This window comes from Camelus dromedarius, chromosome 24 (assembly GCF_036321535.1).
Source record: "Camelus dromedarius isolate mCamDro1 chromosome 24, mCamDro1.pat, whole genome shotgun sequence".
Lineage (NCBI taxonomy): Eukaryota > Metazoa > Chordata > Mammalia > Artiodactyla > Camelidae > Camelus > Camelus dromedarius.
Window position 1 is genome coordinate 32594578 of NC_087459.1, and position 65833 is coordinate 32660410.

General features: G+C 56.9%; 2 protein-coding genes across 16 annotated transcripts; one reads left to right on the forward strand and one right to left on the reverse strand.

Moving 5' to 3' along the window:
- Positions 1-352: 352 nt before the first annotated feature.
- On the reverse strand, positions 353-11926 carry BRAT1 (BRCA1 associated ATM activator 1). 8 transcript variants are annotated; one of them, XM_064478738.1, is made up of 14 exons: positions 11695-11926; positions 10715-10858; positions 7716-7870; positions 6692-6866; positions 5822-6194; positions 5427-5543; positions 4293-4384; positions 3495-3613; positions 3234-3420; positions 2937-3010; positions 2156-2258; positions 1956-2054; positions 1618-1793; positions 353-1261 (listed from the first exon to the last, which is right to left on the reverse strand). In XM_064478738.1, exons 2-14 carry the CDS (start codon positions 10839-10841, stop codon positions 563-565), a joined length of 2496 nt encoding a protein of 831 aa, XP_064334808.1. In that variant the 5' UTR covers positions 10842-10858; positions 11695-11926; the 3' UTR covers positions 353-562. The 8 variants fall into 8 exon arrangements, with proteins under 8 accessions (XP_064334808.1, XP_064334810.1, XP_064334807.1 ...); XM_064478740.1 differs by lacking the exon at positions 11695-11926 and adding an exon at positions 10945-11681 and having other exon boundaries at positions 1618-1757; XM_064478737.1 differs by lacking the exon at positions 11695-11926 and adding an exon at positions 10945-11681.
- A 654-nt stretch (positions 11927-12580) lies between these two features.
- IQCE (IQ motif containing E) lies at positions 12581-53075 on the forward strand. Of its 8 annotated transcripts, none has more exons than XM_064478744.1 (24): positions 14167-14272; positions 18173-18371; positions 18874-19093; positions 20264-20309; positions 22924-23052; positions 23537-23671; positions 24589-24659; positions 28842-28955; positions 29089-29139; positions 31618-31688; positions 32744-32816; positions 33057-33106; positions 34497-34660; positions 36199-36254; positions 37429-37637; positions 38722-38826; positions 40044-40134; positions 43677-43865; positions 46293-46316; positions 48415-48525; positions 49009-49130; positions 49785-49912; positions 50814-50921; positions 52176-53075. In XM_064478744.1, exons 5-24 carry the CDS (start codon positions 22989-22991, stop codon positions 52310-52312), a joined length of 2073 nt encoding a protein of 690 aa, XP_064334814.1. In that variant the 5' UTR covers positions 14167-14272; positions 18173-18371; positions 18874-19093; positions 20264-20309; positions 22924-22988; the 3' UTR covers positions 52313-53075. The 8 variants fall into 8 exon arrangements, with proteins under 8 accessions (XP_064334812.1, XP_031327174.1, XP_064334813.1 ...); XM_031471319.2 differs by having other exon boundaries at positions 19037-19093; XM_064478742.1 differs by lacking the exons at positions 14167-14272; positions 18173-18371 and adding an exon at positions 12581-12725 and having other exon boundaries at positions 19037-19093.
- The last annotated feature ends 12758 nt before the right edge of the window (positions 53076-65833 follow it).

Consider the following 65833-nt stretch of genomic DNA (forward strand, 5'->3'; position numbering starts at 1 on the left):
GACAGTACCACGGCCAACTTGACCTGCCTCGTCATTTGGGACAGTGAGCTCTAAACTGCTACAAGGTTAGGGTGACCCTGGGGCTTCAGAGACTGAAAACCTGGCTTGGTTAGACCTGGAGTCACTACCATTAGGGGCCAGGGGCCAGGGGCCAAGATCAGACACTCTCCAGCCTGAACTGTTTGCTCTCTGACCCTTGGGTGTCGCTGGGGCACAGTGAGGTCCAAGCAGAGCAACATCTCCCCTAGGCCCATGAAGTACGTGGCCATTGTGCAGAGGGTCCCTCCCCAAATGCCTTTCCAAACCCCAGCAGGCCTGGGGCCTACCCCACGTCAGTGCGCCGACTCAGTGGCACTGTCAAATGACATTTATTTTGAGTAGAAAATAAGCCACTTCAATAATACAGCAAAACATGGAATTCTTTGACCGTGCGGGGTTGCCTGGTCCTGGCTTGCCTGGAGGATCCCACGTGCAGTCAGGCCAGGCTAGAGCCCTCAGGACGGCAGTGCGAGGAAGGGACGTGGCGCAGCAGCAGGGTCCACGGAGGGTGCCACCAGGCTTCTCAGTAACAGTCGGCCTCATTCTCCCCCAGGACACCCACGGTGGCCAGCATGTCCTGCAGGAGCGACTGAGGGCTCTTCTCCATGTGGTCACTGCTCTTGGCCAGCATACCCCGAAGGCCCTCCAGGTCCATGGACCTCAGCACGGCCATGACAGCCTCAGGCTCCAGCTCCCCCAGGGGCTGACCCTGCTCGCCTGCCTGCCACCTCTGCAGGGCAGCCTCCACAGAGACCACGTCGGGGCTGGCCCCCGCCTCCTGTGGGCCACCACAGGGAGTGGCCTTGGCCTTCAGGAAAAGGAGGAGGTCACAGGACTTCTGGGCCACAGGTCGGTCACAGTCAAATAAGGCACGGAGGGCAAACTCAAAGAGCTGTACCCGGCAGAGCGCCTGCAGGACCTGGGCCAGCGTGGCAGGCGGGGCTGCCTCGGGCAGGGCCACAGCATAGGGACAGCGGGAGCCAGGCTGGCCCAGCAACTGCTCCAGGAACACCAGCGCCAGCTCGAGGCCCTGGGCCCGCACCTCCCAGTCTAGGTCCTGGCTCGCCGCCTGCAGCACTCTGGCCACGAACTGCTCCAGGTCCTCAGCCACGTCAGCGTGGCCGTCCTTCAGCCACTGGGTGAAGACGTGCATGACAGCCCTGCGGGGGAAGCCCTCTGAGTCCGTGGAGAGGATGTGCAGAAGCTCCGTGAACAGGCTCTCCTGGAGGACAGAGTAGGGGGTGGGGGTGGGAGGGGCCAGGGAAGGCAGAGGCCTGCTGGCATGCTGGGGCACAGCAGGGAGTGCCCCGAGAAGCCCCTGCCGGGCAGGTCTGGGGCCCAAGCTGCTCTGCCTCCTTTAGGGGACATCCCCTTTGGCCCTCCATGTGCTCATCCACCAAACCAGGGCAACCATGTCCAAGTAACGGGGTGCCAGAAGGCTGAGCCGGAGATTCAGGGGACATGCCCCGCAGAGCCCTGGCCCCAGACCGCCCACGCCTGGGCGGCAGACCCACCCCTCCCTGGGCATCAGGACGGTTGCCAGGTGTGAGCTGCACAGCCAAAGGACCCGCCTCCTACCTGCTGGACCTCTGGGTGCTCTGGGCCGGTGGGGGTGGCGTACAGCCCCCAGCTGGACAGCTGCCCTGTGGCAGTCACTGCACTTGCGCGGACGTAACTCTCAGGGTCTCGCAGGAGCTGCCCGGTGAGCTCAGGCACCTCTGAAGCAAGGAGAGCATGTCTGAAGGCGGCCTGCCCTGGAAGTCCAAACAGCCACAACCAGCGGTGACCAAGGGCTGAGCCCAAGCCTCCCCTCCCTCCCCGAGGGCAGCCTGGGTGGCCCGAGTTCCCGCCTACTAGGGGACAACGGGGCACTAAGGCCAGGCCAGCCTCCCCTCCTGCCCAGCGCCCTCGCTTACCTCCCCAGTGTCTGGTCACTTGGGTCAGGAACTCGAGGCCCGAGTCCCTGGCCTCCCAGCAGGGGCTGCACAGCCGTTTCCGCAGCACAGGGAGCAGCTCTGCAGCGGGGGGAGGGGGGGGTCAGAGCCCATCACACCCGCCCGCCCTTTGTCCTCCGCCCCACACCTCCCTCAGTTTACCCTGGAGGGGCCAGGGGTACCTCCGAGGAACAGCTGGGTGTGGGGGTCCAGGTCGCAGCAGCTGGGGGCCTTGGGGGAGCCCAGGAGCCACCTGAGTGTGGCCTGGAAGGCCTTCTTCAGAACCTGGAGCGGGCAGAGCAGGGTTGCAGGGCTAGGAGGGCTGAGCTGGCCTGCTTGCCCCGTCCACCTCCCTGCGCTCCTGCCCCTGCCCTGGGGGTAAAGTGGGGTGTGGGGAGAGGAATGCTGGGCTTCGTTCTGATGAGACAGAAGCCTCTAGAAGCAGCAGGACTGGGATCCAAGACCACAAGAGAGAGAGGAGGAGGGTGGCTCCCGTCAGGACCTCCCACTGTCAGCGAGATGAAATTTCTGCACCAGGACACAAGAAACTGCTCAGGGCACCTTTTCCTTAAAGTCCCAGGAATCCGCCAGGCCTGTCGTCCAAATCTCCACACTGCTGTTCAGTGCACGTGGTGCTAATTCTGCACCCACAGAGCACAACTCAACCGCAGTGTCATGAAAATGGATAACTCGCAGCAAACGTCAATGAGAGTTTGGACCCTAAGTGCAGGGCCCGCCTGGCTCTAGTTTCCATCTCTCATGGAGAATTCCCTGCAAGACTGGACCCCCTCCCTGCTCTCCATGGCCCAGCACCCCCTCACTCCATCTCCACCAATGCCAGGCCCAGGGCCACCAGCCTGTCCAAACTCACTTTAAGAAGCAATTCTGGCCCCAGGAGGCCTGTGGGGGTGCCCCTGCCTCCCTCCTTGCCCCCACCCTCCACCCTGAACCCTGCGCCTGTACCATGGGGCTGGAGTCAGGGCTTGTGAGGTACTCCAGGAGGACGGCAAACACCTGCGTCACCAGCTCTTGGGGGCCTGAGACAGACGTGGATGGATAAAGCACGCAACCTCCCACTCTGGAACCTCCTCAGTCCAGGAGCGTGTCAATCCAAGGAAAGCAGGGGACAGGACCCAGTGGTCAGCTGAATGCCAGCCCCGCCCCCAAGGAGACATGAGAGGACAGCAGCCTCGGAAACGTCTCTGAGCAGCTGCAGGGCTTACCCGACGTGAGCTGTACGAGAGAAGGAGCCTCACTTACCCGTCCCCTGAGACAGCGTCCCCAGGAAATCCAGGGCCGCTCGCTGGACCCGGACACAGCCTGCCAGGACCGCACACAGGTGGCCCCCCACGTCACTGGTGGGGGCTGCTGAGCCATGGCAGAAGCGCAGTATTGCCACTGCAGCCCGAAGCAGGGGCGCCTGGGGCCAGGGCGAGGGGCGCTGGGGCTGGGAGGGGAGGGAGAGTCAGTGTGGCCGCAAGTCCCACTGCCGGGGTGGACGTGGGCCAGGGCCACACCCACCAGCAGTTGCAGCAGCTCCAGGTGGGCCAGGGCCTGGCACAGGAGACCCACACAAGCCGACTTGGAGGAGAGAAACGTGTCCACTGTTATCGAGTCGCCTGTGGCCCCTTCTGGAAAACCTGGAGGCCGACCAGAAACAGCTCCTGGTTAGCAGGCACCTCCCATGTGGCTGCTGCAGGCCTAACCACCGGCCACTGATCCACACCAGAGATTGGGACCAGGACCAGAGATTCCGAGCAGGTGGCTCGTCCAGGATGACGTCCAGCTGGCTGGAGCTGCGGTCTGAACCTGTCTGCAAGGCTCGTGAACAGAGTCCTGTCCTCTGTGTTCCCAGGCCAGCTCCCACTGACTAGGAGGCCCGCCTCCATGCTCACACGGGGCCACCAGGCACAGCCGGGTCCCTTCTCTACTCCTCCACCCTCGTGAAGCGAGACAAGGCACAACAGAGGACCCCCAGCCCCCTGCACAGAACCCAGACAGTCTGGGAGGACGAGTGGCAGGCCCATGAGCCCGTTCTGGGTTGAGAACCACCACCGACTGCCAGGGCCTGGGGTGGGGGACAAAGGTCGACCTCTCTGGGAGCCACCTCAGATGATGCCCCAGTAACTCCAGGCCATGAAGATGTGAGCAGCAGTCACACCTGGAACGACAGCCTACACCTCCGCCATCTTCATTCTTAAGTGAGGCGGCGAGCCAGGTACCCCACTGCCCATCAGCCTGCCCTGGCCCCAAGGACATGCTCAGGACTCCAGGGTCCCGCCTTCCTGTGCCTGCCCACCCTTCCCCCAAGCAGCCTACCTGGAGGTCCAGGGGCCTGAGCAGCAGCTTTCAGGACACAGGCCAGGGGCTGGAGGAGGACACCAAAGGCCTGGGTCTTCAGTGCCTGTGGACTGGCGACAGAGGACATGGTGAGTGCTGCCCCCACCCTCAGGTGACCTGGCTGCCCTCCTAACAGCCCCAGCAAGTCTGGGGCAAAGGCGCTGGGGCTGGGGCTGGGGCTCTGGACACTCCCCTGAGAAACAGCTTCCTCGTAAGCACCTTGACCAGCACTCACGTCACTGCACAGGGACTCCACAGGAGCTGCTAGAAAGCACGGCCCAGGTCCCAGCAGGAGCCCCGGTAAGGCCCGGCCACACCCACTCCAATGGGCAACGCCTGCCCTAGCCAAGGGGTCGGGCTGCCCCGCCTCCCGGGAGCACCCCCAGGGCTGATATCCCTTCCTAGGCTCTGGAACACGCTCTCACCCCCATGCTTGGGCCTGGGGTGGGTGGGAGGCTAAGCTGGCCCAGAACTCTCCTCCCAAGTTGGCCGCCCAGCCCTTCCCTTCCCCTTTGGACCACTCCCTCTCACTGAACATCAGGAGACCCTGGAGCCCGGAGCCGGGCTTGCCCCACACCCGCAGCGCGCCAGCGAGCGGGTCCCGTGGCCACGCCACCCGGCCCGGGCCGACAGGACCGACTGTCCTCTACACGGAGCCCTGGAATGACTCCCTCTCCCTTCCCACCCCTCTGGACCTCGCACCCCCTTCCAGTAAGGGCACACCCCCGCCCCGCCCTCTGGGAAGCTGTCCCACCACTCCTGCCTGCTGGGCCCCCCTCCGCTGTCCCACAGCCCTGGGAGGCCCAGGATCCACAAGCTGAGGCCACTAGGGAGGGGTCAGAAGACAGCTAAGCAGATCCTGGGTACGAACCCAGCCCCACACTGAGCAGGGCTGCTCCAAGAGTCCCTCCTATCTCTGGGGAGCCAATGAAAAAGTCATTCTGCCACTAAGAGTGCAGAAGCCACAGTGTGTACCAGTGCCTTGGGGACCACCCACGCACTGCCTGGCCATGCCCTGGACAGCCGCCTCTGACTGAGCCCTGGTTCCAGGAGCTCCACTGAAGTTCTCTGACCTCTCTGCCTGCCTCACGGAAGGTGAACCCCAATCCTTACCAGTCCTGCAGTTTCAGGATCCCCAAAGCCAGAGGCCCTGCTTGTGTGGGGCTCAAATGGCTCAGAGTCTGTGCCAAAGTCTCCCACAGGCCACAGTCAGAACTCCCCACAGGAGAACTGCAGGAGAGGACCCAGGAAGAAAATGTTATTCCTCCATCCAGCCCACCAAAGCCCACCGGTGCCCAGCGGGACTGCTGCGGCCCGGCGTGCTTGGCTGAGACGGGAGGCCCACCCCAGCTGTGCAGGCTTTGAAATCCTCTGGCATTCCCTCTACTCAAGGCAGCGTTCTTGGGGAGCTGATGAGACACGGCCCCAGGTGTAAAACTTCCCGAGGAAAACAAGCCCTCCCAGTCCTGCCCGCACCCCCCCACAAAGCTGAACCCCGGGGGCCTGACCGGGCCACGCTGAGGAGGAGATCCACAAGCGAGTGTGAGGCTGGGATGGGGTCTTTCTCGAGCAGACAGGCCACGAGGGGGCTCAGCCGCACCCAGAGGCCCTGTGTCCATGGGCTGTGGCAGTGCCCAAACGTGGTTGTCAGGACGTTCAGGGCCTGCGTGACCTGCGGGGTGGCTGTGGAGCGCAGGGAGTCTTCGACGTGACACACAATCTTCTGGGCACACGCTGGCCAGTCACACCCCTGGGGGCTGGGATGTCCCTCAGCTGGGCCTCGCATCGCCAAGGCGAGGATGTGCACCAGGAGCTGTCCAGCTGCTGAGGCCACAAACAGGCTGGAATCTCCCTGCAGGGAGAAGATGGTGTCAACAGCACCTGGGGGAGGGGACAAGGGGCAGGGAAAGAAACAAGGTTCAGCTGGAAGAGAGTCCACAGTGGACAGCAGGGACGCTGAAACCACTGAGCAGCTTTAAGCACTGGATTTCAGAACCTCGCAGCCAGAGCTCAAATGCCACGCACCGCGGAGGCACCGAGAGAGGCCCAGCCTCCCCTCTGCTCAGAGGCAAAGGAACCAGAATGGAGGGTTCACGCGTGAGGGGCTTTAGAAGTCTGGCCACTTTTGATTCTTTCCAGTCAGTTCCAAAGCCACCCCAGCTGCTGGGTCCGACCAATGAGCCACAGGGCACCACACACCCTTGAGGGGCCTCCAACCCCTGGTTACCCTGAGTGTTCCTCACAACGGCCCTGTGATACCACAGCCATTTTCACGTTTAGAGCACGAGGCCCAGAAAGGTGCAGTGATTTCCCTGAAGTCACACAGCATCAGGCAGAGTGAGGACAGAGGCTGAAGGAGGGGCAGGTGGGGCACTCACCACAGTCAGCAAGGAAGCGCAGGGCGCCGGGGTGCTGGGCCAGGGAGCGCAGGCCCTGCAGCCAGCCACTGCGCACTGTGGGGGCGGTCCAGGCGGCCCCTCCGAGGGGCCCCGACTCCCCGAAGAGCATGGGCAGCAACTCCCCCTGCTGGGAAACAGAGGAGGAAGGGGTAACCTGGGGAAGTTCCCAGGGGACCGCAGATCAGAGATGGCTTTTCTATTGTTCAGAGCTGGTTCAGAGCACTTCTCTGGGGGACCTTTCTCGTGAGCTGCCCACACAAAGTGCCTGTGGGCAGCTGTGCTTCTGGGAGGTGTCAGGTGGCCACCAGAACCAACTGATGGGAAGAGAGCTTCTGGAGAATTGGGTTTTACAGAAAGGCTCACCAACTGTCACAGTTCACTTCAAAAACCCCTCCTCCAAATGGTCCACCAACTCCAGCGCCAAAGGCCCCCCAAAGGTCCCCACAGCCTACTGGGCTCTTATGCTTGGGAAGTGGGGTCTTCCAGGGCCCCTGCCCTCCTCCAGGTGTCCCCCACCCCAGATTCCCCAGCACGCCCCGTGTATCAGGCTTGCCCTGCACTTACCACTGCTCAAACCCCTTACGACCCAGCTGTGAGCCCACCGCCCCCAAGAAGCTGACCCCTAGCTGGCAGTGACTAACTCTTCAGTCAACCCCCACTGGCTTATGGACATCCACGGTACAATCATGCACTGTCCTCATTTCCCGCCATGTGCCCAAGATTCTTGTTCACCACAGAGGTCTCAACACAGTGAGTAGCAAACCCGGGGGCTGCCAGATCCCCCGGGAGTCTGTGAAGGGGCAGGAGAAAAGGGAACAGGAGGCCAAGCCAGCGCCACGGATGCAGGATGGGAGGGCACCCTCCCACTGCCCCGCAGAGCCTGAACCTGCGGGTGTCCCTCGTCCCCACACGCAGGGGGCCAACCGCCAGACTGAAGGGCAGCCTGCGGCCTGTCAAGCCTCTAAAGCCACAGCAGGCCTTGAGAGGGACGACTCAGGCTCACCTGAAGATACTGGAAGCAGTCTTCCTGGGCTGCAAACAGCCCTGCGAGGCGGAGCGAGAAGGAGAGGACTCTGGGACGCGGGTCGTGGGCTTTCAGTACGCGGAACAGCAGCTCCACCAGGCAAGGGTTCTCCTGCAGCAACAGGAGACTGGGCCCTGGAGGCAGGCGCAGCCAGGCAGCATGTCACCGGGGCGCAGTGCCTGCCTCCCTGGGGGACCATTCTCCTGTCACCTCCCAGACACCCTTTCTCTCAGGTTCGACTGAGCAGTCCAACTGGGAGAAAATGTTTGCAAAACTGCAACAAAGGACGGTGACTTTAATTCAATGAGGGGGACAAACTAGCAAGCCGACACCTCGACAACAGGCAAGGGACGTGGACAGGAAATACAAATGGCCAGAAACCTGCAAAGACGTTCTGTCTTGCTCATTATGAAAAAGAGACGCAAATTAAAGCAGAAGGCAGGCTTCACCTCTCCGATGGATTCCTTTCTCTTACACTGAGTTCCAACGCAACGAGCACAGCAAGCAGGCCCTGCTTCCAGACCCGGCACCTGAAACGTCCACGTGCAACCACACACGGGCGTGGCTGGAGCCAGCGACCTGGGGCAGGGCTCGGAGCGCTTCCGCAGAGAGGCCCTTAGAAAGGACTATGGCTCAGTAAGAAGGAAAAAGAACAGTGAAAAAGAAAAAAGCAAGGAGCAAAGAAACCAATAAACATGTGGGCAAATCTAAAAAAGCGCTGACTTTAAAAATTAAAAATAAGTAACTCTGTGAAGTTTAAAACAAGACAGAATTAAAATACAAGACAACGAGCCATGGAAGACTGGTCTGGACTGGAGTTACAGTGCTCGGGACCCTTGTGTTGTTGGAACAGAGGACAGAGATTCTAACTAACTTTCGACTTTTTAAATCCAGTTTGTGTGTAAAAATAACCACTAAAGAACTTAAGTGGAATGCATAACTTTAAAACCAGATGAAGAAAGACTGAAAGAACAGAAGCTTTATTGATCCAATGGAGGGCAGAAAAGGAGGTAAAAGGAGCAACAATAATGAACGGGAAAGGTTTTAAAAATACAAAAGAAGCCGCTCTCACCTTCTGAGATGGTCCACATTCTACCTATGGAATGTGTATCTCTCTAGATAAATTTGCTATCACTTAAAAAAAAAAGAGTATTGTGAAAATAGGTTCAAACATACTAGTAAGTTCAACAAATGAAACAGATCAAGTTGTCTGTTAAAATAAAGAGCTGCTCAGATTACATTAAAAACCAAAGGCTGGCAACATAAGGCTGATAAGAAACAATGAAGCTTGACAACACAGAAAGCCAGAGTAAAGAGAACAGCAAGAAGATACAGCTGGGAACAGCAAGAAGAATGTCAGACAAAACTGACTTTCAACCAGAAACACTATCAGAGCTTTAGGAAGAAAGTTGCTGCTCACAGAAACAACCCCCAGAGAAATAACAGTCTAAGCCTACACATACCCAACCTAACTTCAAAATATATAAAGGGGGGGAAAGAATTTCAAAGAAAAATTGTTGAGTCTGCAGTCTTAGTATAAGATCTCCACACAACTCCCAAATACAATGAAGCAAACAAATTAGCAAGAACACTGCAGGCTTTAACAACGGGAACCTGAACTAAGGAACAAGGATGGAGACGACGTTCTCATCACACAGAACACTGAGGGGCACGGATACAGGAAGAGACGACCGTGAATGGGTACCAGGTTTCTCCCAAGGGGGATGACAATGTTACAAAATTGGTTTGTGGGATGGTGGTGGATCCAGAGTGAATTAACTAAAAACAACTGAGTTACACATTTTAAACGGATCAGTTCTACGGTACATAAATCGTTCCTCAGAGAAAGCTGTTTAAAAATAATTTTTAAAATGTGGCTAATTGGCCACAACTGAAGACTAAATACCAAAAAACAACATCCTATGGTGAAATCTACAAAACATGTGAAACATGGTCTGTGCACCACGTCACAAGAAGAGCTTCAACAGATACAAAAGAATCAAAATACAGATTGTTTTAACTCCAATGAAATAAATTAGAAATCAATAATTACCTCCATATCATAAATCTAAAAGATGTTCTTTTAAGCAATTTGTGGGTGAAGAGATATCATAGTGAAAAGCATGAAATATATTTGAAAGTAAATTACAACAAAAGCATTGCACAGTAAGACTTGCAGGGTGCAGTTAAAGTGATACTTTCAGAGAAATGTGTAGCCTCAAATGCGTCTATTAGAAAACACGACAGACTCTGCTATTCAGCTAAAACGGGAGTAAAGAACTGGGTAAACCAAAGCAAAAAACAGCAGAAGTTAATGACATGTAATCTATCCTACGGCAATCATTAGCCAAGAGAACATTTACACGAGCAAATTTATAAGGAAAGCCATGCCGTCCCACTAGAAACGTAAACGGCAACAGCAGTGGAGTGATTATAAAATTAAGGTCCATTCATAGAGCGAATGACATAGTCAATAAAACCAATGTGTCCGCGTGGAAAACACCCACTACGACGGTAAGAAAAAGCAAGACAGCAAGGTGTATTTACGGTGCAATCTCATTTTTATAAGAAAAATATATCTCTATGATGTGCTAAGAAAAAAGGCTGGAAGGAAATAAAAGATGTTTGGGGTGGTTTAATTTTCCTCTTTACTCCTCTGTGCTGTCCAAATTTTACTTAAAGAATACATACTACTTATGAAATTAGAAAGAAAAACTGATTTCTTAAAACAAACAAAAAATGCAATGCAAACAACAAAATATGCTTGTCCATGCCCTTGGCAGCCGCATAGCAAGACCAGAGAAACAGGAGGCCTACAGCCCAAGCCCCATCAGGCTCAGTTTGCCATGTCCTCAAAGCCAGGGGGAATCTTGAAGATATGAAGGAAAGACACCAGATGGACGGCCCTTCCCCAGGACAGGGCAGCCCTGCACTGTCTGGCCTCTGGGGAAAGTCAACAGTGACACCCTCACCCATACCTGCTTCAGTTACTGTTTTAAACCAGTCCAGCAGCTTCTCCAAACAAGTGTCATCTGCCACGGGCTGCCTGGGGTCTACCAGGACAGCACAGAGAGCCGGGAGGAGGCGAGAGCACTCTGGGTCCATGATGAGGCTGGGGGTTTCTGCAAAGGAAATGTCAGGACCAGAACTGACGGGCCCTAGTCACCGGCGGCAGCCCCCATGCCTGCCCGGGCCCCAGAACTTTCACCTCAGGCCAGATGACCGAGATTCTCAGACAGAAACTCCAAGCTGCTGGGATGGATGGAAAGCCTCAGCTTAGGTGGGATTTGAGGTTGTCAAAAACAAGCAGAGCCCTCAGGGAGGGTGCCGGAGATGGGAGTCTGGAGTAAACCGTGAGGTCTTAGGAGCTCAAAGCCGGCCAGCCTTGGACTCTGGTGGGAGGACAGCATGAAGCTGGCCTGGATAGGCTGCAGGTGGGCCAGAGGGAGGGGTGCGTGCACGCTCTGGGGCCGGCCACGTGTAGAGGGGCAGACGTCTCAGTCCAGACCGGAAGTGTCTGTCTGTCGTCCCCCCCCTCCCCCACGCAAGGGTCGGTGTGAAACCCTGCAGCCAGCAGTGTGCGCGGAGGAGAAGGCTCTCTGCCCACTCACTGCCGGTGCCTCCCGGCCGGCAAGTGCACTTGAGTGTCCGGCCTGGGAGGGGACCCGGGAGCCCGCCTGTCCTGTGGTCAGAGGGACTCTCGCGAGAGAGTGGGGCTGGCCAGGGAGTCTGTGTGCAAGTCAGGAGCAGGCCTGCCCGGGCTGGGGCGTCCGTCTGGCCATCTCCGGCCAGGCTGAGCCCTTGCGGAGGAGGGCGCCCTCCCTGCGGACCGCCCCCCACCAGGTCGCGCCCAGGCCGCGCACGCGGGGTCCCGGTGCTCCGCGGCCCTGACCCCGACCCCCGACCCCGGCCTGGCCACAGAGACCACGACCCCTCCCCCCGCGCGCGCCTCACCCACCTCGCGTTCGTCAGCCGCCGCACGCCCCGCCCCGGGCCGCGCCACCTGCCGAGCCTGACGGGGCGAGGACGGACACGGCGGGCGGGGAAACCGCGAACGCGCCCCTAGAGGCCAGTCTGGGAGCCCAGAGGGCCCAGGCGCGGGGAACGAGCTCAGGCTGAGAGGGACAGACCAGCGCCAAGCCCGTCGCCCGGACCCATCACCCCCACCGGGCCGCTCAATGGTACGTGCTTGGGAGTCCGGCAGGCTTTGCGGCCGAAGGCGGGGCTTCCGGTGGAGGGGGCGTGGCTGTGCGCGAAGGGGCGTGGCCAGCTCGCCAAGGGTACTAGAGTCTGGGCGCGCCAGCGAAGGAAAGCTCCCGGGGGGGTGGAACACGTGTTGTTATTGGACAGGTCTTCCTCGACTTACCGTGGGGTTTCATCCCATTTAATGCACCTAACCCACTGAACATCATAGCTTAGCTTAGTCTACCTTATACTTGCTCAGAACAATTACATTAGCCCTCAGTTGGGCAAAATCATCTGACTCAAAGCCTGCTTTACAATAAAGTGTTGAATATGTCGTGTAACTGATGGACTACTGTACTGAAAGGGAAAAGCGGAATGGCTGTGAGTGGACAGTTGTTTCCCCTCATGACTGCACGGCGGACTGGGATCTACGGCTCCCCGCCACTGCCCTCCGTCACACCACTGCCAGCATCACGAGGGAGTAACCTACCACGCAGAGCCAGCCTGGGAAAAAATCAAACTTAAAAATTCCAATTACACTTTCTACTGAATGTGTATTACTCTTGCACCATCGTAAAGTCAAAAAATTGTAAGTGGACCGTGGACATTCAGAAACCGAAACTATGTGTAATTAAAGAAGAGAAACTAAGTGAAACAACAGAAGCAGGAGAGGTGGGGACTATGAGGAGCCCCCGGGAGTGGGAGAGGAGCAAGAGGTACTTCTGCACAGACGGTTCCGGTGGTGAAAGCACTCCTGTGCCACGTGGACAAGACCTGGGGAAGTGAATGGGATTTGTTAAGCAGGTGAGGGGCGGATAACACTCATCTCTTAGAAACAATTCTGGTGGGAGCTCAGAGGAGGGCACGGGAGCCCTTTTCTCTTAGGGTGCATCACAGAAGATGAAAAATGAGGAACCAGAAGTTGGGGGTCAGACTCTACCTGACCCAGCTCAGGAGACACGGCTTCTCAGAGCAGAGGAGCGCCAGTGAGCGAAGTGGATAATTTCAGAACAAATAAAAATTTACTGTTTTAAATACCATTCAGGTAATTGGGCCGGTGGAAAAGCGTTACCTGGCAGCTTGTTTTTTGAGGTGCTATCATGTGCCAGGCACCATGCTGAATTTCATCTCTGTTATCTCCTCCAGTGCCAACAAAAGCCCTGAAAACTGTCTCCACTTTGCAGACAAGGTGACGACAGTGAGGCTAAGCCTGGGCTCCTGACCACTCACCAGCTCAGTCTTCCCTGCTTGCAGGGAGACAGCCTTGGGCTACAATCTGGTTCACCCCCTTTGTTGTACAGATGAGGAAACTGAGGAAAAGAGGGACATGGAAGGTAATCGTAGTGCTAAAATAACCTCCCAGGCGTTCCTCCCTCTACGCCTTGCTACTCCACGTACAGACTCGTTCACCAAGTAACAGTATGCACACTGTCACGCTGGGCTCACTCTGGACCGGGCAACCGCACTAAGCACTTCAGAGATATCGACTCACTTGCGCCTCACATCAACCCTTTTCTCTATTTTATATCTGAGGACACAGGCACAGAGAAGTCATATGACTTGCCAGGTGCCAAATACCTATTGACTGAGCACTTGCTATATGTCAGACCTTGTTCCAAGGGACGGGGATACAGCCGAGAACGAAACAAAACCCTGACCCAGAGAGCTTCCATTCTAGACGTGGGATGTTCTTGTAGATAACAAAGGTCAGGGGCGGGAAAAATAAAGCAGGGTAAGAGGACAGAGTCGATGCCCTTGGAGGCCACTGTGAAGACAAAGGGCAGATTATGCTGGCTAATAATTTAAGTGAACTTTGCAGCTTAACGTTCCTAAAGATGGTCATGACGCACACAGTGCAGTGAAAGCAAACTATTATTTTTTATTGTCCTGTGGCTACATCAGAACCCTTGGGCCTAAGATGGTTTTCTGAACGCCAGGCATTCAGAGCTCGTAGCCTGTGCACATTGCACAAGCCCCTTGTCCCTTTCAATGTTAGCCTAATAAATACTTGTTTTTAGTGCCCGACTCCGGTGACACACGGCCTCGCAGGGCAGCGTTGGAGCCGGCGGAGCCGCGCCAGCCCCGCCCCGCTCTCCGCGCGCGCGGTCTGTCGGCCCGCGGGCGTCGCGTCGCACGCGCACGGTCGGCCCGACGCCGGCCACATCCGGGACTCGGCGGCCGGCGCGGTTGCCATGGCAGCGGGGGCGCGGCGGGCGCGCGGGCTGGCCCTGAGGCTGCGGCGGGCGGCCGGCGGAGCCCGGGAAGCGGACGGCCGCGCCCGCAGCGCCCGGGGGCGATCGGGCAGCGCCGCCGCCATGTCGCTGGGCACCGGGGAGCCGGCCTCGGAGACGGTAAGCGCGGCGGGCGGGCGGGCCCCTCGCTGCCTCCCCTCGCCGGGTGACAGCTGCCATTATTGTTACCGCACAAGAGCGGACCTCCGGCCCCCGCCCGCGTGCGGCTGGTCCGGCGCCGCCGCCCCCCGCCCAGCCTCCAGCCGCCTCTAGCCCCCGCTCGCCCTGGCACTGGCCGCCACTTCCAGGAAGCCCTCCTGGACGCTGCGCCCTCGCCGCTCGGCGCCTGCGAGGCCGGGCCTTTGCCGAGCCTGCGATCGCGGCCCGCGGGGTGACGGAGCTCACTGCGTAAGTGCCCGCCCCCCGCCCCGTGCCTCCAGGGCAGGGGACATCGGACGGGGCGACCGGCCCGAGCCGTGCCGGGTGCGAGGGAGGAAGCCCCAGGCTCCGGGAGCAGGGCCCTGACCAGCACTGATCAGAGAACGCTTTCCGGAGGAGGTGCCCCCCCAGGCTTACTCCCCCGGGTCGGGGCAAGCGGGCTCTCAGCTCTTCCTTTATCAAGTGTTTCTGGCGCGCAAACCATCTGCTGGAGATATCACTGGATGAGTAAACTACATTCCACTGGCGGGGGGCGGGGGTGAGGGGAAAGTACGGCAAAAAGCAGATCATGTAGATCAAGAGGGAAAGCGGAGAGTGCCCTGCAGAAAATAAAGCAGGCATGTAACCGGGGTGGGTCGGGGAGGCTGCTCCAGATTGGGTGCTGGGGACAGCCACTCTGACTCTGAATGTCACTGATGAGAAGGAGGCAGTCTTCCCATCTGAGAAGATCCCAGAGCAGCGGGACCAGCAAGTGCAAAGGTCCTGAGGTGGAAAAGTGCAGTGATTCCAAGGCCTGAAAGAACGCTTGTTGGGATCTCGTTGTGGGGACAGGGCGTGAGTGGAAGGGAGACATGGGCCTGACTGTGAGAGCTGCAGGCCACGCTTGGAGTTTGAATTTATTCTGGCCACAGTGGGAAGCCTTTGGAGGGCTCCAGACAGAGGGAACTGGCTCACTTTGCTTCCTTCTCCGGGAGATGGCAGTACCCAGCAGGGCTGCGCAAAGCTCACCGCTAGTAGAGGCTCAGTGCTGCTGGCCACCCGGAGCTGCTGACTCTGCCTACTTGTCCCTCAGGGCACCAAGTCCTGCCTCATCTGGAAGGCCCGCCTGTCTGCGCTGGCCTCAGTTACTGCTCCTTCATCTTTGAAAAGTAACCTCTCACGTAGTGATTGTGAAAGTTACTCATGCCCGTTAGAGAAGATTTGGAAAATCAATTACCCACCATCTAACTGCCTACAGAAAACCACAGTTACTGTTTGGTGCATTTCCTTCCAGTCTTTTTTCAATACATCCTTTTTTTTTCCATGTGCTTTTTAATAACTGAGATTTATATTTATATTTATATTGTTTAGTGTCCTTTGCCGTTTAATTTATTGTTGGCATCCTCCCATACCCATGTATTTTCAAAAACATGATTTTTAAAACTCTAAGCTCTGGATACTCCTCTTTTTTCTGTCCACTTCCCTGCTTTTACACTTTTGTTTTCCAGGTTGTGCTGGAAGTAATGCTGCTGTCAATATTCTTACACATGTAAGCTCTTGTTAAATGTGCTAGGCTCTGAGGACACAAGGAAAAGCTGAGCGCACGTGCCATAGTCTCGAGTTCAGCCTTGTGGAAGAGACTGGTGCAGGGCTCTCTGGGCATTTAGGAGACTCGCAGCCCTTGGCCCAGGCTAACTGGTGGTTTCTCTGCTAAGTTCAGAGCTGTTCTAAAGCAGGCAGGAACCACCTGAGGGCAGGCACTGTCCAGTCTGTCCAGTCCCACAAGTCCCCTGGCACAGAGTCACCTCTGGGCTTGCTCGTGAACTTCATGGAGCACTTTCCGTGGTGCCGGGGAGCCCGCTAAGCCATGGCTGTAAGCTGGCCCTGCTGGCCCACAGGCGTCACGTGGAGCCGGGGCACTGTCACCAGTGGTTTGTGAGCCAGCACTTACGACAGGGCTCACAGTTTCCAGAACAATAGAATAGAAGCATTTATAGAGATTTACTGCTCCTAGGGTTCTGTGCCATCTGCTCTGCTGCTCAGGTCCCCCTCTGGACCTCCTGCTCATAGCCACCATGCCCTCCTGCCTCCTGAGTCCTCCTCCAGCCTCACAATAACACTGCTCTAAAGCCTTTGTGTGCCAAGCCCATCGTCTGAGACTTCAAAAGTGGCTTCTGTTGCCTGCCCTTTCCCCCGCGTAGTCATCACGCTTGCCCGTTTCTCTGTGTGTCTCAGCTGTTTGTTGACTAGACATTTAGATCATACATGACAGCAGCGCCTCCCCGGGGAGTTGGTGTGGTTTGCTGGGTGGTTCGTTTATTTGGTGAGTGACATGGCTGAACTAACTCTGTAAAGTCGATTTCCCCGCATCGTGTGTTGGTGCGGCCTCTGATTCCCCGCTCAGACTTTTTTCTTGTTTAAATCTTTTAGCCTGACTACCTAGGGGTTACTCTTGGGTTAGCAGAAGCCACTTTTTGGTCAGAGGTTGTGTTTCGGCCCCTGGGCCAGTCAGACTCTTGCCCTGAACCACTGCGTGCGCGTGTGTGCGTGTGTGCACGTGTGTGCGTGTGTGTTGTGGAGGACACTATCATGGTTCAGGGGGTTACCTTTTTGCCCCCGTGCAACCAGGGACTAGTGCATGGTTTCCCCCTCCCATCTCTCCCGAGAGTGCAGCCTTGGACCTGCGCGGCGTCCTCCGGACCTCCTGGGATGTGTGTCGCCATGCTTGTAAGCCTGGCTTCCTGGGACCTGCTCTTGGGTCGGGATGGCTTGTCATTCAGCCAGGGTCTGGGCAGCCCCAGCGCCACCAGGGCTCGTGCCCTCCGGTCAATCTGGGTGCAGCGTGGGGGCTGTTTCTGAGTCTGCCCAAGCCCGTTCCGAGTGGGGGCGCCCCAGTGCCTGCAGGCGCCTCCCTGGCAGGCAGGGCCCACCGCTACCTCGGGAAGGCGCCTCTGCTCTTTTGGCTCTTAAGCTCCTGGTAGCCCTGCCGGTGGGCGTTCCTGCTGCTGTGGCCATGGAGCGGGCTCGGGGGCTCGTGATGGCCGCTCACCGTGCCTGCGACCTGGCAGTGGGATCAGGGAGGGGCGGAGCGCTCCAGTCCCTGGTACATAGCCAGTCCCCTCGGCACGGCTGTCCGCCCGCCTCTTCCCCTGGGGAGGACGTCTGGGCCACTGCACAGCAGGGGCAGCACCGTTTCCCTGGAGTGACACGCCTGCGCAGGTCCCACGGTGGGGGGGGGGGGTGCCAGATGGTGCTTGGAGAAGGGAGAATGAATTGGCCTTTAACGTGTTTCTTTGCTTTTTTCATACTGTGTATGGCCTCTTTCACTCTGCTGACTGAAGGGGTAGGTCTTGGGTTGTTCTGTGATTTCAGATAGTTACTATATTTTACTTCCTTGGTTCCTTCTGGAAGTTATCAAGACTTTATTCAGAACAAGAAACAGTATGGGGAGGGGTGTTTGTAGCTCAGCGGTGGAGCACATGCTTAGCAGGCACGAGGTCCTGGGTTCAATCCCCAGGACCGCCACTAGAAAAAAATAAACAAACTTAATTAACACCCCCTCAGCCCAAAAAAGAAATAGTGACAAGCCTTCACAAAAGAAAGTTTTGCTACTTTTCTGTGTGGTTTCAACAGTTGGCCTCCATGGCCGGCAGGCACGTCCTTTGTGAGGCCAGAGGCCTGCGCTCGGTTACTGCCTTGCTTCCCTCGTCTCCCATGTGATCTGTACGCAGTTCCCTGCCTCGCTTCCTGGATTTTGCACACCGTTCTCATATACTTTGTTAAATGAAAACTGCTCTCTGTAATTGTCATTGGCTATTTATACCTTAAAATACCACCTGTTTAATGATGTCAAAAATCTAATTCAGTGGCTGGTTTTTTTAGAGTCTGTTTATTTGGAATGGACTACCGTCCCCTCGTAACCCAGACGCAGTCACTCCGCACCTTTAATCTGGACTCTCCTTGTTTGGGAGGCATGCTGGAGGGTGCCCGACATTACAGCCGCCCCCGTCCGTGTCACAGTGCGGCCTAACACAGACACACGACTCTCCTGGGAAGGTTCCCTTCCCTCGCTGACACGCAGGTACTGACGTCAGACAGTGCAGATTCCATTTTGCTCACCGGGCCAGGGCAGCTCCCTGGAGCCAGAAGGCAGGACCCTCTGGACGCCCAGACAGCGCCCGCGTGGGTGGGTGCGCGTGGGGCTTTGATTTGTCCTCACCAGGGTGCAGTCGCAGATTCCTGTGCTTTGATGCAAAGATGAAATGGAGGGGGAGGGTCAATTAGGAGTATGGGATTAGCAGATACACAAAACAGATAATCAGCAAGGTCCTCCTGTAGCGCACAGGGAACTGCATTCAGCGTAGTGTAAGAACCTATAGTGGAAGAGAACCTGAAGATGAATATGTAACTGAATCACTTTGCTGTTCACCTGAAACTAACACAATATTGTAAACCAACTATACCTTAATTTAAAAAATTTTTTAAAAGGATGTTTTGTTGTCTGTGGAATGATGTTGCTAGATTGACAGGCCTGGAGCAACCCAGCCCACAGTCTGGTTTTGTGTCCCCACTCGTTCCTTCAGGCACGATGGAACACACTGGCCGCTGCCCGCTCTGAATATGCTGTCTCCTGGAGCTGGGTTTTGGGGTCCTGCGTCAGCAGCACGGCGGGGCTGATTCTGCTCTGAGTGTGACTGTGGAGCCAACTGGTGCCTGAAGGTTTCACTGTTTGATCTGTTCCTCCAGGGAGATGACAGTCTGTCTGCGATCACCTTTGACTCTGACCCTGAGAAGCTGAGTGCGGTGAGTGCGCAGGGGTGGCAGCGGCCGCCGGGCAGGGCTGGCCACTTCCCCTTACACACAATTCCTCCACAAACGCTCCGCTGAGGGCCAGATCCCCAATTCCAAATGCTGCTCGACGTTTGAAAAGTCCCAAGGCCTCAGCTGGATCTGAATAACTGGGATTATAATTTAAAATGTTATGCGCAGAGTACATCTGAAGCTGATGACAAGTTCCTGTCCTGCATTTATTTGGCTTTGGCCTGCAGCCCCCAGCCCCCGAACCCTGACATGCCAGGGGACGGAGCAGAGCTCGGCGACGTAGGCAGTGTCGTAGGTGGAAGTGACCGAGGTGTGAGAAAGGAGACCTTGCAGCTGCGGCTCAGAACTGTGCCCAGTCCTGGCCGACGGCCCCGGGGCTGGGAGCCAGCCTGACGGAGATTGGGCAGCGGGCGTGGGCAGGGCCCGGGTCACAGGCACACTGGTGCCCCAACCCGGCCTCCTGGGGTTTGTTTGGAAAGCTGTGCTGGGCAGTGAAGCAGGAACAGGGGCTGTCTCCCAGCAGGTGGAATTCTAGCCTCACCCCAGCGCACAGCGCAGCACAGCGGAAATCCGCCAGCAAGCCTCCCCTCGCTCCCAGGGCTCCAGGGCGGCTTCCTGGGCCTGCTGGCTGAGATGAGGGGCTCTGCAGAGCTCAGTCCTCCCTCCACGCCACTGAGGACGGGGGCCCGCGATGCTCCCGGGAGGAGCAGGGATGCGAACCAGTCTCCCAGGGGAAGCTCGGCCTGCATGCAGCAGTCCAGTGCTCCCACTGGCAGGGGGTGAGGGGGCTCTCTGTCCAGTGAGACGCGGATGGGGGACAGAGGCGTGGAAGGGGCACCCCGGCTGTCGGGGGAGCGCTCTCCCAGACAGGCCAGTCTGCCGCCCCTGCCCTCTGCCTCACCCCCAAGTCCCGCCCCTGCGTGGGGACGGCCGGAGGGGTCACACACACCTGTCTGTGCTGGGGCTGCGCTGCCCGTGTCAGGGCCTCCCTGCACCCTGTCTCCCTTTGCTCCGGCTCTGCCTAGTCTGGGCGGTTTAGCCTACCAGCCCGGCGCTTCTGAGCACACCGGGGACGCCGGTGCTCCCTGGCGGGGACGTGCTGGCTGCTGGGGAAGGCTCCGCCTGCTTTACACGGTCTCTGCTTTCTTTCAGAAAGCAAAGAGGAGAAGTTTCCACAAGCCTCCGCCCACATCGCCGAGTGAGTATGACCAGGGCCCACCTTTCGAATTCCCAGTTTAACTCAGAGGCTGGTTCTCGGGAACTGTCTTTCCTGGTGTCCTGGGAGAAGGGTCAGGGACGTTTTCTTCTCTGAATACTTAGGACCTTCCTGCCGGTTTGCTCCGTTTTGTGTTGGGACCTTGGGGGTGCGCTCCTGGGTCAGCGCCTTCCCCAGGTGTCCCAGTGGGAGGAGGCCCAGCAGGGGCTGAGGTCCGGAGCTGTCACTGTCCCAGGGAGCCCCTCCACAAGACGCAGTGCTTCCAGCCTTTTGTGTTCTCTTTTTGAAGTCGCCTCGCTCTTCCCAAGGCCATCAAAGTGAAGGAAAGGCAGGATTTGTTCCCTGAGACACAGAGCAGCTCATCGGGTGCTGGGCTGAGTTCTCTGCTTCCCGCTGTCTTTGGGACAGACCAGGCCCTGGGTTGGCTTCCCCTTGCTGCCCACAGTCCTGCGGCCTGGCCTGACTTTGTTAAGTGTGTGTGCGCATCTGTCTGTATGTTTCTTACGTACACGTGTATTTCCAGCGTACTGTCCTAAGCATGACACTCAGAGAACACAAATGAGCTTTCATATTAGCCCCAGAAAACATAATTAGATAGACAAATTCCTGCAAAGGAAAGCAAGCATGTCTTATTATTACAAGTAAATGTGAACATTGGGAAGACATCATCCAGCAGTTTGGGCTTTGGGTGTCTTGCTCTCCTTCCCTGGAGAAAACTGAGAGCTGATGTGAAGTGAAAGTGTGGGTGTTTGTGTGTTAAACCTCCTCGTTTCAGACCATTTTGTTTAAGTCTTTTTTGTCGGGAAAGTACCTAAGGTTAGACCATCTTTCATTATTCTTCCTGGAAGTCAAACATTTCAAGTGTTGAAAATACTAACAATCAAATTTTATCTTGATTTCTGTGAATGTCAGGATTGTGTTTTCATGTAATTTAGAATGGCCAGACCCCCCAAAGCGTTAAAAACTGGATGGGGTGCGCTGTAACTCAGTGGCCTCGCCGTGCTCACCCCAGCCATGCCGGGCACCTCTCGTCCCCGCACAAGTTCTGGCCCCCAGCACAGTGCTCACCCGACACGACGCGCTGTGTCCCCTCTGCTGAGCTGCCTCTTCTCTCAGGGCCCTGCCGTCCTCCCCAGGTCTCGGGCCGCCCTGTCCCGGGCCCCCGCCGCCCGCTTCCCGATCCTCTTTCCGTAGGTGTGCTCCTGTCTGATTTCCGGGCCAGAGCAGCAGGGCCATGTCTATCCTGTTCACTTAATTAGTGTTTTACTTTAATGCCCAATCTCGATCGCTGTGGGTCTGTAGCCCCCGCTGTTCTGCGATTTTCAGTGGGCAGAGCCCCCTGAGGAGGGCGGGCCGGCGGCCATGTTTCCGGGCTTCCCGGGTTCACTGGTGCTCAGGGCGTCAGCCACCACCGATGTCCACCTCCTGCTGCGTCCCCTCTTCCCTCTTCCCGGCTTTCTCCATAGGCCACCTTTCGCTGAAGAGTTCTTACTATTTATTGGTGAATCCCAGCCATTTAGGAGGGAAATGTCATTTGTGGGTTTTTTCTGATCTCTGACTTTCATGAATGAGCACTTAAATGCATGTTTAAAGTTTGGAAGGCCTTCCAAATACCCTGGAAGTGGAGCACAGTGGTCCTGGGGCTGGAGGTGCCTCAGGGTCCAATGTGTCTTTACTCCCTCGTCCTGAACAATAATGGAAAACGTTCCATAAATCCTGAAACCGTGGAAAAATCTTTGAAATTTCAAGAAATTAAATATATTAGACTTAGAATCTCAGGACCTTCTACAGATATAAATTTCTTTGGTATTTAAGAAATATAACTACGTTTTATGAACAACTTGGTTTTGCATACATTTGCGTAATTTCCCTACTTTACATAATTAAAGAGTAAAATCCCAGATTAAAATATAATTTTAAAATCTCTCCCTCATTTTGATGACAAAATAAAAAATGCCCTGGAAAAGTCTACTTTTTTCTCATTTCTTCTATTTTACATACTAAGTTCTAAATAATATTACTTGCATATTCTGTGGCAACATGAAAGAAATATTTACAGTGTTAAGTATAAAGGATATAAAATTGTGTGTTCGCTGTGACTGCGACTCTGTAGAAATACACACATATCTGAAAAAGTTGAATGGGAAACTAAGTAATGTAATATCGGTAGAATTTTGGGTCCATGTTTTATTTTGTTTTCTGTTTTTGTCTCTGTTTTCGGGGGAGGTAATTAGGTTTATGTGGTGAGTTATTTATTTGGGCTGGGGATGGAGCCCAGGACCTGGTGCCTGCTAAACACACGCTCTACCACTGACCGATACCCTCCCCCTCCCCCGGATTCATATTTTAAAATAAATTTCCCCTATGTTATTTATTTATAATAAGATTTTAAAAACAGATGTAAGTACACATATGCAGCATAGCTGCATTTTATAATGTGTTATAACATGTTTTTTATTTTTGTCAGAATGTGCTATTCTGGGCTTGTTACTATGCCTTTGCGAATGTTTTGCTTTGTCATTTTTGTCTTTCTAAAGCACGTATGTCAAGGGGGATCGATACTTTGCACCTCTGAAACCGTGTGTTGGCTTTTTAGAGTCACCTTATCACTCTAAGCCGAGAAAAGTGGCCTCCTGGAGAGCTCTGAGGACAGCAGCGAGCATGCCCCTCGGCAGCAGAATGTCCTTGACCCCCCAGAAGCTGTGGCTGGGAAGCTCCAGGCAAGGTATGTGGTCCCCGCAGAAGCCCTTCGTGCCCCAGAGAGGGGTGCTAAGAATGGCGGGTGGGGACTGAGATAGAGCTTCTAATACCGCTCGCCTGCACGACAGTGTTCTGAACGTTCTCAAAGACACAGCGCCTCCGCTTTCACGCAGCGCAGAGTGCGGTCTGCGTGCGGTCTGAGTGCGAGGGCCTCAGCTGGCCCGGCACCGCCGCCCGCCCGGGGTGGGGCCCCGGGGAGTGCCGTGGCTCCCCTCCTGGCTCGCAGGGGCCGGCTGTTCAGCTGGGGGCGGAGGGAATACTCAGACCACCGAGATGGGCAGATGCTGCCGATCGGGGCTTTATCTGTCTTGAGGGCTGGTGGTCGAACGTGTCCCACACGCCGCTGGTCGCCCTGAGCGTTCTTCATCCGGAAGGCTGATTATAGAGACCACGCCTCCTATTGTTCCTGCTTGTACCTGTTCTGTTAAATCCGTGCACATTCAAACCAGGAAGTCTGACCCAAGCCCTGAGATCAGACCTCACCTTGGAGCGTGCGTGGACCACCCCCCCCAGCAGCACCCCCGACTATCTGACAGAAGCCGTAAGAATGAGGAGGTCAAATCTCAGGCGTTCTGCCAGCCACGGTGAGCATGTTGATGGTGACATGGCCGCCACTGAGGAAGAGCGAGAGGAAGGGCTCTGGGGTTTGGGGGTGAGCTCTGACAGTGAGATCTGGGGTTCCATCTGTAGGAGTCTGCGGGTGTCCTGAGGACAGTAGCCCCTGAAGGCCCATCCCGCCCCTGATGTGGGCGGGGACATCTTCCCAGGCTTCAGTGTGCCTACCTCCTGACACTTGGGGTCCTATTTCAATTTACTGGATAAACAGTCTTAGAGATAAAAACTAGAGTATTAAAAAGCCCAAATCTCACCAGAAAGAGTTGGTTAGTTTTCATGTTTCTGTCCTCCTGTCTGGTGTTAAGCTGGGTGTTTCCTCCCTCTGCTGGCACTGCTTTTCCTGTCCGCCCCGTGGGAAGCGTGGAGACAGCGTGTCCCAGTGCCCGCGACATCCCCTTGCTGCACTGGCCGCCGGCAGGGCCATTTTGGGCTTGCGTGTCAGAGTCCTGGCCCGTCAGGGATCACACGGTGCGGAGCGCCCCGCACACCGTCCGTTAGACGCGGGCGTTCTCGTCAGTGTGAGCGCGTGTGTGTTTTTTTTTATTGTTTGCTGTTTGTGTTTTGTTTTTTTATTATGTTTGCTTTTTATCGTATCACTTCCCCGTTAGACTCCCTTCTTTACTCCTTTACTATAATTAAGCCCCGAGTTCACATGTTTCATTTTCTCTTCCTTCATCTTTCTGGATTTCCTCACTTTTGGGGAAAGAGCACGATCAGTTTAAAAATGTGGAAATACTTTTGCTTTTCTTTTTTATTCTCCTTTTTCTAAAAAAAAAAAAAAAAAAAAGAATAATGTTATTAACTTGCAGATTTTCCTTAAGGTATAGCCCAGAACTCCTTCTGCCTTTCAGACGGCCCTGTAAGAGGGCTGTGTGTCTCCCTGCAGGCTCCGTCCCTGGGACCCCCATCCACAGAGAGAAGGAGGACATGTACGATGAGATCATCGAGCTGAAGAAGGTAGTGTTTCCAGCTGTTCTTTGTTGATTTTAAGCAGGAAAGCCTGCTAATGACAGTGGCTGGGAAGTCAGCATCAGTGCTGGGATTATCCGTTGGGAAAGAACACGTGGTTTGGAGGGACACCTGGGTCTGACTCCTGGCCTGGGGTCTGAGGAGCTGGGCGACACTGGCCAGAGGAAGGCCTCGCACCAGCGGCGGGTGTGAGGGGCCGACGGTGGTTGGAGCCCACCTGCGCCCGGCCTGTCCGGCACGGTGGAGAGGACTAGGGTAGTCCTTGTGTGCCCTGAGGCTCGGCGTTGTGATAAGGTCACTGGGGGTGCTGTTACCAGAAACCTCCCGTGTGTGTAATTCTTTGGTGTTAACGGCATTGCACATGCCCGACCTCAGTGGGTCTCTGCAGGAGCCCCTGGACAGGTTACAGCTGTCTTCTGGTGATGACCCGGAGACTCGGCGAGGTTAGGCGTCCAGCCGAGTTCAACCAGTAGCAGAACCGGGCTTTCTGGCGAGGCCCTCTGCCGCCCAGGGCCGAGGCTCTTCCCAGTGACCCTTGCTGCTGCCTTCCCTGAAGCACCCGTGGCGCTGCAGTTAATGATCACCACCCTCGTCACCTTCACCACCGCCAGGATTGCTGCCTGCTCTTTAATATCTGCACGTACTCACGTGCCGCTGGGGGAGCGGCTGGGGCTCCCCCCGCTGCAACACTGGTCTGTGCGCAGACCTGCCTTCCCCACCAGGCGAGCTGGACCTCGAGGGCTGCGATCAGTCTGGGCGGCAGGGGCTCGGCAGGGTGCTGGTGGCCAGCGTGCCCAGGGCCCTGTGAGGAGCCTGGCAACCGTCGCACCTGAGCAGCGGGACACTGCCCTCCCCTGGGTCTAGGCATGCCCAGGGCTGTGTAGCAGTGGAAGTCTTGCCCGAGGGGTCACTGCAGCCCCGTCTGGGGAGGTGTTCAGCGAACGTGGGGTGACTTTCCCCAGGGTTCCGCAGGAGAGTTCTTATCTGGGTTCGGAGACTGTACTGCGTGAACTCAGAGTCCCTCAAACTGCGACTAATCCCCACAGCAACACCCTCGGAAGGAGCTTTCCTGGGGCAGAAACAAGTCTCTGGGTAGCATCATACTGACTTTATTCAAATGAAGTCAGCCTGAGCTTCTCAGTCCCGACAGAAGAGAGTTTTACTTTCAACACTGTTGCTCCAGGATCTGGAGCGTCCAGGGTAGCTTTCCTCTAGCAAGTGATGCGTCGGTTTCCTGTTGAAAAACAGGGATGATAATAATAGTACCATTTCTCAGGGTTGTTGTGAGGGTTCATAGACTAGCCCACGAAAGGGCGGTAGTGCCCTGCCTAACATGCAGTCCGAGGTCAGCCTGTCATACGCTCGCTGTGACGCAATGGCGGGCTCCCAGGAAGTCACGACGCTAGGGCAGAGAGGCCCCGGCACCCTCACCCCGTCTCCTCCAGTGGTTACGCCTCACGTGACAATCGTGCAATATCGAAACCAGGAGACCGATGTCGGGGTGCAGGGTGCGTATGTAGTTCTGGGTCACATCATCTCATGTGTAGACCTGTGTAACCAGCATTGCAGTCAAGACTCATGATGGCCCTGACACCCCAGAGATGTCCTCATCCTGCCCCTTGACGTCACACCCACCCCCCTCCCCACCCACCATCCCTCACTCCTGGAAACCACTGATTTTCCTCCATCTCTGGAATGTTGGCATCTTGACAGTGTCGTGTAAATGGAGTCGTGTGGTGTGTGACCTCTTGGGGTTGGCTCCTTCTGCTGTTTCCCGTGGTGCTCTGAGGTCCATCCTGGCTGTCGCTTGTGTCTGTGGTTCTTCCCCCTCAGACTGTGTTACTGTCTCCTGCACACTGTGATATGTTGTATTTTTTAATGCATTTCCTGTAAGACACTTGGACCCGTGATTGTTTGGAATCGTGTTGTTTGGTTTCTAAGAGTTAAAGACTTTCCCGTTGTTTTTGTTGTCGACATCTAGTTTGACTCCACGAAACGCACTCTGTAACCTCATTTCTTGGACGTTTGTTGAGGTTTGCTGTGTGGCCCACGATGCGGTCCGTCTACACGTGGGCTCCGTGGACATTTGGAGAGACGGGCATTCTGAGGCCGGGTGGAGCATTCTGTGAATGTCCGTTGGTGCCTGCCTGTTGGTGGTGGTCTGAGTTCTTTTGTGCCCCTGCTGACCTTCTGTCCCGCTGCTCCATCAGTTGTTGGGAGAAGGGTGTTGATGTCTCCAATGTAATTGTGGGTTTCTTGGTTTCCTCTGTCAGCTCTGTCGGGTGTCACATCACGTGTTTTCCAGCTCTGCTTGGTGGACACACATTTAGGACTGCTATCTTTTTGGGGGCTGGACCCTTACAATCATTACGTAATGTCCCATTCTGTCCGGTCAGTTTCCCTTCTCTGCTTTGTCTGATGTTAGTTCAGATTAATGATTTGATGAATGTTTCTTGATGAATGTTTCAATGGCATCTCTTTCTATCCTTTTACTTTCGAGTTTCTTATAGACAGCATGTGGTTGGGTCACGCTTTTTCATCCGCTTTGCCAGTCTCTGTCTTCTGATTGGTTTGTTTAGCTCTTTTACATTTAATGTAATTATTGGTATGTTAGTATCTAACTCACCGATCTTGCTTTGTGTGTGACCTGGTCACCACTGGATGGTGAGAGTCCTGGCCCTCCAGTTGGCCTCCTCTGACACACCTTCCCCCACCCCCGGCCCCAGTGAGGAGGGGTGGGCACCTTGCTGCAGCCTGGCAGGCTGGGGTCCAGGCTCCCCAGCAGTGTTTCCTGCGCTCTTCCCCTGGGCCAGAGCAGTTACTGTACGTGCATTTTCTGCCTTGTTAGGCTGCCCCTTTTTGCCAGAGAGCAGAGGCTTTTCCTGTCCCTGCCCACTGCCTTGTCCAGCGTGGGCCCCTGCAGCAGCCAAGCCAGGGCATGTGAGGCAAAGGAGAACTGGAGGAACCCCCTGCTTGTCGTTGCCTGGATCCTGAGGTCCCGGCTAGTCTTCCTCCTCCTCTCCACCTTTCCGAGTCTTCTTGTGTTTGCTTTACATGCAGTGACCGAGGTTTTTAGCTGTACTGAGCAGGAGGAATAGGGAAAAGTGAGTGCACTCCGTATCTCTGGAAGCAGAATTCCCATGACTGGATTTCTTCTCTTTCCTAATGACTGTGTACTAACTGACTTACTCACTAAACACTCATCGAGAGCCAGGCATCTCTCCTGCCAACTGTGGGCATGTGGCTGGCTTTCCAGGCATCCCTCAGTGGGACGCACACTTTGAGTTGTCTTTCCAGTGGTGGCAGCTGGGTTTGTTCAGACATTCAGACTCTTCTGAGCACCACAAGCCCCTTGAAAGGAGAAGGACGCCTCCAAGATAACTGGCTAATCTGGGTGCGGGCTGATGCTGGAAGTGGGCTAACTGTAGCACTGGCCGACCTGTGCGGCCGTTACCCCACGAGGCTTCTGAGCACAGTCTTAACCGTACGCTTTCAGGTTGTGCGGCTTCACAGACAAGGAAAAGGCTTTTGCAAGTGAGGACGTTGAAAACAAAACTTTGGAATACCCTAACCCTTCCATCACCATTTCATAAAAGGGCTGTATGTGTCCAAAGCAGTAGGAAGGACACAATTTCAAAATACAAGAGAGCTGTAAACATTAAATAAACTTAGTTTTGTGAAAAATTGATAGTCTTTCTTCTAAACTCACCACAGACTGGTGAAAAATTCATCCACAGATAAGCGTTTGGGAACCATAGCTCGGACTAACTGAGCCTTAGTTGAGGAGAAGAATTTTAAAAGGACATTAGACTATGATGAGGTGCGGTGTCAGAAACATGGGCTTTCCCACGCGGACGTGGAGGAGAACACGTCGTGTTGGCGCCTTCCAGAGTCGCTGCTGACAGGACTGATTTGTGGAGCAGCGTTTGCGGCTGGCGGGGGTGGGTGCTGTTGGCGCTTTGGGTGGCAGTTCCTAGCTGTGTGGGTGGTCCTGCCCCTAATGAGGCGGGTGACATCCAGACCTCCCTCACCCCCCCCCCCCGCCCCCGCACACACGGTGCCCTGACTGGGAACTAGACGGCTTTTAAAACGCCTCTCCAACTTAGTGTCTCACTGGGTGTCTGTGTGCACGGTGTGTGTGTCCGTGCATGTGGTCCTTCTGTCCTTCAGTCATTACACATGCAGAAGAGTGATGTGGATCTGATGAGAACAAAGCTTCGGCGCTTAGAAGAGGAAAACAGCCGAAAGGACCGGCAGATAGAACAGCTCTTGGATCCGTCCCGAGTAGGTTCCTGGCCTGCGTGGCCGTGCCCCGATGCTGGTGGGGGGTGGGGGCGGGGGACGCAGGGCCCTCGGCAGACTCACGAGGGGGCGCTAAACCACACCTTGTCTTCATTTCTCCATCTGCTCACCGCAGGGCCCGGATTTTGTTCGGACTCTGGCAGAGAAAAGGCCTGACACTGGCTGGGTGAGTATAATCTCAGCAGAACAGGTAACCTGTCCGCTGAAATCTGGTGTTAGAAGCAGCCTTTAGAGAGATGCCTCTTCTGTAAAGCACGCACCCCGGAGGAGTGACAGGTTTCAGGAGGGGCTGAAGGGGGGTCTCTGAAGATGCGGTGGGGGCCTTGGTGGGGGTTGGGGGGAGGCTAGTAGGCTTACCACGAGGCCCAAAGGCTGCTGTAGGAAAGGGTCATCACAGTGGGGGACTAAAAAAAACACATCAGACTTAACAGATGACACTGATTTAAAACAGGGAAACAAAGCAAGAATATAATTAGGGCCTTAAAACACATACGAACCCCTCTTGTGTGTTGTGTAATAATACATCACAGATTGAATGGAACAAAATTATGGAAAATGGAACCACTGTACCATAATGCCGTGGCAATAAACTATAGCAGTTGGAGAAAAATGTATCGCAATAAATCTCATATGAGTCAAGGAAGCACATGTTTATAAGAAATCCAAAATGCTAAAAGAAAACCAGCAGGGATTCAATGTTGAGATCGTTGAACACAAAATCACATTAATGATGTGATTAATGGGTTTGAGAACATAAATTTAAGATTTACAATAAAACCCATAAGACTACAATGGAAAGTGGGTCAGTGTAAGGGGGGAGGGGGCAGAGGGCTGGCACTGCTGATGAACGCGGCAGAGTTTTTCTCCAGAATATGCAACGAATCCCTGCAAATCGATAAGGAATAAAAGCAGTCTGCTCCGAATAAAGGATTACAGCCTAGCTCTCTGCTGAAACAGCACAAAGTAAATGCTTAAGTGCTTGCGAACGAATCGATGTATTTCCACAATAAGTAGTTTTTAAATAACAGCAACTCTTAAACGCTGTAGAGTTGTACAGTTTGCACATTCGACTTTTTGTCATGGGGACGTCAATTCCCATTTTTAAAATCAGGAAGCTGAGGTTGAGAGCTTTGCCCAAACGGCTCACAGTGAGTGACCGTTAGCTCTGTGAAGGCCGGGATGATGTGACCGTGTGCAGTGACGGTCTGTGACACTGTGCCCGCTGGTGGTCTAATAATGCTCTTTTTAGGACTATGTCTCAAGAAAAAAATCCAGTACAAGAAGCCATCTGCACAAGGATATTTATAGCTGTCCAGTTTGGGGGGAAACTTGAGGTGAAGCCAGTCACATTGGAATACCACTGTATCAAAACATGTTCAGAAAGACATTTTAAAAAAAAAAATATATATATATATAAAATAGTACAGCTACGTTTAGAAATGTCTACATGATTAATTTGGTGAGGATGTAGAATTCTATAAATAATGAATGCTTGTACAGAGAAAAGGCTTTTTGCATTTTTGTTCTGATGCTGTGTTTTTTTTTAAATTAAAGTGGGTTAAAAGTAAACATTGTAGATCGCAGGGTGTGGGCAGTTTCCCCTCTGCTGCCCTTTGCCAGACCTCTGCCCTGTGACGGAACGCTTGTGCTCGTCCTCATCCGCCCTAGAGAAGCACTTGCATATGTGCACAGGGAGTTTCCATTGAAGGGGTTTGTAGTAGCACAAACTGGTAACGGATCAGTATCTGTCAGCAAGGTGGGGAACTGGACCGTGTATGTTCCTGTCCTGGAAGGAGGACATAAGTCCGCAGGAACTGGCCGGGCAGAGTAGCAAGACGGTTTGTTGAGTGGAAAAAAAAATGCAAGTTGCAGAAAGATATGTGTGGGAGGATCCCATTTATGTAAACAGATGTACAAATGCCAGAATCTCTGTGGTTGTGCACACGTGTGTGCGTGCGTAAGCTAAGGTCTACACACAAAGTTGATAATAATACTTAGTTGAGAGGGGTGAGGTCAAAGGCTGTAGTTTCATCTATAATTCTTTTTACAAGAAAATATATTCAAGTATTACTAGGATAATGAAAAACTACCTTAAAATCCAATTAAAAAGTTGTTTGACTGCTGAAGAAGAAAAAACGGGGTGTTCTTTGGGGAATATAGGGGTGTTATCTCCCACAGCCTGCACTAACAGAGCAGGAAGCAGCCGGGCGGGAGGGCCCTCAGGGCTGCCCCGGCTGGGGCCCGGCTGCCCGGCCGCCTCCAGCCCTGCTCCCTCCCCGCGCGGTGCTGTGGACTGAGTTGTCACGGGCCTCGGCTCCTGGGTTTTGTATCTAAACCCCAGTGTAGGTGCTGTCCCCCGTCCGCAGTGCGAGTGTGGAGTGGGCTGGAGGGGGAAGGCTGCAGCTTTGTGGGGGCACCCCCGTCCCCCCACTCACCCTCCACTCTGCTCTGGTGGGCGGGACGGCTGGCCCCCTCTCTCCTGGCTGCACCTGGAGCCAGGAAGAGACGCCGGCGAGTGAATGCTGCCCTGTCCGCCGGCAGGGGACACCCAACCCAGCCTGCGGACTGGGCGGTCTGCGTCTTGGGGGCGTTGGGGGGGAACCGCAGGGACGGTCAGCTTGACGCGGTGGTGTCCCGTTGGCAGGTGATCAACGGGCTGAAGCAGCGGATTGTCAAGCTGGAGCAGCAGTGCAAGGAGAAGGACAGCACCATCAAGTACGGGGAGGCGGCGGGCGGGGCGGGGCGGGGCGTGGGCTGAGGCCGGCTGGGCCGCACGCATGCGCACACGCACGTGCAGGCGCATCCTGCGGCTCTCACCACCCGCATTCGCTGTCTCCGCAGCTGCAGCTGCGCTTCCCACCTCCATCCGCCCACGTCCCTGTCCCAGCTTCACCTTTCTGCTCCCTCTTCCAGAGATCATCAAGGAACAGTGTTCTCCCTAATCCTTCCTTGTCCTGTTACGCTGGAGAAACGCTTTCCCTCCTTCGTTTTCTGTGATCACGTTTTACTCCGGCGTGAACTTTAGGGACCTCGATGCGAGCCCCGAGCGCTGGGCCACGCGCTCGCCCGCTGCCTGTCTTTGCTGTGCGGTGCCCCGCCTACCCTGGCGCTGTTTCTAGTGCTGCTACACAGACTCCTTTCCTAATGTTGGGTCGCCAAGGGAGAGTCTTTCCCCGCTGTGTCTGAGTTTATTTAAGGAAATCTAGGTTTTCACTTTCTACTGCCCCGTGTACCCTCTTTATACACTAGCTCTCCCTCCCTTTTGTCTCTAATGAAATTGTCGGCTTTAAGCATTTATTGTTGGCTGGGCTTTTCTGTGTTTCAGATTGCTGCACTCGGTGACTTGACTTTCCTTTCTCTGTTAGAGCCTTGTGCCTGAAGTCTGTGAAATGTTGAGGACAAGCCAACATCTCTCCACCTTCCCCAAAGATGACTTGTCCTGTCTAACCCTGAGGTCTTTCTCCATAGTTACGCCAGTTTTTAAAGACAGCCTCTTAAAGCAGAGACTATCCCCCGGGAGTCTGTTACCTCAGCCTGGAAAGTGGCTGTTCCCACATGGAAGGGCCCTGTGGGGGTGGGAGTTCTCTCGTCATCTGTCTTTTGCAAGGCCTCCTGCCAGCTGAGGGCCGGCCCAGGCTTCCCCCGCCACACACCCAGCCGGCTCTCTTCCAAAGCCCATCCTTGTCCGGTGTTCTGGGAAACACGCTTCCTCCTGCTCTGCCTGGGAGTGCTGGCAGTCTGCCACGTTAACTCTGAACTTGGGTTTTCAGCAAACTGCAGACTGACATGAAGACCACCAACTTGGAGGAGATGAGGATCGCCATGGAGACGTATTACGAGGAGGTGTGTGCCCTCTCGCCCAGAGCAGGGTGCGAGCTGGGAGAGTGCGGGAGGGTGCGTGCTGGCCCGGCTGCGTGCACCGTGGGAACCTCCTCTCTGGTCCCTCTCAACTTGAACTCCAGTCAGCAACATAGCGCTTACTTCCTGCCCCGGGCAGAAACTGGGACTGAGCCCGGGGTTCTCAGAGGAAGGTCTCCGCTGGTCTCATGTTGTATTTACTGCATTTTAACTTGATGTTTACAGATTCATCGTCTCCAGACTCTCCTGGCAAGTTCTGAAACGACAGGAAAGAAGTATGACCCTCTCTTTGGGAGCCATGTTTTGTGGGTTGCCTTCACGGTCAGCTGCCCTCAGTGGTGCAGGCCTTGCGTGGAGACCGCAGACACTGCCCAAAACTTAGGAGCAGCGCCCTGTTGTGTTCATGGCTAGAGCTGATGTTTCCCCCCTGGGACGGTGCAGCTGTGCCCTCACTACGGCCACGCGCTGACGCCGAACAGCGTGTTCAGCGCTCAAACTGCTTAACATTTCCAGCTGAGCATTAGGAAACAGACCTAATTTCAAAGCAGACCTTCCTTCCAGGAAGGCATTTAATACCAAGTATGAGTTCACCTTGCCACGCAGGTTTCCTAAGAGAGACACCAAAGTTTCCTTATCTGGTCGATTTCCTTTACCCCTTATCCTTTCCGAGACGACATCGCGCTTTTAACAGACTCAGGAAGGAGTGGTCCCGGCCCCTGCAGTGAGTCGCTGACATTGCTGAGCACAGACACTGCCAGGCACGCTCTCCCGTTTTTCCGTTTCCCCCTAGTCGTTTAAAATGGGGGTTGGCAAACTTTCTGTAAAGGGCCAGGCAGGAGTCACAGTCGATTCCCGTTGCTCCCGGAGTGGTCACAGCATTTCCGTCAGCCGGGCAGCATGAAACCTGCCTTTGTGTGTGTTCCTATTGAAGGACACTATATTTCATGTAAATTGTTGGTTCATCAATGCTGCATGCACGACCAGCTGCGCTGTGACTCGGGCTGAACAAAGCTGGTCTAACACACACGTGTGGTTCCTCCTGAGTCGCTGCCTTTTAGTGACTGCGAACTGCACTGCAAGGACCATTTAAAATGGTGAAACCACCAACAGAGAGCACAAACGTGATACGCCAGGTAGACCACGAAAGCCACCCTATTGACAGCACAAGATCTGAGACCAGAGGTGCCCGCCCAGGGCTCAGACACACCTCCCCTCTGCCCGTGCCTCAGAGTGACCACAGAGGCACACAGCTGTCGATTTGGGGGTTACGAATACATGTTAGTGAGTAGGCGAATTTGCAGATTTGGAATCTATGAGTAATGGGGAGCGACTATTTTAGACTTTGTGGAATAAGAGGCAAAATCAAAACTAGTATCTCGGTACATTTGGAACAATAGAGACAAGAAATTTCCATGCATTTTTTAGTGGCACTATTTAAAACCGACCACTAATGGCTGGATGCAGTATTTTGCTACACGGGTTTGCTAATGAGGAGGATTGGGGGGGATAACAGCTTCCTGCCTGGGGTTCAAAGTTAGTGTTCCCTGTTCAGTCTGCAGAAACCGCTCTGAGCCCCCAGGACATCACATGCCTGCCCCTCAGTCTGGACATGGATTGAGCCAGTTGAGGAACTCAGCCTTGGCCACTTGGTCTTGTTGCTCCTAGGCCTCCGGTGGAGAAGAAAATCGGCCTTAAAAAGCAGAAAAAAATGAGCAGTGCCTTCCTGAGCTTGTCCCGCAGCGTCCAGGAGCTCACAGAGGAGAACCAGAGCCTGAAGGAAGACCTGGACCGCATGCTGAGCAACTCCCCCACCATCTCCAAGATAAAGGGTACCTGCTTCCCAGAGCCACCAAGGTGGGGGCGGGGGGAGTAGATGCCAGCAGAGGGGCCGTGTCCCGTGCCCCCAGCGGGAAGATGTGGTGCCGGCCAGAGGGTCCCGGCCCTCCCTCCCTCCTTCCCTCCCAGCCACCAAGGCCTGTTTCACTGGCTGCAGATGCAGACCACTGGGCCACACTGCTTCAAAGTGTATTCCAAAACGTGGTGCTTTGTGCCAGGCACTGTTCTAGACACTGGAGGTAGAGTAGAAGGAACGTGTGCGGACCCCCGAGGAGGTGCGCCCTAGCGGGCAGAGGAGGAGAAGCCAGCGGGTCAAATGCGCGTGTGTCAGCTGGGAATAGCGCTGTGAAGCATAGTAACAGGAAGGAGGCAGCGGGTCAGGGGCTGTGGTGTGCACCTGGGATGGGGTCCGGGAAGGCCCCATGACACAGCAACAGCCACGCCCACAGCGGGGGAAGGGCACTCCAGGCTGGGGAGCAGCGGGCAGAGGCCCTGAGTGTGCCTGGCAGGTTTGCGGGCCAGTGAGGCGGCCCAGTGCCCAGCCGGGTAGCGGTGGGAGTCGTGGCAATGAAGACAGAAGTGGGGGCAGGCAAGAAACAGGGCCTTGATGGCCACTCAAAGGACAGAGGGTTTGAGCAGAGGTGAGAAGTGTCTGACTTGTCTCTCAAGGACCCCCTCTTCTGAGCTGGGTGGACGCTGTGTGGGGGAGGGGGGGCCGGGAAGACAAAAGCTTCCGCATGGTCCTTGTAGGGGCTGCTGTGGCCCGGACCAGGTGGCGCTGAGGGCTGAGAGATGGCCAGGTGCTCCGTGCATTCGGAGATTGGGTGTGGCCTGTGAGACGGGGAGTCTCTCTGCAGTTTTTGTCTGAGCTTCTGAGAGGACAGAGGTGCCCTTGACTGCAGCGGGGGGGAACGGGGAGGGTCTGCGGGTGTCCTCTTCCAGGGCCCAGGGGGGTCAGACGCATCAGTGAGTCAGGGCAGGGCCTCGGCAGGAGAGAGAAAGCTGGAGGTCGTCAGGGGCCAGAGGGCCTGGCGAGAGTCAGACCCCCTAGTGAGTGGGTAGAGAGGAGGGGAGGGATCACACAGTGGTGCCCAGAGGGCAGAGGTGCTCGGGGCATCCGGAAGGCTAGGGGAAGAAGTGTTGGGGGGAAGATGTGCTGATGAGCCGGGGAGGATGAGGGTTGAGACTGGAGCTTTGGATTTGGCAGAGTGACCCCACCAGTGAGCTTGAGAAGGACCATCTTGATGGGCTGGTGGGGCCCCAGCCTGCTGGGAGCAGAGTCAGGGGAGGGGTCACTCTGAGCATCGGGAGACCATTAGTGCCCATGACTGCAGGGAAGGGGACGGCTGTGTCACCCTGGAGCCGCCCTTTGCCACAGATCTGCTGGGTGTGGAGCTCCCGCCTTGCAGGGGCCAGCCAGTGGAGGGGAGCTGTCAGGCTGAGCTCCAGACAGGGGGTTGGGGGGTCCTTGTGAAGGGGCCCCTCGGGAGAGCTGTACGAAGGGTGACCGTCCAACCCCGTTTGCCCTCAGGTTACGTGGAGTGGAGTAAGCCCCGGCTGCTCCGGCGGATCGCAGAGCTGGAGAAAGTGAGTGGTGGGCCTGTCACGTCACCTTCCCTGCTCAGGACCACCCTGTGAGAGTGCTGGGGCATCAGAATGCGGGGGACAGACGGGGGCCTTATGGAGGGAGACAGGTCTCACGGAGCATGTAAACAGTGGCTGTCTGTCTCCGGACGGCACACGGGACGCGCTGGCGAGAGGAGGCTCCTAGGGTCCAGGCAAGACCTAGCGGCCGAGCCGCTCCTGTCCCTCGCGTCACAGGTGTCAAGGTACGCTCAGCCCACACACCGTTTCCAACTTCCGTGTGCAGCCGTAGTGGGTGCATGGAATCCCAGAGCCCGTCAGAAACCCAGCCCGACGTACATCCACCCGCCCCGGGGGCTTTTTACTGCCAGTCACTTACCAGATGGTTTCGCTCACCGCTTGTATACTGTCTGAACTCACAGAAAACTGTGCATCCACACTTTGCCATCCAGAAAAGTTAGGAAGTTAACATTTCCTCGCAGCCCCCCACCCCGTGAATTTGCACGTGTAATCAGGGCGATGCTGTTGAAGTTGATCAGAAGGGTCGATGCCTTTCGAGTACTGGTCAGATATCAAGTTAGAGCTGTCAGTTGTCTGGCTGAGCAGAGTAAACAGAGAGAGGAACATAAAAAATAACAATTTCACGTGTTTACAAAGCAGAAGACTTAAGAAGTTTAGTTGGGGGTAGTTTAAAAATCAAGCCTGTTAGGAAAGAAAGGCCCCCAGAGGTCCAGGAGCGGGTGGGGCAGCGCCTTTCCGCGTACCCGGAGATGCTGCCCGGCAGGAACCTGAAGCTGCTGGTGTCCACGGCTGGCAGAGCAGGGCTGACGGGAGAGCAGAAGGGCTGAAATTTCCAGGTGTTTAGGGAGATAAGAGGATCGATGAGTGCAAAGAAAACTGGTTTATGGATTCACCTCCCTTCGCCCTCGCTCTCTAAGGCCGGGTCTGCGCTCCCCGCTCCGCTCCGGGGGCGGGAGGGAGTGCTGGTGGGCGCCCTGCCCTCAGCCCCCGGGACTCTGGCGGAGCAGAGCTGCCCCCGGCCAGCATCCCAGGCCCTCAGGCCGCGTGCGGAGCTCTTCCCAGTCCCTTGCTCGGGATGAGTGTCTCCTTGGCCACTGTCTCCTTTCTGGGAAAGTGAAATAAGAAATAACGTCTAACAGATGTCTGTTGCCTCCAGAAAATGAGTTCGATGGAAAGCCTCAAATCCCACGCCTCAGAGGTGGTCAGGTCCAACCCTCCTGCTCACTCCGCGTCCAGCTCCGTGGGGCCCCGGCAGATGCGCCCGGACCGGCCGGACCGGCAGGAGGAGGGCGAGCGTCTGCGGGGGGCGGTGAAGAGCCTGAAAGGCGAGCGGAATGCCCTGCACACCCAGCTGCAGGAAAGGGAGTACGTTGTCCGTTGTCCGGCACCACTGGTGCCTGGCCTCGGGGAGAGGGCCTGCTCCCGCCCACCTGGGGGCTGGAGAGATGGGGGCCCTCGGGCCCTGCCCACCTGGGGGCTGTGGGATGCGGGCCCCACCCACCGGGGGGCTGGACAGATGTGCTCCCTCGGGCCCCGCCCACCTGGGGCTGTGAGAGATGCAGGCTGTCAGGCCCCACCCACCTGGGGGCTGGAGAGATGCAGGCCCCACCCACCTGGGGGCTGGTTACGTCAGCCTGGCCCAGATCTTCTGACTCCAGGTCTGCTCACAGTGAGACCCCCTGGTGACTCGTTCACACGGTTAGATCTGAGAAGGACCTGTCTCTGGTGCCTTCTGGTCACAGCAGAACAGTGTGTCACACCCCACCTGCTTTTTCACCTCCAGTCCAAGTGTAACATCCACGCAATGATGGGGTCTTGTAGAAACAGGCTGTCATTTTGAACGGTAGCTAGCGTCTCTGACCTCTTAGGCCGTCGCTTGAACAGCTCCTGTTCGTGGAGCCCTGACTGTGTGACACTCGTGTGCTGAGTCTCAGTCCTGTGACGTCAGCACCACAGTAAGCAGTGGCTGTCTTAAAGCCACGTGTTGCCCTTGGGGCACAGGAAGCCCATCTAAGCCGTTTGGTTGGAGGTACCTGGTACCCCTTGTCCTCCAGCCTCAGCTCAGGCTGTGCCACCACCCAGTCGGTGGCGGGCCCATGGCAGCACTCATCTCAGGGACAGGCGCTAATTGTGAGACCGCTGGGTGAATGCCTCTCCCCCAGGACGGTGAGGCCTATGAGAGCAGGGCCAGCACCTACCCAGTGGCTCCGCACCTGACAGTTGCTGGCACACAGCAGGTGCCCAGTAAACACCTGAATGAGCTGGCATCAGGACTCGGGTCTGCTGCCGGCTCCCTGCCATTACCAAGAAGGGCTTTTCTCCATCCTCCCATCATGAGTATGGAGGTTACACACATATTTTCTTGAAAGCTCTTCCTGCTCTGTGATGACCCGGGTAACGGGGAGCAGAGGTTTTAATGGTGCTGAAATGTCTCTGGTTCCCTGTTCAGTCTGGAAGTGAAGCAGCTCCTGCAGACAAAGGCGGATCTGCAGAAGGAGCTGGAAAACATGAAGGAGGGTGAGAAGGAGAGAAAAGAGAGAGAGGAGGCTTTGAGGTGAGTGGACTAAGTCAGAAGACACAGTTCCAGGCCCTCCCTGCCCCTTGCCCCGCCCCTCCATCTGCTCTGAGCCCAGCCTCGAGGGCGGCTCTTCCAAAGCCTAGGCCCCATCACGTTGCTCCCCCTCTGACGGCTCTCAGCGGTTTGCTGTTTCCTCCAGAGCAAAGATCCAGACTTTGGGGAAAGGCTCCTCATGGTTGGGCCAGCGTTTGCCCCCTTGGCATCACGGCCAACTCCCCTGCCCGCATCCTCCTCCCGCATGTCCATCATGGGCAGGCTCAGCGTGCCCAGATTCCATACCCCGGTCAGGACTCCGTCCGGATGTCAGTCAGCTCCCACCCGCCTGTGTTTATCACTGTTCATGGCAGCCAAAAAGTGGGAGCAGCCCAAAAGTCCATCAGCTGAGGAGTAGATAAAGAAACGGAAGTGTATCCATCCAGAGGAATGAAGTTAAACACCTGCTACAATGTGAACGAACCTCAGAAACATGAGGCTCAATGAGAGAAGCAGACAGGAAAGCCCGAATGTTGTGTGATTCAGAAGTAGCCAAAGGAGGCACGTTCATGGAGACAGACTGAATTAGTGGTTGCTGGGGAGGCGAGGGGAGGGAGTGGGTGACAGGTGAGGGGCTTCTTCCGGGATGATAGAAATGTTCTAGAATCAGATGCCACTGATAGCTGAACAACATTGTGGCCACACTAAAAGCCACTTAATTGCATACTTTAATGAATTTTATGTTACATGGATTTTATCTCAATCACCCAAAAAAAGTAGATTAGAAATCTAAGAAATATTTAGCACTCAGAATAGTTAGTGAGAAACAAGTTACTGAGATGAATTAAAAATTTTATTTTCAGAATAAATGTGACTAGATTTTGTCCGAAGGCTAGAATTCAGGTAAATCAGCAGGGGCAGGTATACAGCACAGAATTATTTTCGCTTTGCCTTTAAAATCTGTGGCGAGGACAAGAGTTGTGTTTCCTTCCATTAAAAACCCCCAGTGACACTTACTCATCATTCAGGCAATTGGTACTTTTTCCGCTCCTACCTACTTGTGCCGGGAGTGGGGTCCAGTGGGGTCTCCGGAGCGGTCCCCAGGGCAGTCGGGTGCTGGCCGGTGCCCACATCGCAGGCTGCCACCCCTCCTGTCACGTATAGCCGTCTTATACAGCATGGCGACCAGTAAGGAGTCCTTTTTTCCCTTCCCACTTCAGAGAAGAAATTCGAGCACTCACCAAGAAGTTTCGAGAATTGGAAGAAATGAAGAATGAAGAGGAAGATGACCGCGTGGAAATGACTCCTGAGGTATGGTTTGGCTGCAGTTTCATCTCCTGTCCAGGCATGGTGGGACTCTAAGCTGACGCGTGACGGTTCTGGCTGTTTCTGTACCCAGAGTTTCTCCTGACTCCAGCACTGACAGTCCAGTTTCCTTTTATCATCACCATCGATTTCTATCAATTGTGTCTTGAATCCTGGAGTTCTGGACTAACTAATTGCCAGTTAATGGACTTTTCAAATGAGTATTCGTGTCTTAGATTGTTAAGTTGGTGAGTGAAGATCTTAACCAAAACTTGAAACGTATAAAAAGTTTAAACGTCCAACAAGGGTTGTCCGTTAGAAGGTGAGAAAGAGTTTGAGAAGGGCTGGAGGGGAGGCATGAACCCTCAGTGAGGAACCCTGCGTGTTTAGTGTTGGTTTCAGCGTCTGCCTTTGACACGGGCCAGGCGGGGAAAGCGTGGCTTCTCCCGTCCCTGCACCTGCTCTGGGTACTGAAGCACTGCTGAGTGGTGGTTCCCTCGGCAGGACCTGTGGGCAGGTAGGCGGTCGGTCTGGGCAACCCCTCCCCCCATCCCTGGCCCCTTGCTCCCTCCACTTCTCCGGACACGAAGGCGAGCGGGTCCCAGGGGGCCCTTTGGTTCCCGCTGGCCCAGTGCTACCTGCACTCAGACTTCTGGTGGCTAGAATGTGCCTCCTCACGAACCCTTTTTTCCCAATTAGTGGATTCTCCAGATGGCAGGTATGATCCTGTATCTGTTAATACAGAAAACTAGTAACAGGGATTGGAACCCCGCGGCTGCAGCCCGCTCCAGGAGTGCCGTGGGGCGCGCGTGCCCGATGGGAGAGCCAGCTGGCGGGGCGGCCCGCCCGGGGCACGCGGGGAGGGACAGTCAGTGCTGCAACCCCTCTGCCGTCCCTCTTCTGCGGCCCCGACTGAAGGTTTGAGTGACATGCCGAGTCTCCTTGGGCGGCGGGGCTTCACCTAGGACACATTTTAGCCAAGAGTTCTGTTGCTTCGGGAGCCAGGATCCTGACCGGACTGTCTCTGGCCACCAGGAGAAGGAAGGCGTCCCAGGCTCAGCATGGAGTTATCTGCTGAGAGCTGAAAACAGAAGTGTTTTTTTTTTTTTTACTCTGGACTGGCCCCCTCTTCCAAGGCTTTCTTGTTCAGCTGGAATCTTCTTCTAGCCGAAGACGCTGCAGGTGCTGCAGCTCTGGCTCAGGAAGAGCTGACAGGGGATCTGGAGCCGCCGAGGAGCACCACAGCACCACCGACAGGCCAAAGAAGGTGGCTCTCTTGGCACGTGCTAGCAGGAGCCCCCGGCGCTCGTGCCGTGCCCTCGATCCCGCGTGTCCTGCTGGCCAGGTGTGGACTGGACAGTGTGAGTCCGCCTCCATCCCTTCTGAAGCTGTCGTTTGCTAAAGCAGACTTCTTGTGTTATCCGCGTGGGCGCATTTCCACGGTGGAGCTTCCAGTGCTCTGGATAACGTTCTGGGTGCCATAGAACCACTGTCCCTGCGTCCAGGAACCGGGCCACTCTGCGCCATGGTCCGTTTTCAAGAGACGCCTGCTTCCCCGAATGCCTGGACTGGTGGCCCCAGGGGGATGCCAGGAGGCTGAGGGGACCCGCTGACGGCCGGGGCGTGTCATGGGCGGAGCTGCACTGTGTGTCTTCTGGAGGTGCCGTGTCCCTTTCCGGGTGCTGTGAAAATCCTTTCCAAGTGGGGTGCTCCCGGTGCTGGCCGACTTATGACTTGTCCGCCTCGGGCAGCGCTGACCCCTGGGAGGCACCCAACACCAGGGGACGTGGATAGCTGTGCTCATTTATCAGGCTCCCACCCCCCAAAGTTGTGTATCCCTTAGGGAGAAAAATATTCTCCACGTCCCCCGGAAGTGGCATAACGGCTTTGTCTGAGGAATCCCTCTGGCTCTCGTGGACTCCTCCCTCCTCCCGCTCAGGCCTTCCGCAGACACCGAGAACGGAAGGAAAACAAGTGTGTCCTGGTGTCTTATCAAGGTGCTGACCTGGAGACGGAGGAAAGGTCATCTCAGCCCTGACCTCCTCCCTGTGCATCCACTGGACACAGATCCTGCCCGGGAGAGAGCCGGGTGTAGCCTCCTGTCCTGAGGGCCTCCAGCGCTGACCGACTGGACAGGGTCCAGCCCGTGCAGCAGGCTCCCCTCCTTTCCCTGAGCTCCGTTACCCCTGGCTCATGGGAGCCGGGGGCCGGGCCGGCAGAGACCCCGATGAGAGTCCTTTTCCTCAAGGGGCTGCAGCCTTAGTGTCTGCCTTTCCCCTGTTTGGGGGCTGGGTTAGGAGATTTGCTGGGTGTCAAAATTACCCTCAGTATTTATTTTCAAAGTTTAGTTTTGAGTTTTTTCCCTGCTTGGAAAGCATTTCCATTTTAAGGAAAGAGGATGGGATTAATTGGGAAGATTCTGTGTTCCTCCAGACAGGGGAACCAGCTCCCAGCATTCGGCTGTGGATGAGTAATCGGAGGTTTAAACAAGGTGACGTGGGTCCGTTTTTAACAGCGCTTCGAGGAATTTTTGTATGTATCGAAGTTGAAATCCTTTCAGCTGTCTGGCAGGAGTTCTTTGAGTAAATTCGTCTTCCTTTATCTTCTAAGTCACGGGTTTTGCCTTCTTGCTCACGGCAGCACAGGCCACGCGGGACGGAGTCCTCCGTGGAGCACAGGGCTGGAGCTGTGCTGGGTCGGGGAGGAGGGGAGACGAGGCCTGTCTTAGAGGCTGTGTGGGGAACCTTGGCAGAAGTAACTTGGAGCAGCCTGGAGAGTGATGACAGCGGCTGGTCGGCTCGGGGCACGGCGCCTAGTCGGAGGGCAGGCCTCCTGGGCCGGGCGTGGGGTTGCAGCTTCGCGGCCTCACAGGGCACGGACTCAGAGCGCTTGCAACGGCATCTCTGCACGGGGCCTCCTCCGCTGAGAAGGGCGTCTGCGCTGAGCTGGCCTTCCGCCCTCCATGTGAGGACACACCCAAGTGTTTATGCTTATGGGAAGGTGCTCTCTCGTAGGTAATGAATCTGGCCCCTTCAGTGGTGGAAGTCAGTGGTGTCTTGATGGCCACAGCAGCAGTTCTTGCTTCTTTCTGTCTTAAAATCCAAGCCTTTCATCTCAGAAGTCCCATTCATGTAGCCCAGCATTGGGCTATAAAAGACCGAAAAAAGATCCTGGAGAAGCAGGTCATTCTTGCGCTAACGCACAGATGCGCTGAGCTGGGGAAGTGCGCTCTGGCTGTGGGAGCCAGCCGCCTCCCGGACACTTGGCGGGCGACCGCCCTCCTCCCGCAGGGAGCCCTGCCTGACGGAGCCCCCGGGCTGACCAAACCCAGCGTCACCCTGCTCACTAGCGAGCTTGTTGTTTCTCCAGAGACTTCTTTGTCGTCTGACACGCTGAGCGGTGAGGACACGGGTTTTCCTGTAAATCAGAAAGTCTAGTCTGATAAGCTTCCCCGCGTCAGGTCAAGCGCTGCCCTGATGTCCTGCCGCCCCGCCCGGGGCCCTCCCCGCTGCCGCTCTGACGCCTGTCACACCTTGGCTTTTCTGCAGACCCAGGAAGAACCCCGGCCCCCAAGCCCCACCGTCAGACCCTCCCAGCTGGACTCGGAGCCGGGGCCGGGGCCCGACAGTGACTGGAGAGAGGGCGGCCCCTCCCGGCCGCCCTCCGCCTGCTCTGCGGGGAGGAGAGACGCCGCTGCCCGGCTCCTGCAGAGCCGGTGGCAGGTGTACCGGCGCCAGGTGAGCGAGCTGCCCGCGGCCGCGCCTTCGTTGTTCACGTGCTGACGTGCCCACACCTACTGGGCCCCTTCCCCAGGTGGGCTCCGTACCAGATGTGGCTGACACGTGGGGAAATGTAGGGGAGCAGAATGTTCGCAGAGAAGGGACCGGACCTCGGGCGGAGGGGAGCGAGGAAGCCACACCTGGAGCCATGCGGGGGGAGTGAAGGCGGAGCTGTGTAGGGGGGCTGAGCCGGGGAGGGGGAGCCAAGGGGTCCCTTCCCCCCTCCTGGAGGAGCAGCCTGCTCCGTTTGCTGGATGGGACGAGGCAGTGACTTGTCCGGAGGCCTCGGTCCCCTCCTTGATGGGCACACATGTAGTGAGCTGAGTCCGGGGACACCGGCTCTGGGTGCAGCCCACCAGACCGTGGGACCGAGCTGAGGGGTTTTCCCAGCACTGCAGGCCTCGGGGCTGCTCCTCAGAGGTCCATGGCGTGGGTGGCGTGGGTGACGGGACAGGACTGCGCTTGTGAGTCTCGGACCTTTGGGCCGGGGGCAGCAGGGGCTGTGGGCTTGCACTGGGTCCCTGTGTGCCTGGGGCGACGTCGGGCAATAGGCCAGGAGGGGGACTGCCGGCGTCCTCTCATGGAGGGAGGCGCGGTTTCCTTTCTCAGCTCCAGGGCGGCTCGCTGATGACTGTCCTGCCCTGCGATGACTGAACGCTGTGGACGAGCTCCCCAGTTCTGTAAAGCACAGCACAGCCCTGTTCCCCAGCTGATCAGACAGACAGGAACTGGACTTCTCTGTTCATCTGGATTTTATAAGATCTTAGCTCCAAAGGCTGCCAGTGGAGGGTTTTAATCATTGTTTCCTCCCGACTTATATTAAGCAAACTTACAAAATGTAGAAAAGTTTTGAAAGAGCTCAGTGTATTCACACACCCGCCCCCCCGTGTACTAGTTCCTGTCCACTACCTCCAGTCAGCAACAGTTCACTTAGCCGTGTTTCTTCTCGAGACGTACTATTTTTTCCAGAACCATTCGGAAGTAAGTTTTAGGCATTATGAGACCAGCGTGTATCTTCTGAGAATGAGGTGTGCTGCTTAACCACAGAGCCATGACTGCAGCTGAGAAGCTGAACGGTTTCACAGTACCACCTAACATCCTCTTTGTGGTCCCATTTCCCACCTGTCCAAAGGTGCCATTTGTAACTGTCATTTTCAAACCAGGATCCAACCAAGGCTGGACTTGGGTCCGAATCCACTGAGAGCACTACACTCAGTTGTTGAAGTCTCTTTAGTGTGGTTTGCCCTTACCCTTTTAAAGACGTCCTGGAGAGTGCAGGCGGGGTCCTGGAGCCTATCCCCCACCTGGGATCAGATGGCTTCTGGTGTCCTTTCAGTGCTCCCCTGTCCCCTGTCCTCCCTGTAAATGGGGAGTTAGGTCCACAGGCTTGATTCAATTCAGGTTGAAAACGATTTGGGGGAAGAACAACTCATAGGTGATGCCTCACTGTAAGACTCACATGAAACCAGGTGGTCCCCTGCTGTGATTCTAACTTCGGTCTCTGGGTAGCATCATGGCTGCCAGCTTTTGCATCCTTCGCTGGTCTTACCTCACTCGGTCATTTCAGATGACGTGGGGGGTTGGGGTGGGGGCGGGCAGGGTGTGTCCCCTCTGCAAATGCCATCCTTCTGCTCGGCGTAAGAGCTCTGCCCCAGCCCACGGCTCCCATCAGACCGCCAAGGCCTTTCCCCCATTGGCCTCCAGGCTGGAGCCTGGTGACCTCCTGACTCCTGTGCTTGGGGCTTGCATGTCGTCGGAAGGACTGGGCTCCACCCACATCCCTAAGAGCACACATCCTCGGAGCCCACCCTGGCGGTGCTGCTTCAGTGTGTCGGGGGTGCGGCTGGGTCTTTCTTCTTACATCCCCTGCCGGTCTTGATGGCTGCTCAGGCTTGGGAGCCGGCGACCCAGACCCCTGCCTGTGAGTCCCCTGCATAGCATCGCCAGCCGGCAGCGCCCAGCCGCTCTGTGAGCACCCAGAGAGGTCACCCCGGGTTAGGGCAGCTTGAGCTGGGGGAAGCGGCTTCCTCATCTGGAGCCCAGGACGCCCGCATCATAGTTGGTCCCCGTGAGTCACTTGTTCGCCACACAGCTGGCCAAGCGGCACAGACGCCCCCAACACACCCTCGTCTTCGACTGTGACTCTCCTTCCTAATCACGGCCACTGCCTCCTCGCTGTCGCAGGCATGTCTGGCTCCCTCAGCTCCGTCAGCTGCGGGACAGGCGTCAGGGAGGCACGGAGCCCCTCGGCTGTGGGAGGTAGGGAGGGGCCCCCGACTCTGCTTTTCCATCACTGTTGGCTGTGGCAGGGACAGAATCAAGAAATGAGCACTGTATTATAAAAAAGTTCATCGTGTTAATTCATAACTTATCTCTTTATTTCAGAAAAATAAGGCTGTTCTGAGTGAGGTAAGCAAGTTTTATTTCACCAATTTCAAAATGCGTATTTTTACTTTGGTTCAGGTGGTCGTGGGGTGGTGGGGGCGGGCCTCAAGAAACATCGTTGCGTGCTTGTTTTCACGAGGTCGGGGCAGACCCCAACATTGAGTTAAAACACATGAGTGACATTAACACCAAATAAATACTTGGATAATTTCACACTTTCAGAATGCAATCACTCATTCACTCTCTAAACACACTTTTACTGATCATCAGTTCTGTGTCCAGCAAGCCGGGGGCCCTCAGGACACAGAGAGACATTGAGACAAACAGGCAGCTCCAGTCCAGGGCAGAAGGTGGGCTCAGGGCCGCACCCACGGCCGAGGGGCTGCTTGCCCAGGCTGGACTGTCCCTGCAGGGGGCCCTGGAGACCAGCAGGGACTCACTGGACTGGGAAGTCAGAGGACGGGCCTCCTGGGTAGAAGAATTCGCTCCAACAAAGCCCCAATGAGCGTCAGGGTGTGTCTTGCTCAGGAAGAGAGAACGGGGTGTGACCGGAACTCGAAGCGGACAGCGGGGTCTGCTGTGGGCGGCGCAGATATAAGCCCTGGGACCGTCTCACAGCCCCCTCACCGCCCCGCTTCTGCTTCTGCCCCACCGCCACGGCCTGTTCCCCGTGCAGACACCAGGGCCACGTTTGTAAGTGGTAAATCACATCACTCCACAGCAACTTCCTCTCACACCTGGAGCAGACCCAAGCTGTTCCCTGAAGTCCTACCTGCGACCCTCTCTGGCCACCCCTCCAGCCCTGCTCGGTCCGGAGGCATCTCTGGCGTCCTTGAAAATACCCAGGCTGTTCCTGCCACAGGGCCTTTGTGCTCGCTGCCCCCTCTGCCTAGGAGGCCCTTTCTCCCGATGTTCGCTGGCCCTGCTCCCTCGCTGTGTCCAGGTCTCCTCTGAGACGTGGCCTTCTCTGGGCCCCGCACCCTGTCACTCTCCAGCCCCTCGCCCTGCCTTGTTTTTCTTCAGGGCGTTTACCCCTGCCTGATACTTAACCTTTTTTTTAAAATTGCTTGTCTCTCGCGTGAGAACGTTAAGTTCCATGGACTTGGGGACACTCTCTATCTTTCTGCCACCACTCTGTCCCTTTTCCCAGAGTGGTACCTTCAGTGTTTGAATGCGGGAATGGTTGGGGGTTCCTCAGAGGGCTGTGTGGAGCATCTGTGACCCAGGTGGACACTCTGTCCCCTTTCTGTCTTGCTTGTTGGTCTCTGGTCAGTGAGCCTCGCCTGCCAGCGGACGCAGAAGCTGTCCTGGCAGCCAGGTGTTGTGCATTAGTTGCAGTACTCAGCTGCTTTTAGGGGGTTACTTTGTCCTTAATGACCCATGTTCTTTCACCTCCCTTTGTTGTTTCCCACCCCCAAGGCTGTGGCATTTCCCCCAACTGGCCTTCAAGAAAAACAAAGGTGTTTTCTTTGGGGGACTGTGATGGTGGAAGTGTCTGAGCCGCTGAACGCAGGCCCGAGTGCCAGGACTCAGCGTGCTGGTAGGGGGCCGTTCTCCCCAGTGGCCCCCATCAGGGGTAGTTTTAACCAGGGCTGGAGGCAGGATCATTGAAAATCCAGAGCATTGATCTCGCTCATCCATGTGTATTTCTAAAGAAAACATTCAAGATTAAGGCCGAAGGATGGGTAACCCCTTGGCGATAGTTTGCGATCGTGCTCCTCCCTGCTTGATCTAGAAGGCGTCCACCTCCTAAAAGCAGAAGCAGAAGAGTCCGCTCCCACACGGAATAACCGTCTCTACGTGGGAACCAAACTGTGTGTGAAATGCGGGTTAACGTTAGCAGCCGCCTAATCGCGTTTAATGGGCGTTTAACGGGTGATGCATTCACCCTCCAAGATCCCGTTTACGGTGGGCTCGGGCGTCTGGGCCTTTCTCTCCCCGGAGGGTTGGTGTGTTTCTCGCTGTAGGAGATCCTGGGTGAGCAGAGGAGATAGGGGCTCCTTCAGATATGCCCGTGATCACGCAGGAGGAAGGGAAGGCATTTTCCCTCTGGAACCTCCCGTGAGCTGCACCTGCCGTCCTCTGGGGAAGCTGACTCCACCTCTCCCTCCTCTCCTGCCAGGCAGCTACCGTGCTGCAGGCGGCTTTCCGGGGGCACCTAGCGCGGGCGAAGCTGCTATCGAGCAGAGCGTGCGGCTCGCATCCCCCCAGCGTGCCGAGCCCTCCCAGCCAGGTAACCCTCGGGGGCTGCACACAGACCCCACCTTCTGAGCTCTGCCTCCGTTTCTCTTCACACATCCCCACGAGACAGGCGCAGGCGCCCTGCGGTCCTCGCGTCCCGCCTCGCCCCCCGCCCCGAGGCGCGTGCGGCCTCAGCTGCCCGAGGGGTCACGGCTGGCCTGGGCTTCAGGCTGCAGATCGCTCTGAGCGCGGGAGCAGCAGCACCACGTCCGCCTCGCAGTTGAGACATAAGCTGAAAACACAGCAAAGACAGGAGCATTCTGTAGCAGCCCCCCCCCCCGTGAAAACACCCAGACATGCACTTTAAGAATCTCTAGAGTCTAAGAATTAACCTGCAACCAGGAAGCTCCGCCGAAGTAGTTAGGAACGAGGGGAACCACCTGACTCGGAGCCGTGCTCTCACCTGGCACTGAGGGCCTGGGGGGGAAGGTGGCGGAGGTCTCCAGCGGCTCCTTCCCCACTGTCACTGCCGCAGGCCTCCCCCTCGCCCCACGTTCTGAGCCCCGTCGTCCAGGCCGGGGGTGACCCGGGGCAAGAGGAGGCCATCACCACCATCCAGTCCGTCTTCCGGGCACACCTGGCACGGGCCAGGCACAGGTAGGTCCACCCGGCAGGCCACCTCTGTCCTGAGGGCGGTGCTGGGCGCGCACGGGGGCTGTCCACCCTCCCAGGCACATCGCGCCCAGGCATGGGGAGGGGCCGGGCCGGGACCTAGCTCACACTTTGTGGAAGGCTCCTCCCGCAGCTCCCGGGGGGGTGGGCCCCCAGTCCTGGGCCTCGGGAAGAGGCCTTTCTAGAAGCATTTCCTCCTGCTGGGAGAGACGGAGGGAAGGCGTGAGTACCTTGTGGTCCTGGTACCATCAGTTTGCAGCTGGGCGGGCCCCTGTCCTGATACCCTGCCCCTTCCTGAAGGAAGTGTGGCGTGACCTGTGCTCAGGGAGACGTGGGTGTCGTCGGGGGCCTTCCTGCAGCATCCCACACTCCTCGTCCTCGGCACCATGCCTGCTGGGTCGCCAGGGTTCAGTCAGGACTGTCCAGCTGCAGCAGCTCAGACCCCTGTATACGCCGACCCGGGCAAGGAGTGGGATTTACAGCGAGGCTGAGAGCACGCGGCCCAGGGCTCAGGGGCAGGGATGCTGGGCGCCTCTGTGCGGCGGGGGCCTCCAGCAGGTGGGTGCGCCCGGCGGCAGGCCTCAGACGAGGCTGGCCTGCTCTGACGTCAGATTCAGCTAGTTTCTCTGCTTTCCCCAGTGCCACCGGTCAGAGAGCCACCACTGCAGCGTGCACGGACAGATCTGCCTGGGCCCCGCACAGCGAACCCCTGTCCTCACCCCTCCCTGCAGCTTCTCCTGGTGATTTCATTTCATTTCGGATTTCGTGTAAGGAGCTGCGGACCTTCTGAGGTTTAAGCCAAAAGTGCTGCCACCGTCCCTGAAGCTGGACGCGTGAAGGGGCGTGCCCGCACGGCCACCTGCAGGCCGAGTGATGTCTCCCGTCACAGCTTCGTCCCTTGTCCCTCGGGTTGTAGCGGGAAGGGACGGCCCCCACAGGACTCCCCGGAGCCCGACCTGGAGCCGGTTCCTGGTTGGTGACAGTGGCGCTCCCACCACCACGGGCCACGTGCCACGTGCCACGCAGGTGGAGCTCGTGGCTTTGATTTTTATCTCAGTCTAACCGGAGCGAGGCAGCTCCTCCCTGGGCCGGTGTTTCTCCTGGTGGTTGTTTTAAGTGAGGCTCGCTTGTGCTTCCTTTCCTGCTTCGCTGCGACCTGAAGTCCGTCAGCGCAGAAGTCCTGGCACTGACGGGGGCGCCGCCACTCTCGGGGCCTGGGCCCCGCTCCGTCGTTCCCAAGGCCGCTTGGAAGCCACTTTCGGGACCCACGTCCTGCGAGTCTGACTGTCCCTCGGTGCTGCTGCCTCGCACTGTAACTGGGAAGCCCTGGGCCATGTCTGTAAGGCCAGAGACGGCACACAGGTGGCACTCTGAGGTCTGTCGCAGACGGGGCAGTGTAGGCCCGAGTCTCCTCTGTGACTGGCAGCCGTTGGGCCGCCGTCACACGTGGCTCCCGTGGGAACCTTTCCATGAAGGGCTTCCAGGGCCGAGTCTGGGGTGGCAGAGATGGGATCGGAGGAGGACAGGTGCAGGGAGGGAACGGCGCTTCGTGCCAACGACAGACTACAGAAGGAAGCAGTTTTTCTGGGCCAAAAATGTGAGGATAGGAAGGCGGGGGGTATGGTGAGTCTCCGTGCAGATGGGAGCTTCTCATGTGTGTCATTTCAGGTCAGGAAGACAGTGAGGGGAGCAGCGGGGAGCCGACGGAGGGGCCAGCTCCCGAGCATGAAGCACCCAGGGGCCCAGGGAAGCCGGCAGCCCCGCCACCCGGCCCCGGTGAGTGCGGGCGTCCCAAGGGATCACCCTTCCGTGTCTGGGAGAAGCCCCCGGGTCTTCACCCCATTGCCCCAGCTCCGGGAGAGCTGGTAACTTTGAATTTGGACGGTCTCCCCAGAGCCTCTGTTTGCAGACAGACCGGCAGCAGGGGGTGTGCAGGGAAGATGAGGGAGTTCACAGAGCTGGGGGGCCGCCCCAGAACCTTCCAGCCCCCAAAGCTGCACATTGTCCTCCAAAAGCCTGTTTCACACTGATGTCACCAGGACCTACGTTTGGTGACCTCTAGACTCTGACTGGGGCTAGAGTGTCATTCATGCCACCTTTCTCTCCTCTTGTTAAATGTGTGTCATTTTAAAGCGGCCGCTCGGCCTCTGCCTAAAAAGATCCACCGCAGACCACGCTCCAGCCTCCAGCTCTCATTCACCCAAAGAAACCGTCTCTGAAAAGTGGACACCACGCCCTGGTGTGGCCTGATTGTGGAAGTGTTTTTAAGGAAAAAAGAAGATAACCTTGAAAACTGATGTTTTTAATTTCATAGGGTTCCACTTTAATAATTTTCGTGAAAGTTACAGAAGAAAAGCTGACCCAGAGCAGCCACAGCACGGCTGAGTCCTAATTTCCTTCCCTTTTAATCTCAGATCAGTGGCTGGTTATTTTTTCACTCTATGAAGCAGTAAGGGCAAGGCACCCTCCTGGGGCTGGGAGCGATGGCCCAGCAGGGCCCTGCCCCTCCTCACATGCCGTCCAGGTGGCACTTAGGGTGGCGGTGATCTGTAGGCAGCCTCCCCGTCCAGCATCTGTCACGGGATTTGAAGGGTTTGGATGTGTGTGACGGCAGGAGTGGAAGTGGGGGTGTCACCGGGCGTTGGCTCATCTGTCCTACCTCCCCCACCTGCGGGGGTGTGCAGTGCGTGAGCCCCCATGTCCTCCCAAGGAAGCTGGCGGCCACTGGCCACATCTGCCCGCGAGTCACAGCCGGCCGCCCGGGGCCCCAGGCTCCTGGACGCTGCTGCGAGGGTGGCTCGTGGAAAATTCCTGCCAAAGACTTGAGCCGCCCCAGTCTTCACCTTTCGTGGGTGTTTTGCTTTTTGGAAATGACCAAAATGTTGCAGCTGAGCTTATCGGTGGAGGTGGTGTGGGTACATATGAGGGTGGCTTGGTGGCGTGGCGTGAAGTTGATCCGGGACGTCTGTGCCCGGGACTGGCGGCCCTGAGCGCTGGGGTGACCCCCTTCCTGTCTCTGCTTCCTTTCAGCGGAGCCCTCTCCCTCGGGGCTGCAGCCCGCCATGCCTCCACCCGCGGAGGAAGTGAACTCGGACGACTCGGACGAGGTCGTCTTGGCGCCGGCTCTGCCCACGAGGAAAACTGCCTCCCCGCCCCTCACGTGGTGATGCTCTGAGGGGAAGGTTAGGTTGAGAGGACCAGGCGTGTTCTACAGGACAGGATACCTAAAACTGGAAAGTAGTGTGTCTTGTTAGGAAAAGAACAGTGCCTGCTTGGCACCTGCACGCCTTCCCGGTCTCTCTTGTTTTGCCTGTTGCCTCGCGGGTTTAAGGAACCCAGGTGCCTTTATTGTGCCCTTGGGGGTGGTTGCCTCGTTCCCGCCTCCCCAGGGGCAGCTCACATGGTGGCCTTAAGTGCCAGACAGATGCACCTCCCCCTATCGATGCGCGGCCCGGGAGCCCCGGAAAGACACCTTCCCGGCACCTCACTGGCCAGCTTTGGCCGCGACTGGGAAGAGCTGCTCCACGTGGAGCTGGCGCTGACACCGCCCCCCTCATCCTCCTCGACGTCCCCGCCGGCCAGAATCTGCCCCGACTTCAGTGCAGCAGGTCAGGCTGGACACGCCGTGCCGAACCTTTTGGAGGAGTGCGCGAGGAGGCAGGCCAATGGTAGGGGGTGGGTTCCCCTCATCCCTGTGACGAAACGCTGCCATGTCAGAAGTTTCTGAGACTTGGATGACATCAGGGTCCCCAAATGGGTTCTTGTTCCTCGGGCTCCCTGCTCCTGCCCCTCACCACACGGACCTGTCTTCTGTCATCTTCCCTATCCCCTTGGGGCCCCGTCCCCAAGAGCTGCTGTTCCTGGGAAGGAGTAGGGTGGTAGGTTTTGTCACTGAGTAGATTAAAAAACCACCAAATTATAATCACAGAAGCAGCATCATGTCTGATTTTGAAACTTGCAGAGGGAAAGCTGTTCCCCAAGAACAGAGGCAGGTGCGGCAGCCTCCGCGGGGCTGCCAGGGGAGAGGGAGGGTGGGAGGGACGGAGAAGTGTCCTGCCAGCACGCACACACACCGCCCCCCACCGCTGCCCCACGCCCCCCACCGCTGCCCCTCGCCATGTGCAGACCCTGGCTCGGCTCCCAGGGGCCACAGCCCCAGGGGTGTGGCACAGAGGTCTTTTCAGAAGCTGGGCTCTGGTTCTTTGTGAGATGAGGCTTTGCTGATGGACGAAGAGGAAAAGCCTCAGGCTTGGGTGCAAGCTTCAGGGCATCTAGACCACTGTACACCCCAGGTCTGGTGTTACTGCAGGGGCCTGGCCGTCAGCAGAGCTGAGAAAGGCAAGGTCTGCGCGTGGACCTGAGTTTTCTAAGAAAACGCCCCAGAGCGTTGTAAATTCATACATGGGTCTGCCTCTGCTCCTTGGGTGTTGATCTAGTAAAAATAAGCAGTCTTGAAGCCATAGCTCAGGGCTGTGACCTCAGCTGACGTCCAGTGGTCAGTGCCCTTCACTGCGGCTCTGTGACCCTCAGACACTGCACAGATCTGTCCCCTGGAGAATGCCAGGTGCCCAGTGTGCTTACAGGGCCCGGGGCCTGAGGCTGGGGTTTTAGGGCTGTGGGAGCCGCACAGGGAGGGGCAGGAGACGGGCCTGGGGCCTGGAGGGCCCACCTCCCCCTGTGCTGGCCTCTGGTGCTGCCCCGCTGGACGGGCCCCACGGCCCTTCAGGAAGACCGTCCCAACGAAAAGACCAGTTGCACTAGGAAAAGCCTGGCCACCGAGCTCAGATCTCCTAGGATGGGTGCCACAGAGCTTTGCCTCAGTTTCAAGAAAGAAATACCCTCTGCCGAAAGCCTCATTCACCCGCAAGATCTGGATAAAATCTAAATTCCCTTAGACCCTGTCTCAGCCCATTCAAACCCCTCCTGTGGTTTTGGAAGCAGTGTCTGCTTCCAAAGGAGCAGTTCTGAGGAGCGGACACTGCCACACAGACCTGCCACCTGCTTCTCCAGGGGGAGGCTTGCCAAGCTCCCCAGGTCTGCCAGTGCTCCTGAACTCGCATCTGGGAGCTGAAATGTGAGAGCGTCAGGTGGCCCCGGGAGGAGCTGGTGGACCCGCGGTCCCCACGTTTGTATTGGGCAGCGTCCTGACCTCGCGCGTGGTTTATCTGTGAATCTTTGGCGGGGCGAGCGTTTCTCTCCGTGCTGCTCATCGCTGTCGGCTGCTTTGCAGGGCGCTTGTCTTGGTCACCCTGCAAACCTGAGACTTTTCATTACCTCCAAGTGCTGCAGCTCATGCTGCAGAAACCCCATTTTTCTGGGCTTCTGGCTTTTGCTTTGGTCACAGCACCGGCTTGGGAGTGAAGAGGCAACTGGAGGGAGGGGACCCCGCAGCCTGCTCCCCTCCCCGCGTGACCTCGTGCATCTGTCTGAAGCTTCTCTTCTTGGCTCACGCGTGAGGACTTAGACATCAAGAAACAAGGGAGGGGGTAAGTATTTCCTGCAATTCTATTTAATTTTTACTTTAGGAGCAGGGATGAAATAATTTACTTGGCATCAAATAGATGCCAGTGACCCCCCCCCCCAAAAATAAAGCTGACTTGCGGGAAAACACGGTTTTCCAGTATTTTGTTGCACAGCACACGGTGCACCTGTGGCTTTGTCTGAAGCCACCGTCTTTGAATTTGTCTAAAGCCACTGGCTGGTTGGCTCCAGCCCTTGCCCGAGGCCGTCTTTGCACCCGATCACCATGTGTCCTGTCAGCAAATGGTTCATCTGGGGGACTTGGCGCTTTCAGAGGAGCTGGCTGGGCCTTGAGGCTGGGACAGGGCAAGGCTGGGTTCATCACACACTCCACCCAGCCACAAGCCTGCTGCCACTGCTCTGCCGTGAGGCTGGGGCTGCCGGCAGAGAGGCAGCCTTGAGGGGCGGGGGCGGAGGCTAGATCTCAGCTGGAGCCTGTGAGAGGAGAACGGAGTAAGGTCCACCTCTGGGCCTCCCCACCACCGGTGAAGGAAAGCTGGCGGGAAGGCGTAAATAAACACGTGCACACACATCCACACGTGCGCAAACACAGAATCCCTCTCCCCTGTTCCTGCCACCGGCCTGGTGCTCTCGGCAAGTCTTCATGTAACAGGAAAGGCCTGTGAGCCTCCTAAAGGCTGGTGACTGAGTGTCCCCCAGGGCCCTGCCCAGATGATTTTAAATACGAGATTCCTCAAAATCACAGGGGAATATAGGAAAAAAAGCCAGAATCCAGGTCCCCGGCTCCTTTCGCTGCGGCTGGATTGAGCACAGGAGAGCTGCGGGTGGGGACGGGCCTGGGCTGCTCAGCCCAGACGCCAGCACCTTCCCTTCTCCCGGGAACCCCTGCCCTGGCAGCTCAGGCCCAGAGGGTGGCCCCATTAGACAGCGCCTGCCTAGGGAATCTGGGGGACGTTTCCATGGTGCCGTGTCCTTTCTGAATAGGGAGAGGGGGTGCCCCTGAGCTATTCGTTAATTAAGGCCAGAACTGCCGGGGATTCAAAGCAGAGGGTCCGATGTGTGCCAAGGCTCCCCGGGGCCACCTTTTAGGCTGCCTCCCAGCCCCTCCCTTCCACCCCACTTTGAAGGAATGGAAGCCAGGAAGCCTGGGGGTAGGTGGGCTGGGGGCACAGCTCACAGAGAGAGTCGCTTCCCCTGCTAGTAGCAGCCCCGTCCACTGCCATCCCATCTCAGAGGGCCTCCCCCAGGCTCAGCGCGGTGATGGCCACACTCTCTGCAGTTTGGGACGCAGCTGCCCCTTCCCCACCCCACTCCCCACTGACACGTCTCCCCCCGCCCCCTGGCCTCTACCAGCCCTTCCTCTGATGCTTGTTAGACGTGGGTGTCCCCAGGGCTCTGACCCCAACACCCAGACCCTAAATGTTGGTGTCGGGGTCTGCACAGACACATCTCAGATGCCTCAGACTCGGCCGAGCCCAGCTTGGACTTACCTCTGCCCCTAACCTGCCCCCGGCCAGTGGTCCCATCTCAGTGCACCACAGCCTCCCTGTGTCCGGGCCTGAGCCAGGCACGGTCCTCCTCACCCACCACAGTCAGTCCCCAGGCCCCGGCACTCCTGCTCAGAGCGCTCAACATCTGCAGTGAGGCTGGGTGACCCCAACAGTGTCCCACGGACTCCAGGACAAAACCCAACTCCTGAACCTGGACCATATGTTGTATGTATCTTACCCCACTTAAAAATGTTCAGATGACACGGTTCTCCCCTCCCAGGCAGGCTCGCCTTTAGGCCTCCTCACCCTACCATCATTATCCCACAGGTCAGACGCCTGGGTCGGGGGTGACTCCCGTGACGCCCTCCTCGCCATCTCCAATCCTTCAACAAAAAATCCTTTTTTTTTAAATTTATCATTCTATTATTTTTAATTCTTTTTTGTTTTGGGAGGAGGAGGTAATTACGTTTATTAATTTTTTTAGAGGAGGATACTGGGGATTGAACCCACGACCTCGTCCGTGCTAAGCATGCACTCTACTACTTGAGCCATGCCCTCCACCCTCCCCTTCAACAAAAAATCCTATCGACTTCACCTGCTAAACATGGCCCAAGGCTGTCTTCTCCTCTCCATGTCCCTGCCTGCCCACAGCAGCCCACCTCCCACCTCAGCCTCTCCTGAACAGCCCCGCCTCCTGGACCAGTTGGCCCAGACTCACTCTGGCCAGGCCCCATGAGCTGTCCACTGCTGCATGAGGTCAGGGGTCAGGAACATGTGGGAGATGCGTCGGGGACTTGCCTGTGGGAGCCCGCACCCCTTGCACCCAGGAGTCTCCCAACCAGATGCGGCTGGTGCATCACACATCCCCTCGGAGCCTCCGTGGCCCCTCCCGTGGCCCTGGCATAATCACTCGTGGCAGGGGTTCACTCAGCAGTCATGCTTTTCCACTTAAAGCCACGATTATTTGGTGATTGACTCCCCCATCAGACCCCCTAAGATAAGCTCCTCTCCAGGTAGGGGGTGCTTGTTGCTGTTCCCAAGCCCTCACACGGTGCCTGGTACATAGTAGGTGCTCAGTGCCTGTGCGGAGTGAATAAATGAAGGGCCCAGCAGCTCCTGGGGGAGGGACTCCCCTCCCTCCGTCGGGGCTCTGCCATCGTGCCGTCCGTGCCCCCTGGACCGATAGCGCCTTGCAGCAGGGGATGCTGTGAGTCGCCTGTATGCTCTTGTGGTACCTGGCACACAAAAAGTGCTTAGCGCACGTGGAGTGAACCATTCTCCCGGCCTCCCAACACAGGATCTCGGGGGGAGCCTTGGCACTCCCTTCTCACTCCCTGGAGCCCCCCTCCAATTAGCAACCAAGTTCTGTCCATTGTGTCCCAGGTGAGTCCTCAGGATCTGAGCCCTCCTCTCCGTCCTCCCATTTCCGAGACTTAGGTCTGACTGGAGTCTGAGAACACCCCAAGTAACAGTAACCCAAACAAGTCAGGAGTTTCCAAAGTCCGAGGAAAGCAGCACAGGTGAGGTATGAAGGCTGCACGGTTTTCAAAGTCCTGTACTCTTCTGTGGCTTCCCTCTCCTGAGCACAAGGCTTCATGGTCCGAACTGGCTGCCTGAGCTCCAGCCACAACACAAGAATTCCAGGCAGCTGGAAGGAAGCAGGCGGTGTCCCCTCACTTGAGAACACTTCGCACTCATATCCCATAGGTCAGAACATTGTTGCACATCCAGCTACAAGGGAGCCTGGAAATGTCTTTTATTCTAGAAGGCCATAGACAATGAAAGTGGGAGGCGCTGTTGCTACGGAGGAAGAGGATAGGTCCGGTGGGAAGGCCAGCACTCTCCTCCCTGCTCCTCATCTCCTTCCACGGTCAGGGCCCTGGGTCCTTGGTTAAGAACCAGTGTGAACACACACCAGCCCCTCACCCAGCAGACTCATTTAGATTCCGCGTGGCACCCTGCTTGGTCCACCATCCCCTGTCCAGCCACGCACAGCCGCCCTTTCCCCACGAGGCCCTTCCCCACCTCCAGCTGGCCCCAGCATGAGCTGTTTCCCAGCCAGGAATGTCCTTTTCCCCAAGCCCGCCCTCCTGCCCCAACGGCTGCTGAGCAGCTCTTTGGAATCAGCCCCTCCTTTCTTTGTGTTCTCACAAAATGAGTTCATTTTGTATGTTTTAAGATTTCCTGCACGTTCGCAGCATGCCAGGCACTGAGGGAGCGAGGGACTCTGTGCATGCCATCAAGGTGTGTTTCATCTGTTTGCAAGTCTGTCTCTCACCCAGGCTGAGCTTGGTGGGACTGGAGTAAATTCCTTCACCACCCAACGTTCACCTGCGCAGGTGCTGGGGCCCAAGTGGGCAGAACTCCGGCCAAGTGCTCCTCACCACGGCGGTGAGGTCCCTGGCGGGAGGGGCCCAGGGACATGGCCTGCAGGGGGGCAGCAGCCATGGGGTCAGGAACTCCCCCTAACCCCCAACAGACACACGCAGAAGAGGGGTTGAGGGGCTGGAGCTGAGCAGGGAGGGAGGGGGGTCTTTCTGCAGAGGAAACCATCCGCCCCACCCCCACCCCAGACAAAAATGGCACCAGGCGGCTGGGGCCTGGTGGGCCAGGGGCAGTGGGGGCCACGGAGCTCAGGAGGGAAGCAGAGGCCAAGGGGGGTTGCACATTCTGCCCAAGGAGTTTGGCCCTCACGCTGGGAGCCGTGGGAACAGGGAAGGGCTGCTGGCAGGAGGATGACGGGCGATTTGCATTTCAGAAGGTGGAAGGCCCGCTGGCAGCTGGGAGGGCACACAGTGGCCCCAGGGCTGGTGAGGAACCCTCTGAACGCTGCCCCCACCCCAGTGCCCATCAGAGCCCAGTGAAGCCGGCCCTCTCCCAGGCACCCCTGCAGAAAGGAGAGGGCTCAGGGCATCCCAGGGCCCCTGGAGGAAGGGCCGGCCAACGGAGAGGGAGCAGCCTCAGATGGGGAGCATGTTTCCAGCCTCCCGTCCCTCCTCAGGATCTCCATGCACTCCCAGGCCGTTAGTGCAGCAGGGCCCACGCAGCCGGGGCCTCAGCCCTGGGCATCAGGGAGGGGAGCCCGGTGGGACCTCTTGCTCCCCGACGTCTCCCGCCCGTGCCGCAGATCCAGCTGGGATGTCTGGGGAGGAAAGGGTCCCTGTGCCCACAGGCAGAGAGAGCCAGGCGAAGGGCCCCAGCCATCCTGGCCGGGGACCTGGGTGAGCCTCAGTCTCCCTCTCTGTAAACAAGGGAATGACAGGATCCATCCGTGTCTCTGGGCGGCGGTGAGCCGGTGGCCGGGGCGGGCCTGTGCCAGACAGGGGAGCTCTCTGAGAGCATGGTGATGATGTCTGTTCCAGAAACACGCGTGGAGCACCGACCAAGGGCCCGGCCGTGATATGTTGTCATCATGGCCTCACTTCCGGATGCCTTTACCTTGCCCCTCTCCTGACCCTGCCCACCCTGCACCCCCAGGAGACGGAGGGGGGTCAGCAGGAGCAGATGCTGGTGACTTTGGACTTGATCCTGAGGCCCTGGGAGCCAGGAAGGAGCCAGCAGGAGAGCAGCGCGGTCAGAGTCCTTCACAGAGACCGGGTGGTGAGGAGGAGCAGCTCTGGGCGACCTGGGCCAGGGGCCTCCTCCTCTGAGCACAGGCTGGGCACACTTCCCTGGGCAGCGGGAGGTCCTCAAGGCTCCCCCGATGAGGCAGCCCACCCTGGGGACATGGGGGGCGCCTGGCCCACACTGACTCCCTGGCCCTGGCCCTGGGACAGGGCACCCTGTGTGTGAGGGAGCATGGTCTGTCCAGCCCCGGCTTGAACCTGGGGACCCAGGGGGGCCTCCCAGATGGGAGCTGTGGCCCAGCCTCTCCCAGGCAAGGTGGAGACTTCCTGGCTGTGGGTGAGTGACAGACAACTTGAGCGGGTCACGTGGGGGACAGGTTACCACCAATGAGGGAAGGAAGCCAGGCTACTCCTGTCGACACCCTCTTTCTTTCCAGTGTGGTCCTGGGACCACTGGGCCGGGGCTGGGGGTGGGGGTGGGTGGGGAGGGGAGACGGAGGCTTGGGAAGCTGCCTGGTGGAGGGCACACTGTCACCAGGGAGCCCAGGCTGGAGAGCGGCTGGTGGGGCTGCGGAGAGGGAAGTGCAGGCGGGGGTGGGGTGGGGGGTGGGGGAGGAGCTCCTCCCTAGCGCTGCTGGGCTGCTCCCGACATCCCGGAAAGGCGTCTTCTCTCCCCAGGCGCAGGGCAGCGCAATGGCAGCCCGCCCTCCCAAAGGCTGCCCAGTCAGCCTTCGTCTCCAACTCAGATCCCAGCCCAAAAAGGGCCGGAGACCCCCGCCCACTGCTCCTGGAGACAGCGTGGAGGTCCGTGAGGCTGCCAGGAGGAGCCCAGAGGCCCCTCAGCCTCCCTGACCCACCTCTCCCAGCTGCCCAGCCCGGCCCCTCCCCTGTGCCCACCAGGGTGGAATGGAACTGACTGGCTGCCCAGGGGGCATCCCCCAGTGCACTGTAGCGCGGGGAAGTCTCTCCCCATTTGGGGGGCCGCTGAGTCAAGGCGGTCACAGTCCTGGCCCTGTGTCCACAGCCTCGGGTCCTGCCTTGCTCTGTCCCACCTGCCCCTTGTAGAAACTTGGCCTGGGCTTGGCTGTGATGGGCTTTGGCCAAAGGAGCATGAGTAAGTGGGACCCGAGCAGACTAGCCCTCGGGCCTCCAGCTTGCACATTCCTGTCTCCCTGAGACACCAGGTCAAGAAGCCCAAGGCAGCCGGCTGGAGCCACGTGGTCTGTTGAGTCAGCACCAGCCACCAGCCATGAACGAGGCCATCAGAGACCATCCAGCCCCAGTGGATCTGCCGCATGAGCAACTCCTGGTGACAGCGTAAGAACCCAGCTGGGGCCAGGCTGCTGACCCCCTGGACTTGTGAACAAACATCGTGGTGGTGGTTTTAAAACACTGACTTTTGAGGTGGTTCCTTTATGCAGCAGTGGACAACCAACACATTGGCCTTTTAAAAATACAACACTCGGCGGGCTGTACTGGAGAGGGAATTAAACCAGAAAAGAAAGGGGTTTCCATCTTCCCTCTGCACCCACTTCTCAGAGCCTGTTTCCTTCTCTTAAAATGGGGATGGCGGTCGTCTGCCTCGTGCAAGGATGAAGTGAGACTCTGGGCGTGAAAGGCATTTGTGCAAGTGTGTGTGTGCACGCACAGTCACCCTCTCTCCCGAATACAGCCTCCTGCTTTCTTCCCGGGCTGTGGTTTGGAGCCTCAGCTTCCTCTGCTATAACGTGGGGAGATGGGCTTGGTGAGCACTGAGGTCCCTGAAGGGGACGCAGGTTCCCGCAGGGCTCACAGCTGGCAGGCACAGCCTGGCATGAGCCCAGGTCCCGTGACTCTCGGCAAAGCGCTGACCACAGCTGCTAGGTGGGGCTGGGCAGGTGGGCAGGGACCAGGGACCCGCACGGGGAGGGTGCACCTTTTCATCCAGTGCCAGTCTCCTTCCATGATACCTACCCCCGGGTGCTGCTGCTGCTCTGTGTTGGGCTTGGGACACGGAGAGCAGTCTTGTCAGTACTGTGTGTGAAGCAAGAGTAAGGAGGCTCCGAGCGAGAGATCAGTGGTGCGTGCTGGGGTTTGAGCATCCTTGGCAGCTTGGAGGCCATCCCTGCCGAGTTCCTGGTTCCCTGGAGCTCTGTGGGTAGGCGAGGTTGCTGGCTAGGTGACTCCAGGCAAGCCAGAGGTGTGCACATCACCATTCTGGCTAGGTCTGTTTGGCTGGCTCGTGTGGCCCACTTGGGGACCACACTGGCTGGCATCTCTCCCAGGCCCCAGAGCCACGGGGCAATTCCATCACAGCCAACTTGAAAGCAGCACTCCTGTGGCTTTGTTATAGCCAGGTGTCCATGGGGACTGGGCGCTGGGCTGGCTGTGCATCTCAGCGGGACCAGGGGAAACTCGGCCTCCAGCCCGCTCCTTTCCCTGCCAATTCTCACAAGCTCTGTCTCCACAGAAAATGTGAACCTCGCTGGACACGGTCCAAACGCAGGGGATTCCATTGTTCTGGCTTCCGCTCCAGCGACGGGGTACCCAGCCCCTGCCTGGCCTTTCTCCCAGTGCCTACAGGTCTTGGGACAAACCATTCAGAAGCCTCAATCCAGCCACCTTCCTGGCTCAGGAGACAGACCCTGGGGAGCTCCTGGCCTGGCCTGCCTCCTCCTCCGTTCCAGATGCTTCTACCAGATGCTTCCAAGCAGCTCAGCCCTCAGTTCACTCTCTGCAGATTTTCTCATCCCTGTCCTTCACTCACAAAATCTACTTCCAGGAAGGCAGGCAGGCAGGCAGACAGGGAGACGCTGAGTGAGCCCCTTTTACACAGACTCATTTGTGCATGTGATAAAATATACGAAACCGTTTTTTAAGGTACAATTCAGTGGCATTAAGTTTGTTCATACTGTTGTGCAATTATCACTATTTCCAAAACATTTTATCATCCGAAAAAGAACCCCACCTGACCCATTAAGCAGTCACTTCCCATCCCCCTCTCCCAGCCCCTGGCAACAGCTAATCTACTTTCTGTCTCCATGGATTCCTCTCTTCTGGGCATTTCCTATGAATGGAATCAGACAGTACGTGGCCTCTTGTGTCTGGCTTCTCTCACTGAGCATCATGTTTTCGAGGTTCATCCGTGTTGTACTGTGTTTCAGTGCCTCATCCCTTTTCGTGGCTGAGTAATATTCCACCGTGTGGCGGTACTGCGTTCTGTCTATTGGTTCATCAGCTGATGGACATTTGGGCTGTTGTGGCCTTTTGTCTGTCACGAATAGTGCCGCTGTGTCATGTTGTCTTACAGACGTCTCACATTTAAGTAGGACTCTACCCATTTTAGCCATCAAAAGGCTGAGGCCCAGAGGACCTGTGACTTGGAGAAGAAGGTAGTTAATTTCAAAAGAAAGGAAAGGGAAACTCCTGGGCTTTGGAGCTGAGAAATCCTGGGTGAGAGCAAAGAAAGAATGATGCCCAAAGATGGAGCATTCTGGGAGCTGGGCACGCAGCCTGGCCTTCCACACACAGCCTGGACTGCACGGCCTCCCCAGTGGGTGGGACCCACTGCAAATAAAGGAAGCTGAGACCCATCTGCTTTCCACATGAATGTGTGCATTAGGAGCAAGTTTCTTCATTTCTGAACCTCGAAAACCCCCTCGTCACTGGCTCTGTGACGTAGGAACCCGGCTGGGGGCCAGAGGAGATTGTGGAAGTAGGTGCTCGGGGCAGCTCAGCTGGTCCTTCCTGCCCCCGTGAGCCCAGCCCTGCTGGGTCCTTCCGGGCCCCCATGGTGGAGGGGATGGGAGGCTGCGGCTTCTTACTGCTGCCTGAGCGGCTTCCTCAGTTGGGGGAAGACTAGCTGTTTCCCCATCGGCCACCTTGTCCTGAGTCACTGCCAGGTCAATGAAGGTGTGTCCCTTGGCATCCTGCTCGGTGGCCAGCACTGCAGACCAAATCCTCTCTGACTTCTCCAGGCACTGGAGCCCTGTTTCAGGCTGTCTGGCCTGGATGAGGCTGGATCCTGGCTGCCTGCCTGCACGCATGTGGATCTCATGCCCCCTGAGCAACGGCAGGACCCGGGCTTCAGTTGCTCCATCTGTCAAATGGGGCTCAAGTCAGCCTCCAGCCACAGTGGTCCCGGGACAGGCAGGAAGAACCACTGCAGCTCCAGCCAGGGAGCGCCAAGCAGGAAGGCGGTGGGGTTGGGGTGGGCCTTCCTTGAGTCCTGCCCCGTCACCTGGCATTCTCTAACCCTCACCCCCCTGGAGCCACAGGAACTGTGTTGTGCAGATTAGGGACAGAAGTAAAGATCCTGAGATCACACAGCTGCAGGCGTGGGACACCAGAGCCCCTGGCCCCTACTTGTTCCCAGGAAACCATGATTTTTCAGGGCTTTTCAGATCTATGGGGATTTTGTCCCCAGTACCCAGACCTCAGGTAGGAGCAGGTTCTGGGCTCAGGCTCCCCAGTCGAGGCCCCGGAGGTGCTTTTCCAGAGCTGTATGTTGTGGGTCCTCCTTTTCTCCTTCCTGGACCTCCTTTGTCATTCTTCCTCTGTGGGTCCCATTAAGAAAAGGTTTCACCCACCAAATATATTGCAAGTGGCAATCAAAGACGAGCTCCTTTGCCATTTTGTGCCGATCAGAGACACAGAACGCCAGCCAAACGAAAGCTCGGGACAGCCTGCTGTATGTTTCCTGTGGCAGCTGTAACAGGACCACGCAGGGGGCAGCTTAATCAACAGAAATGTATTATCTCAGGTCTGAAGGCTGAAGTCCAAGGTAGCGGTGTCAGCAGGGTTGGTTTCTTCTGAGGCTGTGAGGGTCCGGCCCCTCTCCCAGCTACCGGTGGCTCAGCAGTCCTTGAGGTTCCATCACCCCCGCTCTGCCTCTGTGCTCATATGGAGCCCTCTGCGTGTCTCTGTATCTCTGCATCACTGTTTTCAGGCTTCCCTTGTACAAGGCCACTGTCTTTGGACCAGGGCCCTCCGTAATCTAGTGCGACTTCGACCACATCTGCAGGGACCCTGTTCCCAAACAAGAGCACAGTCACAGGCACCACGAGTTTGGACTTGGACACATCTTTTGGGAGGACAGAAGTCAACCCGGCACACCTGAGTTCTCATTTCACATGATGTTTGGCTCTGGCTTTCTGCCCTGCCAGAGGAAAATGCACAACTCTGTGAGGTTTCTGGGAAGGTGGAAAGGAGCTCAGGAACCCCATGCCTCCACCTAGGGACCCTGGTAGGCCTGCCATGCTGGTGCTGGTGGCATGCGAATCACAGCGAACAAAGCCAGGGTCTATGGCTGTGTGATCTGCAGCTAACATCAGGGACCAGAACCTCTCCCCTTTAGGGTTGGAGAATGTGACCTCCCTTCACCTGCCTGGCTGTTATTCCCCCACTGGGTGGTGTCTGTGAATTACCCAGAAAGTGGAAAACACAGCATCGCAAAGGCCTTTTTCCCCACATATCCCTTTCTCGTCTGCTTGTGGGAGGGTCCACTGGGGCCCACTGGGCTTATCACAGGAAAACGGGTGCGTCAGGGCAGTCAGATGAGTAGATGGACAGTCCTCTTGGGAAGCCACTGCCCAGAGCTGTCCCTGCCTGCAAGAGTCTAGCCCAGCCACAGAGCTGCCCGAGCCCACGCATGGCAGACAGCAGAGCCCCAGGTGTGGAAACCTGTTTCTCAGAATGCAGGAAGTCCAGAGCACACACTTCTACCCCTGGGGCGCCCACAGCGCCTCCAGCTGCCTCTGTTTGTGCGGTCCCCATCTTGCGTAACAAGCACGAAGATGCCCCACTAGGAAGTGCAGCTGTGTGACTTCAAAGTCCATGCTCAGCCCTCCCCAGCAGCTGCCTGCATTTCCAGGCCCAGAGGAGCCAGGATAGGACACTGTCTCTCTCTTAGGTCCTGACAAAAGACCCAACCTGCCGCAAAGGGAAGGCTGGGTAGGAACTGAATTTACCTCCACCCCCCCAGGCCACTTACTTGGACTGAGTCACACTCTGATGTTCTGAGTACTTTACAGTCGTATTCCCCTACTACATACGAGGACATTGATGCTCAGAGAGGTTAAGTGACTTGCCCAAGACCACACAGCTCTAGGTCACCAAGTCAGGCTCTGCCTCCAAATCATCCTTGTTTTACAGACAGTTCACTGAGTTCTTT

Coding starts and splice junctions, on each gene's coding strand:
- IQCE (XM_031471314.2), top strand. CDS start 14,237: ATGTCGCTGGGCACCGGGGAGCCGGCCTCGGAGACG. Junction 19,094..20,263: donor ACCCTGAGAAGCTGAGTGCG/GTGAGTGCGCAG, acceptor GCTTTCTTTCAG/AAAGCAAAGAGGAGAAGTTT. Junction 20,310..22,923: donor GCCTCCGCCCACATCGCCGA/GTGAGTATGACC, acceptor TTGGCTTTTTAG/AGTCACCTTATCACTCTAAG.
- BRAT1 (XM_064478738.1), bottom strand. CDS start 10,841: ATGGACCCAGAGTGCTCTCGCCTCCTCCCGGCTCTCTGTGCTGTCCTG. Junction 3,011..3,233: donor GACGCTGTCTCAGGGGACGG/GTAAGTGAGGCT, acceptor CGTCTGTCTCAG/GCCCCCAAGAGCTGGTGACG. Junction 2,259..2,936: donor GCCCTGACTCCAGCCCCATG/GTACAGGCGCAG, acceptor TGCCCGCTCCAG/GTTCTGAAGAAGGCCTTCCA.